This window comes from Chrysemys picta, chromosome 22, assembly GCF_011386835.1.
Source record: "Chrysemys picta bellii isolate R12L10 chromosome 22, ASM1138683v2, whole genome shotgun sequence".
Classification (NCBI taxonomy): Eukaryota; Metazoa; Chordata; order Testudines; family Emydidae; genus Chrysemys; species Chrysemys picta.
The window spans coordinates 11,452,902-11,513,849 of record NC_088812.1 but is presented as its reverse complement, the minus strand read 5'-3'; the positions used below and the strand labels follow the sequence as shown (position 1 = coordinate 11,513,849).

General features: G+C 60.0%; 2 protein-coding genes across 5 annotated transcripts in view; both read right to left on the bottom strand.

The window, feature by feature from the left end:
* Nucleotides 1-2,790: 2,790 nt before the first annotated feature.
* NR4A1 (nuclear receptor subfamily 4 group A member 1) lies at nt 2,791-31,127 on the bottom strand. 4 transcript variants are annotated; one of them, XM_065576087.1, is made up of 7 exons: nt 31,021-31,127; nt 9,576-10,375; nt 8,330-8,459; nt 7,245-7,396; nt 5,674-5,876; nt 4,887-5,065; nt 2,791-4,009 (listed from the first exon to the last, which is right to left on the bottom strand). In XM_065576087.1, the coding sequence occupies exons 2-7, from the start codon at nt 10,371-10,373 to the stop codon at nt 3,753-3,755; spliced, it is 1,719 nt and encodes a 572-aa protein (XP_065432159.1). In that variant the 5' UTR covers nt 10,374-10,375; nt 31,021-31,127; the 3' UTR covers nt 2,791-3,752. The 4 variants fall into 4 exon arrangements, with proteins under 4 accessions (XP_065432159.1, XP_005308452.2, XP_005308451.2 ...); XM_005308395.3 differs by lacking the exon at nt 31,021-31,127 and adding an exon at nt 17,786-17,936; XM_005308394.3 differs by lacking the exon at nt 31,021-31,127 and adding an exon at nt 17,736-17,858.
* An 18,583-nt stretch (nt 31,128-49,710) lies between these two features.
* The window catches only part of TAMALIN (trafficking regulator and scaffold protein tamalin), a 19,055-nt gene continuing 7,817 nt past the window's right edge, over nt 49,711-60,948 (bottom strand). The window contains exons 2-8 of the mRNA XM_065576089.1: nt 60,496-60,545; nt 55,059-55,113; nt 54,152-54,254; nt 52,820-52,913; nt 52,094-52,160; nt 51,941-52,007; nt 49,711-51,707 (exon numbers count right to left, since the gene is read on the bottom strand). Of these exons, the coding sequence (XP_065432161.1) occupies nt 51,244-51,707; nt 51,941-52,007; nt 52,094-52,160; nt 52,820-52,913; nt 54,152-54,254; nt 55,059-55,113; nt 60,496-60,545 (900 nt within the window). The 3' untranslated portion in view covers nt 49,711-51,243. The remainder of the gene's footprint in view (nt 51,708-51,940; nt 52,008-52,093; nt 52,161-52,819; nt 52,914-54,151; nt 54,255-55,058; nt 55,114-60,495; nt 60,546-60,948) is intronic.

The following is a 60,948-nucleotide window of genomic DNA, read 5'->3' as shown; positions in this document are numbered from 1 at the left end:
TCTGGTTCCCAGCCCCCCCTGCTCTGACCCACTAGATCCCCACATGCTGACTCCTAGTCCCCTGCTCTGTCACCAGCAATGCGCCTTTCCCAGCTCACGGATGAGAACCCAGGTGTCCTGATTGTTTAGGAACCTGCTCAACCACTTCTAAAGCCAGCACCCTGCTCACCTTGCGCTCTGCCTGCTTCCCGTGAAGGGCCCAGGATCAGCCCCGCGGGCCCCCCCGTCACACCCAGGGCTGCAGTATGGCTCAGATGTGTGGGCTGGTTTATTCCTCCTGCTGTCACCCCCTTCCCCTCCCCCCCCACTGTTCTGCCGGAGCCTCAATGGAGTTACTGTCCATGTGCCGCTTGGCCCGGCCCAGGATTCAGATGGAAAATTCCATGCCCACGAAGCCGGCCCCGAGCAGCAGGATGCCTCAGGCCGCGATCGCAGGCCTCACCGCATCAAAGGAGGCCATTATGCCCAGGCTCGCTGCCGTGCCACGAGTGACGCAATGCTGCCAGTCCAGCACTCTTCAGCCCGCAGGCGCCCAGCATTGTAAGGGGGGGGGGGGCACTTCACGTGGCATTGGTGAGACGCCACCTCTGGGGTGGGACACGGCCGCTGTTTAACCATCCCGCAGCAACACCCCAAGGGAACTGCTTGCCCAGCGCTGAAATGCAGCCCTGTCTGGGGTGGAACATTCCAGCTGCTCAGCAGCCACACAGCACAACACGTTGAGGGCAGAGAGCGGGCAGGCGGCCGCACCTACCGTGCCAGACATGCAGCGGGAAGGTAACGCAGCCCCATGCACAAAGCCCCAGCCAAGCGTGTCAGAGGATCCAAGCCCCAGCCACGCACCCAGCCTCTGGGCAGGGCTCTACCCCCAGGGGCTCCCGAGGGATGATCCATCACACCCAGATTACAGCTCAAACGAGCGCAGCATGACACACGCCGAGCCTGCCTGCTTTGCAGTGGGTGGACCCAAAGCGAGACAGATCTGCCGTGATGTCCCCCCGTCAATTAATCCTCACGAAGGGGGGTGGAGGAGGGGCTGGGCTGACAGTCCCAGGGGGGCCCCCAGCTTGAACCCCCGTTTCTAGGCCAGTGTCTTCATGTGCACTTCTGCAGCCCCGGCCCAGGTGTCTCGGTTGGGCACCCACAACTAATCTGTGGGGGACCTCAGCGTGTCCTGCTCTGGGCGGGGGAGGCCAAGGCAGCCGGACCGGTCCGTGCCCACGGGCGCTCGCTCGGCTGTGCCAGGTTCCCCAGCTCCTCAGGCCGCTCCGGGACAGAGCAGGAAGTCAGACCCGCACACGACCCCCCGCTGCAGCCTGGTTCCGGCCTCTGCCTCCCGGCACTTAAACGCCCGCCTTTGGGCAACCCGGCAAAGTCGGGCCCAGCTCGGCAGCCAGCGGGAGCCCCGCCAGAGAGGGAATCATTACAGCTGGAGCGAGGGGGGCGGGGGAGATCGAGATTCCCAGGCTATTTCAGGGAGAACAAATCAACAGCGAGACAGGTGCCGAGCCCGCCGCAGCCGCCCGGGGATATTCGTTACCGTCCAAGGGCATCAGAGTTTCCACATGGCCCCACTGTCCAAGCTGTTCTTACGGCCCGGCTTGAGCTGAAATCGGAGCCCCTCGGCCGGGTGGGCGGTTGTTACAGACCGTGCAGGATTGCAGGGGAGCCTCGGCCCAAACGCAGCGCTGAGCCGGGGCCCCGCCAGAGGCCTTGCACGGCTCCCCGTGTTGGTACATGTGGCTCCCTGATTCATCTCCTGCTCCGCTGCCATTCAGTGCTGCGAATGCTGGGGGTGCTCACCAGAGGCTGCAGGCCACGGGTGCACGGTCACTCGTACATCACGAGCGCAGGCAGGCGGACGGCGTGGGAGACAGCTGATCCGCAGGCCGGGCTTGCCCTGGGTTTGGCCGCTCAGTAACTCGCCGAGGGCCAGGAAGCCAGCTGGCTAGCCATTGCTGTTGAGTGGAACGAGTCATGAGGGTTCTCGGCCCAGTTAGCCCCACTGCCGGCCGGTCTGGGACCCAAAGGGCTGTGGGAACTAAACATCCCGCTGGCCCCAGAAGGGGAGGTTTGAGACACATGGGCAGGGCTCTCCTGGGACTGGAGCTGCGTAGGGGGTCGGTCTCCAGGGCTCGATCCCCTTAGAGGGCAGCCCAGCCCCCCCCCTGCATTTACACCAGGGGGATGTGAAAGGAGCAACTGTGCCAGGCTGCCAGCCAGGGCAGCCTGTGTCGCCGCTTCGTCAGCCCCACCGACCAGCCGGAGACGGTGCTGCCCGCCAATTGACAGCAGCTCAGCACAGATCTGGGGCTCCCAGCTCCTGCCAAGAGCCCGGCAGGAGACACCGTTCAGGGCGGGGCTGGACGTAAATCTCGGCTTGTCGGCCACCAGAGCAGCTGGGACATCCTCCAGCCCACGGGAAGTCGTTTAAAACACGGGCCAGACGCCACTGGTCCTGCTGTCCCCCCGAGAACAGGATCTGGGGACACTTCAGACCATCTGGATCAGCGCCCAAGGTCCGTCCAGTGTCCCATCTCCGACAGCAACCGCAGGGGAAGGGGCGGGACACCCCCCAGCTGGCAGGCGTGCGATCCATCTGCCCCCTGCGAGGCCTCATCCCGCTCCCCAAGAGACCAGCTTCCACCCTGAAGCAGGAGGTTCTGTATCCCTCCCCAACATTCAGTTCGTACAGGGCCCAGCGCAATGGAGCCGCGGCCCCAAACCTGCCAGCGTCTCTGCGCGATCCCCACTGCCAGCCGCAGCGGTACGGCACAAGCGGGAGAGAGGTACGGCTACCAGGATGTTTTTTATTTCAATATATTAAATATATATTAATCAGAAAAAAGTCACATATGGTAAATCCCGAAAAAATACACAAATATAAATGTTGATTTTTTGTTTTACGTACAAGTTTATATACAGGAAAAGGCCAAAACGAGAGAGGAAGCCCTCCCAGGCACAGAAAGCCACATGGTTGTCAGCAGATAGAGAACAACAAAATAGGCGTCTCCCTCCCAGCCTTCCCAGTGCCCCTACTTGTCTCTCGCTGCCTCTGCAGTTCTCAGCTGTATTTACAAGGTTTAACCCCCCTCTATTTACAGAGACGTCTCTGCAGCGGACAGGCGGGACGCATCCCATGTGCCACGGCCACGGCACGGCTCCGTCGCTCCCTGGGCAGCGTTGCAAAAGCACAAGGGAGGCAAGAAGCGCTGGGAGGGTCTGGAAACTGCTTGGTTCTGGCAGCTGGGGATGGAGGAGCCCGCTCCCGGCACCATCCCTGCCTGGCCACAGGATGCAGCAGGCGGGCAGGGCAGGGCACCCCTGCGTGTGTCTCAGGACCAGCCCCTCCTACCCAGCGTGGTGAAGCGCCAGCCGTTGCAAGCGGTGAGTACAGAGCCTGGCTGTGGGCACAGGGCTATTGGGCGTCTGAGTGCATCACCTTAAAGGCACATCGGGGTTCTCCACAGAGAAATACGTCGCGATCCACGGGTTTGGTACACGAGACGGGATGCCGAGGCCGAGCGCGGGTCAGCCACCAGGAGGTACGAAGGGCTCTGTCCACTTCCGACAAGTCCCCGAAATCCCGGCTGGCTGTGGGGCTCGCCCCCCCCCAGTCTCTGGAAATGCTCCGTTGATCGTCCCACCCGCTCCGCTCAGGGGGGAGACGTATCTGTCAAAACTCCCGTTTTATAAAGCGAGCGAGCTCCCCGTGGCAGGGGCCTCACGGGTCCCGGGGGGCTGCTCCCCCCTCAGAAGGGCAACGTGTCCATGAAGATTTTGTCCACGATGGGAGGGGGCGGCACCAGGTCCTCCAGCTTCAGGTAGAAGATGCGCTGCAGGCCCTGCGTGCAGAGGGTGCGCAGCTCCGGCAGCTTGCCCAGAAGCTTGGACAGGCAGTTGGGGCGGGTCTGCTCGCTCGTGGTGGACGTCACGTGGTCCTTAAGGCAGCCGACGATTTGGTTCTGGAGATCCTCCACTTTCTTGGGGTCCTTCAGCCCGTGGCGGTCTGGAAAGGAGGAGAGGGGCGGTCACTCCCGGCCCGGCCTAGATCCTATAGCGTTGTGTGCACAGCCGGGCCACGGCAAAACAGGCTTTTGCTCCCGCTGCGGCCTCCTGAACAGCCCCCCAACCCCTGGCCTGTCTCATGCACCCCGAAGAGGTAGGGGTACGGGCACGTTCTGCACCCTTTAACACAAAACCCTCTTCGAGCAGCAAGGCATTCTGGGAACTGCAGTTAGCAGCGGGCCCCTGGGAATTCGAGGCTATGGCAAGGCATGCTGGGAAAAGGGCCGGCGTATATACAGGCTCTAGGCCCCCGCATGCCTTGCTGACGGAGCCAGGTTGTGCTGGAAGCCTGGTTTAAAGAGACAAGCAGATCCTGACGGAGCCTCGGCCCCCCCGCCTGCAGCCTCCAGGGCTGCTGGGATCCAAACAGGCCTAACTGTCCAGGCCTGCCTAGAGATTTGGGGTGCCCCCCCCTCCCCCGCGAGATCTTCCCGGGGCCTGGTTCTTGGAGGGGGGTGCGGAAATCAGGCCCCTCTAAGGAGGCTCATATTGTGCTGAAATCAGGAGTCATTCCTGAAAGTTAATAATGGTCAGAGCGAATTCCGCCCCTTGAGGAGCAGAGCTGGAGGAAGCCAGTTCGCCTAGAGTTCCTGAGCCTTCTCCCACAGCACGAACCCCCCACCCCACCGAGGCCCCGGTCACAGCTTGTAGAAGGCTCTCCTAGTGTTACCACCCCCCCAGCGTGAGCAGTGCAATAACCCCCCAGCCCACTGCCACAGAGGGAGCCCGTGTCCGAGCTGGGATCAGACCCTCTGGCTCCCAGTCCAGTGACCAGACTTGCCCATCCCTCCCCCGGCAGCCGTGCAAAGCCGCCCCACCTGTGATGATGACGAGAGCTGTGAGGCAGGAGAAGGAGGGGACGTCGATACTCATGCGGTGCAGGCTCTGGGAGAACTCGAGGATGGAGTCGATCCACTCCCCGAAGCCCCGCACACACTGCATCCGGTGAAGCACCACCCCGTTGCAAAAGATCAGCTTGCCTTCCTCCGGCTTCGACCTGCAAGAGACGGGGCAGAGCCACGCGTGGTCAGGAGAGAACGGAGGGCAGCCCAGGGGCTCTGCCGGCAGCAGATTGGGAGGAGGGCAGGGAGTGGGGGCAGAGCAGAAACCAGAGATGTAACAGAGGGAGCCTGAGCAGAAGGGAGTACCGGTGACAACAGCCAGGATCCCGGCCCAGTTAGCCAGGCACTAGGGGCCCTACGCAGCAGGTCTGACGTTCAGAGAGACTGGCACCACAGGACCAATCATAGAATATCAGGGTTGGAAGGGACCTCAGGAGGTAACTAGTCCAAACCCCTGCTCAAAGCAGGACCAATCCCCAGACAGTTTTTTGCCCCAGATCCCTAAATGGCCCCCTCAGGGATTGAACTCACAACCCTGGGTTTAGCAGGCCAATGCTCAAACCACTGAGCTGGGCTGTCCGAGTGGAGGGGATGACCTGAGCAACAGCCTCCTTTGAAACGCTAACGGTAGATGGTTTTGCCCAAGGTCCTGATCTCTGAGCCCATCCACCGACCCAGGCTGCCACATCACCATCCCGTGTCTCTAATCTCGGAGTCCAGCAGCCGCTGGGCTGGGCGGGTTACGGAGCAGAGGGGGAGTTACCTGTAGGCCAGCCGCAGAATAAAGAGCTCCAGGAACGCAGATTCCAGAAGCAGGTCCTGATCCTCCTTGGGGAGCTCCTGGAACCCCTGGATCTTCTCCGCCCACTTGCGGATCACATCCATGGAGCCGGTGAGCAGGTCGTAGAACTGCTGCACATCCACGCAGTCCTCCTTCTCGAACTGGTAGGAGAGAGACTCCTGGAACTGCCGAGCACACGGGCAGGGTTAGCTTCCCGCAGGCTGGGCCTCGGCCCGCGCAACTACTCATAGCAGTATGAGTCCCAGGAGAGTGGCCGGGCCTGCGTCTCTCAAAGCCATCATACACCCTCCAGGTTAACGCATGGGCAGCAGAGAGACAGGAACCCGCACCCATCTGGGCCTGGGCGTTTTCTGCTGCCTAGCACCGACTACAGGTCTCCTGGGTTCTCGTCTGGGTTGCAGGAAGGAGTGTGCCTAGTGTTAAAGGGAGGAGGGCTGGGAGTCAGGACTCCTGGGTTCTCTGCTACTGGCTTAATCTGTGACTTTGGGCAATTCATTGCACTGCCCTGCCTCAGTTTCCGCCAAGTAAAATGGGGATCGCCCCTAAGTCGCTGGGGGGGTTAATGGTTTAGTGTTTCTGAAGGTCACGGCACTCCCTGGATGAAAGGAGCTGGATTGGTCCCTGAGCCTCCAGGCCAACCGGCATTTCACTGCCGAGGTCAGAGCCCAAGGCTCCAGCTCCTGGATAAATTCAACGACAGGCTCAGAAACACAGTTGGTGGGATTCATTTGCAGACAAATCCACCTGGGTGCAGAATGCTGGGCAGAGAACCCAGGAGTCCTGACTCTCAGCCCCCTTTGGCCACTAGACAACACAACCTCCTAGGGCCCAAAAGAGAACCCAGGAGTCCTGCAGCCAGGGCGAGGTGCTAGATACCCTGCGTGCGTGTGGGGAAGCTGACGGGGTCAGGTAAGCCTGGGTGTGTGGTCAGCACACACGGCCCCGTGAGCACTGGGCTGCTTTCCTCCAAGAGCCTGAGACCTCCCAAGCCACTGGGAGCCCCGTAGTGAGGCAGGGCACGGCTGGCCCCATGGGACAAGCCAGGCACAGACAGGAGGTGGCACAGCCTGGAACAGAACCTCCGAATCCTGCCACCTGGTGCTCTGCTCCAACTCACTCTCCCTTGCTAGGGCTGGGGAATGGACCCAGGAGTCCTGCCTCCCCACACTCTGCCCTAGCTCATGCCCCGCTCCTAGGGCTGGGGAATGGACCCAGGAGTCCTGCCTCCTAGCTCTCTAACCACTGGGGAACACTGCCTGCCCAGAGCTGGGAAGAGAACTCGTGTGCCCCGCGCACTAGCCAGCAGACCATGCTGCCCCAGACGTACAGCGCCGGAGTTCGCGTCCTTTTATTGATGGCGAGGGCTCCAGGATCCCTTCTCTAACTGCCCACAGGCCCTAGGGCTTCGCCCCCCAAAGCTCTGCTGACATGTGGGCTGCACACGGTTCCCTTCCCAGGCAGGGCTGGGGGGTGGCAGGGAGCCAGCTCCGGGAACCCCAGAATCCTGGCCCCCGGCTGCGAGTTGCAGGTACCTTGGAATAGTCCAGCTTGGTGGCACTGGGTACGGAATCGATGTGCGCCCTGACGAGCGACGTGATGAGGCTGACGGGGGAGGCGTCCTGGGCCTGCTTGGGTTTGGACGGGAGCCGACCTCGGCGCCCCTTCAGGCTGTCCGTTCGGACCACTGGGGAGAGAGGAAAGGAGGACGCGGCTCAGGCAGAGGAAGCGGGTAGGTGGCGCAGAGCGAATCCGGCTCAGGGCAGCAGGAGATGGATGTTATCGTCTGAGCACGAGGTTTGGCCCTTTGCAATGGACAGGCCGTCACGGCTCTAAGCGGCCCCCTGGCCCCACACATAAGCTGCCCCAGCACATCAAGCATTGGCAAAAGCAATGCTACCTAACCACCGCCGGAACCGAGCGCGCCATGGAGAGCGAGCCATGTTCAGAGAAAACGGGACACTGGGGCGGGGAAGAGACTCAGCAGGGTGGGGACGGCTCTCTGCACATCCCGTCCCTGGTTGGTTGCGGCTGCAAAAAACACAGGGGGAACGGCATGCACAAACAAATCCATGCGCACGGCTGGGGATTGGCTGCAGGCACACACAGGAGCTGGGGGCTGGGCTGGGCGGGGGCTCACAAACGTTTGCCCCCAGAATGTTGGAAAATCTGGGGAGATCAGCTGGCTGTGATGATGTGTCCACCCACTAGTGTCCAAGTCTCGCAAGAACAGCTACTGTGTTCCTTGTGAGATTCCAGCCACGTCTCCCACACCCCCAGGCCATCGTGTTCTGGATCCAGCCTGGAATCACAGCCACGGAAAGGCAAGCGAGCATGTGTGAGTGATGCTAAATTGGTGGGAGCTGCACGAAAACAGCGGCATGAGACTGGGTCTGGACGTCCATACACCTGGGGACAAAGGAGCAGCGCGGCGTACCGGCAGCGGGACGGGGATAGCAGGAGTCAGGGCCCAGCTGCCAGGAACACACCAGATTTGTTATGGGGGCTGGACACAACTCCGGCTCTCCAGCCGGCGCCGTCACTACCCAGGGGTTTTCCCTAAGCCCCGGCCTAGCTAGAACTGGCCTGGCAGGGGGACACCACGTGTCGAGCTCTGTACCTTCTTTGACCATGCCCACGGTGAGGCACTTCTGGAAACGACAGAACTGGCACCGGTTCCGCCGCCTCTTGTCCACAGGGCAGTCTTTGTTGGCCAGGCAGATGTACTTGGCGTTCTTCTGCACCGTTCGCTGCATGGAGGAGGAGAAACAAGGGAGAGCATCAGCCTCCGGCGAAGAGGGAGCGCGAGATCCCGGGTGCCCAGAGCTGGGCCTGGACGGAACAAAAGCCCTTCTGTCCCACTGGTATTTTTATAGCAGCGTCCCCGCCCCACGGCGCCCAGTTTCCAGTTTCACATCCGAGGAGCCGTGTTCCCAGGACACGAGAGGGGGAGAGAAACACATTGCTCTCCGGGGGGGGGCGCCCGGACAGCCAGCCACACCTGCACACGTCCATCTGCAGGCAGGGACGGGGGGAGACTCGACTGCCTGCTCTTGGTCTGAGCGGTCACTCCCTCCGGGCCCCGATCCCCCTGCCCTGCCCCCCACCCCGGGGACTCGGCGCCATCCTCCCCACCCCAGACACAGCTTCTCTCCCGCGCAAAGAGCCAGCGCTGCACAGCGCAGGGACCGCAGCTGCTCCCCGAAGGGGCCTGGATCTCAGCACAAGCCGAGGCCTCCCTGAGGCGCCTGGTGCTGGGCCAGAATCACTAGCCGCTTTGGAGACCCTGGGCCACGAGCTCACCCCCCAGCCCTGCCCCCGATGCACAAGCTATGCCAGGCTTCCCCCTCCCCACGTGTGTAACGTGCCGAATCGGGGCCCAGGGGCGTGAGGGGAAAGGGAGGGAAACCACCAGAGCCACCAAGATCTTCCCACATGGCTGGGGGTTCTGGGCCCGGCCCGAGCCCGCTGGGGCTACGCACGGAGGCCGGTGCTCTGCATAATGGGGGCCTTGGTGATGGCTCTCTGCACAACACTCTGCCCCCCCCCCCCCTCCCCCAAGCCAAGCCCAGTCAGGGGCGCACAGGGGCTCGCCCCAGGCAGAATGGCCAAGAGGAGACCCACAGACTCCTTCACTCAGCACATCCATCGGGGCTCCCTCAGGGACCCCACCCGCATCCCAGAATCCTCTGCGCTGGCTGCAAAGGATTCTGGGGCCCATCTGGGAGCAAGACCAGCCATGCGCTGGGGGCGAAGCGGGGAGGTTGTGGGCCTGCCTGCTGGCGAGGGAGGCCGTTGGCTCTGTGGGTTCTCAGGCACTGCCCTGGGTCTCCCCTGGCCCCACGTCCCCACCCCCGGCCCCATACCTTGAAAAAGCCCTTGCAGCCCTCGCAGGTGCGGACGCCGTAGTGCTGGCAGGAGGCGTTGTCTCCGCAGACGGCACAGCGCCCCTCGTTGGCCCCGGGGCTGCGTGTCTTGGCCGGCGACAGGGAGCCGTCCATCAAGGCGGGGCTCTCCAAGTGCGGGGAGGCCTGGCCCAGGGACAGGCCGGAAAAGCCCACCGGGGAGCTCTGGGAAAGCGCGAAGACCTCAGTGTCCAGCCGGTGTGCGGCGGCCGGCGGCACCTTGAGGGGGCTCTGGGAGACCCCGGGGCTGGGAGCCGAGGGGCCGAAGAAGAAGGCTGGCTGGGAAGAGTTGCTTTTCGGCTGCTCCGCCCAGGGCCTCATGCCCTCGTAGTTCTGAGTGGGCGAGTAGGGCCCAAAGGAGCTCTCCCACGCCGAGACCTGCGGGGTCTGGAAGCCTGGGGTGGACGGGGATGGGATGGAGCAGGGGCTGCCGTAATAGTCCGAGCCGCTCGAAGACATGGTCTCGTCCAGCTGGCTGCTGAAGGAGCCGGGGTAGCAGCCGTACACCTGGAAGTCCTCGAGTTTGAAGGAGGTGGGTTGGCTGGAGGCTGGGATCTGGTACAAGAACGTGTCGAACTCCCCGCTGTAGTTCTCCATGAAGGTGTTGAAGCTGGGCAGGGAGGTGGTGGCCGCGATCTCGGTGTTGACTAGGTCCATTGTGAACTTGCTGAGCTCGGGAGTCAGGAAGTCTGCCGGGTAGCGCTCACAGGGCCCTCCGCTCTGAGGCAAGGTCCCATGCTGCATTTGGATACAGGGCATCTCTGAGCAAGGGGGCAAAGGGAAAGGCAGAGGCGTTAACATCAGGCTGGAACCGCACCCGCTCCCCAGGCCAGGGCTCCCCATTCATCGGGTAGAGAACTTGCGCAGGGCACCAGCTCAGATGTGCAGCACATGCCACGCGGGAGGCGGGCTCTAGCCTTTCCCATGGGCCCCAGGGAAATGCCTCTGATCGGGGGGTATAGAGCGAACCATGGATAAGGCACCGGACTAGGAACCAGGAGACCTGTCTTCTATTCCCAGCTCAGATGCCTTGGGCCAGTGGCTCTCAACCTTTCCAGACTATTGTACCCCTCTCAGGAGTCTAATTTGTCTTGCGCACCCCCAAGTTTCACCCTACTTAAAAACGACTTGCTTCCAAAACCAGACAAACATACAAAAGTGTCCCAGGCACGCTGTCACTGAACAATGGCTGCCATAGAATTATTAAATAAATCCATTGGAATATAAACATTGGACTGACATGTCAGTGTCTGGGATATAGAGCAGTATAAACCACTCATGGTCCGTATGAAACTGTAGTTTGTGCTGACTTCGCTAGTGCTTTTTATGTCGCCTGTTGTAAAACTAGGCAAATACCTAGATGAGTTGACGTAGGCCCTGGAAGAGCGCTGCGTGCCTCCGGGATACAGGTTCCCCTGGTTGAGAACCACTGCCTTTGGCAAGCCACCTTCCCTCCCACGCCGGTGTTTACCCTGCGAGCGATTTGGGGAGGGACTGGCTCCCCAGCCCCTACCGTAATCTGCATCATAACAGAGCGACAGGCCTAAAGCCACCGGGGTGGCACCTTGGCAACACTTGCTGTACAAGAACGAACGGCCCTGATCCCAAGAGGTGCGGAGCATAAAAGGAGCTGGCCAGGTCTCTGAGCAGTTCTGGGCTGGCCAGATTGCAAGCGGGAGAAAGAAATTCTATCCTCGAGTGGCATGAGCTGGTCCCTCTGCCCTTCCCGCTGGGGGGCCCAAAGCCAACAAGCCAAGGCTGGCTGGACCACGGAGGCCGAGCTCTCCACTGCTCCTCAAAGTCGGTGCCTCGGCCGAGCACGGCATGGGACTTGCTGCTGCCTGAACTCGGGGGGGAGACGGCCATACGCACTAACCAGGTGCTTCAGGGTGAAAACCCACAGAGGGAAATTTCACCAAATTCAACGAAAATCCACCCGCATGCTGAGGTCTACATAGCTAGAAGCATCTGCTCCACCGCGCCAAGGTGGGGGCTCGACTGCGCCTCGGTCACAGTGGTGTAGATCAGGAGTAACTCCACCCAAGTCAATGGTGTTGCCCGAGCCCCTGGTGGGCTCTGTGAACCGAGGTGTAAGGCCAACCCCCACCTTGGCCCCAGCGACCCGACGAGTGAATGGGGACAGGAATTCACAGGAAGAAGCCGTGAGCCTTGGTATGTGAGAAGGAACCGAGGACACGGCTGTTTTGACAAGCTTGTATCTCACACGGGCCTGACATTAGCCGGCCATGGAGCAGCGCAAATTAAGCACCTGTCAACGCTGCACTCAAGGTGTTTGGAGCCGAGCTAAAGAACTGGCTAGTGTTGGAGACGGGGCTGAAGGTGGAGTCACACGGCTGAGCCATCAGCCCCAACTGAGAGGAATGGTCGTTCTTAGCTGGCCCCACTGGGCAGAAAGGCCATCGACGGAAATGCTTTCACCACAAACAGAGGGAATCGCAGAGCTGCCAAAGGGCCCTGGGGGGGCCCTGCCTCCCCACCCCAGGGGCTTGGCGGGGAAGGTTTGCTGGGCCAAAATACTAGGCTCCAAACCTCCTGGGTGGGAGCGTCGGGTGCAGAGTTTTGATCCTCATTCAAAAGCCAAACATACAGCACGGGCCAGACTCCAGGATCCCTCGGGTCCTGGTTAGGAAGCTAAGTACGGGCCAGGCTCCCAGCAGGTCCTACGCACCCGCTCGCCTGAGTTCTTCGGACACTCCTGCCTCCCAAGCGCCACAGTGGAGCGCGTCTCTGCTGCGTTCCCTCCCGCCGGCAGCCAGCGAAGGGAGCAACCGACTTTCACCGGCATCAAACGAGGCCACTTCGGACTAGAACAGGCCAAGCAGGGCTGAGCCGGCAGCTCTGCAAAGCGTCAGGGCTATGATCGGATGGCAGACGAGGGCGCAGAACGGTGCCTCCCAGACCTGCGGCGCACACGCAGCTCGCTGGGTCGACCCTACCTGAGGGGTTGCCGCAGCCGAGGAGCACGTCCCGGCAGCCCCGGCACGGCACAGACATTGCAAGAGCCAGGCCCTGCCCCAGAGGGGTCAGTCTCGGCAGACAAGACAGAGAGAGGGGAAGGGACCTGCCCAAGGCCACGCCGGCGTCCGGCACCCCAGCCCAGCGGGGTCCTGTGTCTGCAGCCATTCGTACGGATTCTGCCCCATTGCCACATTGTGGGGAGGGCACACTCAGGAGAGTCCCTGCAAACCTATCACCCTGATTTTCCAGGCCCATCCCAGTGCCCCCTGACTGACCTGCTCCCCTCACTGGGCAGAGTTTTGTGCCTGTCTCCGGGCACCCGAAGGAGTTGCTGGCCAGCGGCAGGACCAGCAGGCTGGCTCAGGGCACGGTGCCCCACCAGGCCGGTTCCATGTTACCACCCATTCCCTCCTAGGGGGACCAAAAGACACCTCTATTGGCTTGGCATGCCCCCAACCACAGCCCCGAGCACTTCGCGTTTTGCACCTGGACCCATGCAGCCCCCCCACCCCCCAGCTTCAGAGGAGCCATCTTGCTCTTGAGTTCTCACATTGAATCTGCGGCAGGGGAGGTGTCTGATAACTGCCGGTGCAGAATGGTAACCGACCCATGCCGCTTTGCCAGCTCGCTTTCCTTTCCGACACGCCGGCCGGCCTCCCTCGCTCAACCCGGGGAACAGCAGGGCTGGAGCAGCAGACGGGGCCATATAGAGGAGAGACGTAACAAGAGTCCCCAGGCAAGCTGAAAGCCAAGACAGAAGTCCCCCTTGCAGCAAGATGATAATGTAATTCATATCGCAGACCTTTAAAGGTCATCTTCTGATTGGCCGAGAAGCCGTCCTTAACGGCCTGCAAAGGACGGCGGGAATGTGGAGACATAAGAATTCCCAGCAGCGTTGACACGGTTGCACCATCAGAACAAGGTTACAACGTTCTTCTGGGGCTAGCTGCTCCTTATTCAGGCAAAACTCCCATTGGCTTTGAGAACAGACCTCAGGACCTAGCCTGGTTATTTAAAAAGATCGATCCACACACAGCTCATAGCATCAGCGGACCACTGTCCTCAGCCAGAAGCCAAACTCACGCCCCACCCAGCTCAACGGAGACGGATTTGCTCCAGTTTAACGACGTTCTCTACTCAGAGGCCCCGGCTGGGGTCCCCTTAGCTGCAAAGAAGGGTTGGCCTGGCAGGTCAGGCTCCGACCGAACGCTCAGGAGATCTAGGTTTATTTCCCACATCTCCCTTGGGACTCTCTGGTCCCGGGTGCCCCAGATGAAGAACGGGGATAATAATCATTCTATTTTGAGCGGAAGCTTTTTGGGGCAGAGAACCTCTCTTTCTACGTTTGTGCCGGACCCGGCCCAATAGGCCCCGGACCTCAGCTGGGCTCTGCAGCTGCGGGTAGAATACAAATAAACAATGACTACGAATGAACAAAAGGCTCATCGGGGACTTTTCCTGGTCAAGGGAGACCCAGTCAATGTGTTTCACAAGGGACAAAGCAGTGAAGTGGCCTCATTAGCCAAGCAAAGCACTCGCAGGATCTCCTGTCCCCACCGCGACGTGCAGCCCAGTTATTCTGGGCTCCTAACCAGAGGCTTGGCTCTCGGCAGTTAACAACTTGCTGGGATTTACAGTAGCCCAAGCCGGTCACAGATGCGCTCCGCCCGCCCTTAACGGTGTCTCTGGAGAAGATCTGAAGCGCAAAGGGCCAGGTCCTCGGCTCACGTACGTCACCCTGGCACCACAGAAGTCCATGCAAGGTTGATTTACACCAGCTGAGGATCTGGCCCTGGCGTCCGAGAGCCAAGAGCCCGGCTGCCCTCTCTCTTTGGTGCCAGCTAAAAAGCACCCGGTGCTCAATCAGTAACAATGGTACTGACGGCTTTCCTCCAGTCCTATGTTCGGATCATATTTTCCACCATTGTGGATGACAGACATTCTATAGACACACTATGCACACCTCCACAGCCAGAGCGGTCACTACGCTGCATAACAGACCCATTCAGAACTCGTGAGCAGCAACAGAGCGAAAACTCAAGGCACCTGCGCTCCATACGCCCAAGCTCCAGCTGCCTGAGCCATCAGCTGTTTTCAGTATAGGGCTTATGACACACAGTTGGGTCATTCTAATTCTAACCAGCAGAGGGACCCCTCCCGCTCACACACTATTTACTACCATCTACACCTGTTCCCCACCTCCGCTCTGCCATCGTGGTAGTCACATCAACAGAAAGAACTGCATTGGCTTGTTGTTGCTATAGCAACCCAACAACAACGCTACACACTGCTGAGCCTTTATGTTGTCGGGGTTTTTTTCAATGCAAATTGCTTGGAGTATAAATCACCACCACCACCACCACGGGCAAAATAGGTGATGCCTCGGCCTGCGTGGCCTGAGCCTCCCCACAAGGTTTGTCAGCATTCGCTCTCCCCTTCATAGGGTGACCAGACAGCAAGTGTGAAAAATCAGGACGGGGGTGGGGGATAATAGGCACCTATGTAAGACAAAGCCCCAAATATCGGGACTGTCCCTATAAAGTCAGGACACCTGGTCACCCCACCCCTTCACAGCCTGCGTTTTAAAAATGTGCAAGGGAATGGTCAACAGGAAAAGTCGATTTCCTGGACGATTAAAGCTTACTCTGGGTTTTCGCAGGCCCGGCTTGCTTATTCCTTCCTCATTTTAAAATTCTTCTTAAAGGAGACCGATACACAGATGATGTTTTAAAGCAATAGAAAAGTCCCTCACATGCGCCCCCTGCAGTCTGCCAGATAGTACTTCAAAAATTACCATGCACTATGGACTTGTGCACTTGGTTGCAGCGATGTACATCTGGAGCAACACGACTGAAGTCACTCTGGATTTCCAGCCGTGTAAAGGAGAGCAGAATCTGTTCCCCTCTCTAACTACTCTCCTAGGATTCTAATATGTAGCCCGATCCAGGGAGATGCTGCAGATAATGGCTCAAGACCAGGCCTGTTAATTTTTGATACAAGGAGTATTTATAAGGTGTAAAAAAAACGCACGACCCCCTGCGATCGAATACTGTCGCACAGGGGGTGATAGCACCATGTTCACAAGTCTTTAGCCAAAGCACAAGAGCGCCTCGCCTCCCCTCCGCCCAGGGGGCAATAAATCGACGTTGCCAGCCTTTCAGCACGTTAGAAATGAACGGAGCCTGGGTGGTGAATCTGGTTGCCAGGTGTGTCAAGGGAAAGCTGCGGCTGTTGCTTGGGTCCAGCCAGAAACTGCATTCCTCCCCCCCGCCCCAGCAGGGTCCAGGCTCAGCAACCATATAAAAGGGAGCAAGGTGGGGCCTTTCCTGATTTGCTCCCCTGCACCCTGCTGGTGCCAAGTTGTTTTGCAAGTCAAAATTCAGAGGGATTTTATTTTTATTTAAAAAAAGAAACAAAAACCCAGCTGCTCTGTTCAGAGGCTAGACCAGCCACGCAGCAGAAAGTCCACAGTCTACAGCAGCTCTGCACACGGGTCAAAGGAGGGTCCCCGTTCGCATCCCAGGATCGTCAACACAGAATAATATTGGCAAAGCCAACGAACTGACCATTTGATTCGAGCAGGGGTTCTCAAACGTCATTGCACCACGACCCCCTTCAGACAACAAAAATTGCTACACGACCCCGGGAGGCCAAGGATCAGGGGGTAGCCGCGTTAGTCTGCATCCACAAAAACAATGAGGAGTCCGGTGGCACCTTAAAGACTAACCGATTTATTTGGGCATTTTGGGGGGGGGGGGGGGGGGGAACACAACGAAACCTGACCCCACCTCAGCTCTGCCGCCCCTGGCAGGGGGGCCAGGGACAAAACCAAAGCCAGAGCCCCAACGCTCTTGACGGAGGGGGAGGAGGCAAAGCCAAATCTCAAGGGCCTCAGCCCCAGGCGGGAGGCCTGGAACCCGAGCGCCTCCCCCCACACACACTCAGGGCTGAAGCCCTTAGGCTTTGGCCCTCGGCAATGGGGCTCTGGCTTCGGCCCTGGGCCCCAGCGAGGCTGTCAACCCTTGGCGACCCCCTTAAAATGGGGTCCCGACCCACAGTTTTGAGAACCGCTGAAATAAAGTGCCCTCCTGGATGCCTTGCTAAAGGCAGGGGACTTCAGAGGTGTGTGTTTATGTTGCAGTGTCAGATAACAGTATAAGAATTAGTTGCAACTTATTACATTTAAAGCAGTCTGAAAAAAGTGTGTGTGTGTGTGTGTTAGTGTGTGTTAGTGTGTGAGTGTTATCTTAACCTGGGAGCAGCAGCTTTGCTAAAACAATGCTAAAAGTGAGCCCCTCAGGGACTCAACACAATTTACAAACTTTTTGACTGGGCCAGGTCTGCAACCCCTTGCAACGCCCCCCTGCTGCCCCCTACACACTTTAAGCACTGCATTGAAAACAGCAAAACAAGGAAGCCGAGCGCCAACCTGCCAAGGTGACTGCAGAAAGGAGGACAGGGCTCTGGACACGGGCAAGGTGGTAATTTGCAGAGGGGCTTTAAAGAGCTGTTGGAGAGCTCCCGTTACTTTGCCATATGCCCACAGCAATCCTGACCCACGGTCACTTCTCACACAGCCTTGGCACGCAGCCGGCGCTCAGCGCAACACACAGCATCAAATCTGACCCGCCAACACAAGAGCCCCCCACCCTCCAAATCCACTGGACACCGCTGCGTTCAGACAGCAAAGAGCAGCACCAGACGCTGCCCCTGCAACCTCCACAGCCCCCAGCACAACGTCAATCGAGACTAGAAAAATAAACACAGCCCGCTCAGCGCCGCCTGCATGCACCCCCACAACTCCCAGGTCGGGGTCCTGCAACTTGAGACTCCCCCACGCCAAAGCCAATGCAGCCCGTAACGGAGCCCAGTTCAATGGACAGGAACGCCCCCCCCCATCCCACCTTGCACTTTAACTCTGCACAGGAGACAGCAACACCCCCCCCCCCCATGCAACATAAACCGGAGACCCCCCCCAGCCGCCAATCCCATGCCTCAGCTCCCCCCTCCCCGCCAGGTGAGCGCCCCCCCGCCCGGCCCGGCCCGCGCTCCCACCTGGCGGCACCGCCCCCCCATGCAACATAAACCGGAGACCCCCCCCCCCCGCCAGGTGAGCGCCCCCCGCCCGCCCCGCGCTCCCACCTGGCGGCACGGCTCTCCGGAGCGCTCCGCGGGCCGAGCAAGCCACATACCCGGCGGGACGGGACGGCTCGGCTCGGCACGGCTCGGCGGGCGCCCCGCGGCTGGACGGGCTCGGAGCGGCTCTGGGGCTCCCAGCCCGGCGCGGGGGGATCCTCTTAAGCCCTCTGTGACGCACGGCGCGGGGGCGGGGCCAGAGGAGGGGGGACCCGCTGACGCAGGGCCGGCTGCAGCCCCGGCCATACAAGGCGCGGAGGGGCGGCCTGTTCCGGTCCCCGCGGGCCGGGGGGGCGGGGCGCGCTGGAATGTCTGGGCGGGTGACGCACACGGGGTTCCATTGACGCAGGCCTGCGCCGTGTTTGATCTATAAATAGCCCAGCGCTGCCCCTGGCTAAAAATAGACCCCCGGGCAGGGAGGGGGAGGGGCGCGGGCCAGGAATAGACCGCGCCAGAGTGGGGGCAGCCGGGAGGGACAAAACACAGAAGGGGGGGCAGGGACTGGGGGGGGGGGCAGGTGGAAGGGGGGGGCAGGTGGAAAGACTGAAGTGGACAGTGAAGGGGGGGCAGGGACTGGGGGGGCAGGTGGAAGGGGGGTGCAGGTGGAAAGATTGAAGTGGACAGTGAAGGGGGGGGCAGGTGGAAGGGGGGGGCAGGTGGAAAGATTGAAGTGGACAGTGAAGGGGGGGAGGGGGCAGGGACTGGGGGGCGGCAGGTGGAAGGGGGGGGCAGGTGGAAAGACTGAAGTGGACAGTGAAGGGGGGGCAGGGACTGGGGGGGCAGGTGGAAGGGGGGTGCAGGTGGAAAGATTGAAGTGGACAGTGAAGGGGGGGGCAGGTGGAAGGGGGGGGCAGGTGGAAAGATTGAAGTGGACAGTGAAGGGGGGGAGGGGGCAGGGACTGGGGGGGGCGGCAGGTGGAAGGGGGGGGCAGGTGGAAAGACTGAAGTGGACAGTGAAGGGGGGGGAGGGGGCAGGGACTGGGGGGGGCGGCAGGTGGAAGGGGGGTGCAGGTGGAAAGACTGAAGTGGACAGTGAATGGGGGGGAGGGGGCAGGGACTGGGGGGTGCAGGTGGAAGGGGGGGGGCAGGTGGAAAGACTGAAGTGGACAGTGAATGGGGGGGAGGGGGCAGGGACTGGGGGGGGGCAGGTGGAAAGATTGAAGTGGACAGTGAAGGGGGGCAGGGACTGGGGGGCGGCAGGTGGAAGGGGGGGCAGGTGGAAAGACTGAAGTGGACAGTGAAGGGGGGGAGGGGGCAGGGACTGGGGGGGGCGGCAGGTGGAAGGGGGGGGCAGGTGGAAAGATTGAAGTGGACAGTGAAGGGGGGGGAGGGGGCAGGGACTGGGGGGGGAAGGTGGAAGGGGGGTGCAGGTGGAAAGACTGAAGTGGACAGTGAATGGGGGGGAGGGGGCAGGGACTGGGGGGTGCAGGTGGAAGGGGGGGGCAGGTGGAAAGACTGAAGTGGACAGTGAAGGGGGGGCAGGGACTGGGGGGGCAGGTGGAAGGGGGGGCGCAGGTGGAAAGATTGAAGTGGACAGTGAAGGGGGGGGAGGGGGCAGGGACTGGGGGGGGAAGGTGGAAGGGGGGTGCAGGTGGAAAGACTGAAGTGGACAGTGAATGGGGGGGAGGGGGCAGGGACTGGGGGGTGCAGGTGGAAGGGGGGGGCAGGTGGAAAGACTGAAGTGGACAGTGAATGGGGGGGGGCTTTATGGCAGAACAGGGCGGCCCGCGGGCAGCTGGCACCGCGGGTGTATTTTAAACAGCCACGTTGGGTCCGGGCTAAATGGGTCAGGAAAGAAGGGCCGGGCCCAAGCACTTGTTGGCCATTCATAACTGATGCCGCCGTCCCAGAGGGGCCCGGGCTCAGCCCTGCTGTAGGGTCAGGGTAGGGGGCTCCCGGCTGGCTGCGGGCCCTGCAGCAAGGCGGGGAGGGGATTAGAGGAGAATCGCCTTGTTTGATTGCAAAACTACTTCCCCACACCCAGTTCTAGGACTGCCTCCAGGTACACCAAACTGGCACGCCTCCGCCCTGCCACCTTTGTTTGTTTTTAACCCTTATGGACGATGCTTCCTGTACTTTGAATGAGCGTTTAGTGCAAATCTCACTCAATGGTTATGGTCTTGCAAACATTTCTGCAGAGGCTGAAAATAACCATGTGATCATTCAAAGGGATTTACTCTTATTTAAATGTAAGTCTGTGTATTAGTGCAGGATTGGGGCCTGAACTTTACATAGGAAGTTTTTAAGCTCACCCAGGTTTGCACTCACACACACACCTAGTTTTACTGCCCCCCTTCCATAAAACACACCCAGAATATTTTGCAAAACTGGGCTCTCTTTACACTTACTGCCCTCCAACTAAAACAAACCAACAACGTCACCTAGAACATTTTGCTAAACTGGGGTAATTTCCAGTTTCCTGCCCCTCTGAAATACAACTGGGATAGTTTGCAAACCTGGGCTCACTTCTAATTGCTTTTGGTTTGCTACTGCTGCCCATCACTGTACATGAGCACATCAGAGAGCTTCTCTGAAGCAGGGCCCATCTTTCTTGTTAAACGTGTGTACACTGCCTAGCAGGACAGTGGCCAGCCTGGGGCCTACAGGGGCTATCACCATACAGATTCCCTAATAAACATCGGCACTCGCTTTAGCCCGGCAGCATTGCAGCAGGGTGTTTTCAGGACCCGCCAGCGCAAAGAGGGCAATTCCAGCAGTGCAGAATTCCCTGTTCCTTCTCTCGGGGAGATGATTCTGCAGCACCGGGCTCCTCGCATTTGTTGTCGGAAAGAGCCCTGTGGAAACCCTGCGAGTTCACTCAAAGGAGGAAGGGAAAACTAGGGATGTGGGTTACGGAGGATTCTGAAAAACTAGGTCAGTATGGAGCACGTGGCCTCCCGCACCTGTCGCTTCCCAGGATTAATGGGCAAGTCTTTCTCCCCTTTGAAGTCACACAGGAAACATGGCCCTGGCTCCTCTGAGAGCCCAGCCCCTGGCACACCCCAGAGCCACTCCTCTGCCATTGGGGGGGGGGGGGGGGGGGAAGACTCCCACCCCACCCGTATCCTCTGCAGCGGCTGTACACTCCCTTCTGGGCTGTCCCCAGCCCTGGTGTCGCCACCCTCCTCAGAGTGTCCCCACGCCCTTTCCTCTACCCACAGCCCCTGCTTTATGGTGTAGGGAGGGTACCAGAGTCCACCCCTGCTGTGGGCTGTTCCCTAGCCTTGCCTCGAGCTTGCTTGCGTGACAGCTCCCTTCCTGCACTAGGCAGAATAGGCTCCTATAATGCGAATGGTGACAAATGATTACTGGCCATTGCCTTCTGCTGGACAGAATCAGAACTGCTTCCCAGGTGTCATTCGCCCCACACTGCAAAGGGGGATTCTCCCTCATACTGAGTGCGACGGGCCTGGGCTTTCCAGAAAAGGAGGAGCCGTGTTCGGTGCAGGCTGCCGCTCTGACATGAAAAAGAGGCTGGGGCGTGCAGCAAAGCGAAGGCCTTGGTGAAAGGGAAACAGACCCCAGCTCCTTTCCCTGTAACTTGAGACACTTGTTTGCTGCATCAGCACAACAAGGAGAAAATATGAATCCAATACCCACAGGGCTCTGGGAGCCCAGACATCAAAACAGCGAGAGCAGGGTCTGGTTTCCTCGGTCCCAGGGGTTAAATCCAGTGACATGCCAATGAGAGCGGAAAGCAACCACCAAGTTCAGCAGAAAGACAGCGCAGCCGGGCTCTAGGGACAGACGAACGGGAGCAGTCACCCTCGCACGCGTGGCCAAGTCACTGTTTCAGCCACCGCGAGGAAATTGTTGGGAGAAGCAGAACACCAGCTCCTGGCCTGTTTGGGGAGTGTGGATCTGGATTCAGACAGCCCCGCAGGTCGGATAGCACCCCTCGGCTGCAGTTAGCAGTGAGGCCTCTATTGTGCCAACACCGACACCCCCTTTGAATTCAGCCCCAGATCCAAACCAGCTTTGCATGTGGAGGCCAGTCTCTGAAGCCCAGTCAAAAGGTGCCATTATTCACTTTAAGCACAGCAGTGAGACATTCCCAGAGTCCCCCAGGTCACCGGGGTCTGCACACTCAGACACTAACCAGCCTTGTCCCGCAGGGCGAGCCTGCGATACACCTTCCCCTCAGGGACAGGCCTCGCTTCATTTTCAAAGGGGGGGGGCCACAAGCCAAGACATTTCAGGGGTCCAGCACCCTCTGCTCCTTTAGAGAACCCCAGCATCCGGTCAGCTCCACACACAAACCTGTCCCCATTTATTAAAGGTGCATTTAAAAGTCAGTTTAGTTAAACCAGTGCAAGCCCCAGTATGGACGCTCTTAATTCAATTTAAATTCAGTTCATATTGGGAAACGTTGATGCAAGTTAAACTGACACAAGCCAGTTTTAAAGCAATGTAAGTGTGTCCACACAGTGGTTTGCCCCGGTTCAGCTACGCTGGTTTGCAGCTTCAGTGTGTAGACAAGGTCAGGATGCAGAATCACTTCTAGGAGGAGGTTTTTGCACCCTCGATTTGAGTTACCAAATGCCCTCAGATCTCACTGCCCTTGCAGAACTCACACAGCACCTCGCAGGATCAATCCCTCTAAAATCTACCCCTTTGGGGTCCCTCTTCTCTGCCCGAGCACCTCTCACGGTGCAGCCCATCCCATTTGCTAAGGCAGCACCAGTCCAGCAGACAGAAAGGGGGATTTCACAGGTTGGTAAGTCAGCGGCTGGAAAGATTTATGCATTTTCCTATTGTTAAAATATTTTTAGCCCAAGCTCTGGATTTGTTTAAATGCTCACGTTTATAAAAGCAACTGCGTAACAAGATGCGTTTTTATTACATGTTTGTGCTGAGTTCCTGGCTGGCCTCCCAGGGCGGCTGGGTTGGGGAATGTGTCTGTGGGCTGGATTGCTCGGTGATCCTTCCAGCGGTTCCAATCCACTGGCTCAGGAGGGCCCTGCACTCGGTAAATAAATTGTATTCTCGGTAAATAAGGAAAAGACAAAATGAGGAACAGAGCGCGGGGGGAGGGAAATGGAGAAGCCTCTAATATACAAGCTGCTAAATATACATCCAGGGTTAGAGGCTGCATGGCTTTAACTGTGGGTGAAATTTAACTCTTAGCAAGTAGATAGGTCACAGCGTTTATTTTGTACGCCGAGGAACTGAGTGCGTCCAAGCCAGACATTCCCACTGTGCTGCGGGGCTTCCGCCAGAGATGCCACTCTGAGCACTTGCTATAGCCGAGAGGGAGGGTGGCGCAGTTGAATACAGGAAAAATGCGACATGCAGCGGGGAATTTAAAGAGGCAGAACTTAATTAGCAGGGTTGGAATTTGGCCAAGACACCAGGGTTCATTCGTGGGAATATAGAAGAACGGCCAGACTGGGTCAGACCAATGGTGCATCTAGCCCAGTATCCTGTCTCCGGACAGTGGCCAATGCCAGGTGCTTCAGAGGGAATGAACAGAACAGAGCAATTAGCGAATGATCCATCCAGCTTCTGGCAGTCCAAGGTTTAGGGACACTCAAAGAATGGGGTTGTGTCCCTGACCATCTTGGGGGATGGCAGTCAATGGACCCATCCTCCACGAACTTGATTTCTTCTTTGAACTCAGTGAGACTTTTGGCCTTCACAACATCCCCTGGCAATGAGTTCCACAGGTTAACTGCGTGTTGGTGAAGAAATACTTCCTTCTGTTTGTTTAAACCTGATGAGTATTAATTTCCTTGGGTGACTCCTGGTTCTTGTGGTATGTGAAGGGGTAAATAACACTTCCCTATTCACTTTCCCCACATCATGCTTGATTTTATAGACCTCACATCCCCTCTTAGTCGTCTCTTTTCTAAGATGACCAGTTCCAGTCTTTTTAATCTTGCCTCCTATGGAAGCTGTTGCAGACCCCTCTGCACTTTTCCGAATTCTATCTTTTTTGAGATGGGGCACCCAGAATCTTTAATGATGGTCTGAATAGGACGTAGGGTAACTGAACTGAGCAACTCCCTTTGCCTCACCATTCCTCAGTTTTCCTGTCTCTAAAATGGGGTTGATACTTACCTATTTCACAGGGGAGGAGATGGGATTTGAAGACTTACTAGCTAATCAGAAGAGGCTTTGCAATTCTCAGATGACCGAAATCGGCTACAGAAATGCAACGTATCCAATCCCAGACTCCAAAGAACCAGACGCTCGGTGAGCCTGACTGCCCGGGGTGTTCTTTGCGTCACGATTTGTGTGTCAGAAACCTGAGCACTAACAGCTGGGGGACTCTGAACTCTTCACTGCCAGGGGGCCAGTGCAAAGGTGGCCTAGGAGCCGAAGGAATGGTGGCCGGCCGTCTGGTGCCTTCTGGCAAACAGGGGCTGGTTTCACGGAGTTAGACGGAGTCTAGTGACGCAGGGAGGCGGTGTTGTCGAACGGTAAGAGCTGGGATCAGGTCCATGTCTTCAGAAATAGTCACTAATTTCAGGTGCTTTGAGACCCCTTCAGGAGGTTTGGCACCCAAAAGTAATGGACTCTAAACTCTGGGCGACTAGCCCCCTAGCCCATTCTGCTACAGACTTGCCAGGTGCCCTCGGGGAAGTTACTTCCCAGTGCCTTCGTCTCTCCATCTGTGGGGCACGGCTAATGACACCCACCTGATTAAAGCACTTTGCAATCCCTGGTTGGAAAGGTGAGCACATTAATGCCGAGTCCTGTCACTACGGCCATGGACAACTGGGGCACGGGAGTGGCCTTGCTGCTAAGAGATGCCAAGGACTATGTGGCGCACAGAATCCCAACCCCCCTGGCTTCTAGAAAGGCCGGAGAGGCAGATTGATGGCACAGCCTCTGAGGGTCAGACCAGGAGGCTCCTGTCTCTGGCCCCAGCAGCTGCCCAGTGTGATGCACAGAAGCTTTTTGAGATAACCGGTCCCCAGGGAAGGCTGCATATCCAGGAAGCTTGTCTGCAGAACAGGAAGAGAAGGGCAAAGAGAAGGTGCCAGCCCCTGCGGCTGCCTCTCTTACCCCTTTGGACCAGCACAAAAGTGCTGAAGTGCCGTTTGCAGACTCCGTGGTTCCTGGAGTGAATGGGCGCAGGCAGGCAGGATGGGCGGGCAGCTGCCGGCCTGGTTCTGAGTCATTCACACGAGCCACAGAGCAAGAAAGGCGAGCCAGGAGAGGGACACCGCCGACGGGCGCACTGTGACACCGCGTCGGATTTCCTGGCCCACTTTCACAAGCTACCTAGCATGTGCCAGGCAAGCAGCAGGTCGGGGAGTTCACTCACGTCGCTGCTTCTCCGAGCAAGCTGGTGAGTGTCAGTGGAGCAGCCAAGCGCACTTCCTGCTTGGTCAGGAATAATCTGTGAATGATGCATCAGGGGGTCCCAGTGGAGTTTCCTCCGAGCAAGAAGGACCCTGGCTGGGGAAATGGAAACATTCGTGTCTGCTGGCAGCAGCCCCAGAGTTGCACTGCTTCAGCCAGAAAAACAAAGAGAAAGATGATCTTGGATGTGTGTTAATTTCGCACCATCCTCGTTAGTGCAGATGAATGAGACGAATGGGGAGAGCTGATTGGCTGACACAGCAGGGGCTGGTCTGTTGATTAGAACAGGGGATACCCTAGCTCCCAGAGGGTGCTGCTCCCAGAATCGGGCCCGTGAAGTCCCAAGCTGGGCAGCACCCGTTAGCACTTTCAGAAAACGGTGGCCCTTCCTACCTGTATCTGGTTATGGAATTCCCGCTGGCCCCTCAGACAGCTGAAACCTCCCTGCCTCTCCCCCTCCGAGGTCAGTTCCCTGGGGGGCAGCTCCCTCCACTTGTCTCTTTAGCGTGCCGCCAAGCCAGCACCACACCTGCGGGCTGCACGCACTGCAGGGGAACGGCAGGTTCCGGCTCTCTGTGCCGTCAGAGTCCCCAGCATGAGCGGGCGGGGAACCCACCACACATCTGAGAAGCAATTCGGACAAGTTCCAGATCACTAGATGCATTACGCTAGCCCCTAGAGGCCGCTGGGTAAGATCTGGGCCCTGTGGTGCTGGACACTGCACAGACACCACACACCAAACAGTCCCTGCCCCTAGGAGCTCACAGTTCAGGTAGATACGCACCATCGCCACCCTGTTTTACAGCTGGGGGTCTGCACGATGAAGGGGTTTGCCCGAGGAAGCTGGGAGCAGGGCTAGGAGCTGAACCTAGTCACGGTGCAGTGCTGAAGGTGCAGGAAGAGCAGTGGACTCTCAGAGCCTCTCTCAACCATGACCCGAGGCTGCAAGGCCTCGGCAGGCGGCGTGTGCGGGAGCTTTGCATGCCGGGTCTCCTGCCCCCTGCTGCAGAACGGCGCATCTCGAACACCAGTGACAGTTACACGTCCAGCGAGAACCCAGCGTCAACACCCGTCATGGGCACAGGAAGAGGAAGATTTCAGGCAGCTTGGAGCTAAATCATCACCAGTACCCTGAGCATGCTGGGAAAATGCCTGTGGCGCGGGCCCCGAGTGCTTGGCCGGGGGGAGTCTCTCAGGAGGGGATGTGTGGCTGGCAGCAGGAGATACAAGCCAGCCTGAATTCCCCATGTTGCAGGTGGGCCTGGGACAAGTTGGCTGTTGGGTTTACTCTTAACCGGTTTAGAAGTCTCTCTCTCCCTCCTCATCAGTGGTTTGTGCTCCCTGGGACAGCCAAACACCGCAGGATCTGCTGGGTAGAGGTCTGGTAAGCAAGGCAGCTGCCCCGCCCAGCTCCCATCTCTGCAGCATCACTGCCATCATGCACTGACACCAGAGACCAAAATCCTGGCCCTCGTGACTTCAGTGGAAATCTTCCCCCATTGTCTTGAACGAGCTGGAGACTGCAGCTGGCAGAGGGTGCCCTCAGCCCAGCCACGTGGGTCTGCAGGAGTTGGACTCCTGGATTCTATCTCCAGCTCTGGGAGGGGAGCAGGGACCAGCGGTTAGAGCAGGAAGCCTGCAGGCCAGGCATGCCTTAACCACAAGCCCATTGTTCCGTTTCACATTCTCCCCATTTCACAGATGGGGAAACCGAGGCAGGGAATAGCAACATGGCTCCCCCAGAGTGAAGAGTTTCCCCAGCAGGACCAGTCCCCTGCCTGAGCCACTGGCCCCAGCCCCTCTGTACAGGTGCGGTAAGGTATCCACCCTCCCCTACCAGGCCTTGTGCACCTGTGGCGGCTGCTCCGATTGCCAAGAACCAGGACGCACGAGAACCTGCCCGCTGCAGCTTCAGCCAGGCTGAGACACCTGCAGGGCACACTAAGGGGGCAGGGGGCCAGGGCTCAGGGGGCCTCTGTCCCACTGGAGAAGCCCCCTGGACACGCATGGTGCAGGCGAAGGAGCAGCGGAGAGCCACTGGCCCGCTGCCATCCTTGGTCTGGGGATGAAGCAGGGCTCGGCAGCACAGCAGGTTCCAATCACAGGGGCTTGGCCAGGAAGTGGCCGGGAGCGGGAGCTTGGCAGGCCGAGCGCGAAGCATGCATGGACGGGGCCCACGGGGGCGTTGTCAGGCAGCCGCACACCGAGATGGGGAGTTCTCCCCGGCGCTGGACGTCAGCGCTCGGATGGCGCATGCTCGCGTCAGCCGGCAGCTGGCCTTACAAGAACATGCCAACTACCATATATAGGCACAACGGGGGGGGGGGGGGGGGCTTTGTGCGCTGCGCTGGCTCTGGAGATGGGGGGCAGGGTCTTTAGTGGGATCAAAAAGTGACACCCCTCCCCCACGCACACCTGGGAAGTCTCATGCTCTGCTGTAATCCAACAGCCTGCAGAGAGGAGAGATTAACAGCTCCCCTTAGAATGCAGCACTTCCATTCCCTCCCCCACCCCCGGAATAGAACCCAGGAGTCCTGGTCCCCAGTAAGCCCCTGCTCTAACCATTAGACCCCACTGTCCCCCCAGAGCTGGGTACAGAACCCAGGAGTCCTGGCTCTCAGTCACCCCGTCGCTCTAACCGCTAGGCCCCACTCATTTGCATTCTGTACTACAGGGGTCCAGGAGTTGCCAGGCACAAACCTCTTGCCCAACCAACTCAATGTTCAGGCAGGGGGCAGCCTCCCTCCCGTTGTGGGCTCTGCCCATGGCGGGGACGGTCCCCAGAGCGCGCTGCACGTCAGTTTGACCAGAGAGGCTTTGCCTGAGAAGAGCCGCAGTCTCTCTCTGTGGAAGAGCACAGGATGCACGTCTGGCCTGCCCGACGCCAGGACGCATTCACTGGGCAGTGCCCAGACTGGCCCGGGGAGCCCGCGTAGAACGTCGCTTCGGCGCATTTCACCGTAAGCGGGTTCCATCCGGGGGCGCGGGACCAGGTTTTAGCATGGGCGGGGCTGAAAGCCACTGAACCAAACCGCGAAGCTGCACCCCCAGCCCCACCTCTCTGATCCCCCCTGCTCACAGGAGAAGAGAAGCTGCTGCTGTCGCTTGGCAGAGAAGGGTAACGGGATTCCCAGCTCGGGCTGGGCTGCTCCCCACTAGCAAGGCACCCCCACCCAACCCCTTGCTTCCAGTGCCCCCCTGCAGGGGGTAGGTGAAGCGCTGGTACCCCTCCTCAGCCCTGCCCCCTCCTCTCCCCATAGCTAGGGCTCTGAGTGCAGCGCTAGAGATGGGGCGGAGAGAATGGGGAGCCAAGGTTCTCTCTCTTTGGCTTTCCGCTCTCCCTAGCAAGACCCCATGCACAGGACGCGGGCTGGCCCCCGTGCAGCGGAGTGATGGTACAGGCACAGGGCTGCGGAGATGCACATGACAGACCGGGGCTGGCAATGCTGATGCACCCAGCAATGGAGCCAGCAGCCGCACACAGTAGGGACAGGCCAAAGGGCGCCCGGGAGCAACGCACTGCAAACACACAGCTGCTTGGCTAACAGCCCAGAGACCGACAGCTCTCGCCTCCGGGAATCAAGGGCCCGATCCTGCCGCCCTCTAATGGTGGAGACCAGCCTGCACCGACAACACCGCCGGCATTTGGGGGTGGGAGTCAGGTCCCAGCCTGGCTGGACCCCACAGGATCGGAACCTGTTGGCAGGACTGCTACGGCCCCCAGGGGTCTGAGCAGCCTGCCGCCCGGTTCAGGGCCTCCGCTCAGCCCAGGCTCCTGCAGGGCAGAACTGTCAGAGGAGGAGTGACCGACCCTGGGGCGACCGGCTCCCCCCACGTGCCTGTGTGGACGCTCCAATCCCCTTGTCCTAAGCCCCTCCTCCAGCCCCTCGCAGCTGAGTTCCCCCCACTACACAGACTGGGGTAAGGAGAGGCAGCGACTTGGCCAAGGCTATGCAGCGAGACGACAGCAGAACCCTGGGTCCCAATGCTGGCCTGTACCCCCGTCCTGCGGACTGCACTCAGCCACCACCCAAGACGTTTCAACACTGCTCGGTGAGGGATGATCCGAACCCAGGCCCCTCCCATGGAAGGCCGTGAGCTCGTTCCCGTGGCAGAGGCCACCGGTTCTGAGCTGCCCTGGTACGGAGCACAGGGACAGCTCATGTTACAATGCCGACAGCACAGATCTCCTGTGCCTGGGGCCAAGCATCCCCATTTCACTGATGGGAAACAGGTACAAAGAAGTCAAGTAACTTGCTCAGGATCATGCAGCCAGTCGTGGGCCGAGCCTGGGGATAGAACCCAGGAGTCCGGACGCCCAGCTCCCTCCAATGCAACTGCTAGACACTTACTGGATGGTCGCTGGCCTGCTGATCACATGTGGACTCTGGCTAGGAGGCAGGGGAGACGTGGCTTTGCTCTGCCCTGCTGTACCTAGCCCGGGACTTTGCAACCCCCGGTTTTCTTTTTGCCTCACGTGGAACAATCTCTCGGCCTGGTGAAGCTGCTGGAACCCGGCTGAGCTGGCCAGCAGTACAGTTCATCTAAGCCAGTGGTTCCCATATGGCCCAGTCAACACACAGCTGCAGCCCATGTGACATCCTCAAGGCCATACAGGTAGCATATGGATGGTGTGGATGCAGCCCACAAAGGTAAATAGGTTAAGAACCACTGGTCTAGGGCTTGTCTACACTGGGGCTTTTTGCACCGATACAGCTGCACTGGTGCAAGCCCCTAGTGCAACGTGCTGCACCGGTGTGAAAAGGGGCTTGGAAACCAGCCCTCTGCTCCTGTGCCGGGGTTTGGTGCTTTGTAAATCACTGCCCCTGTTGCCTCCTGCCGGTGCACAGAAGGTCCCTATGAGGATGTGTATCCTGTTTCATGCCTTTTAACACTGGCTGGACTTGCCATGTACTAATCCGCCCGGCTGGCAGCGAGCAGCAGCCGTGAAATCTGGTGTCTCTCCCCTCATAACGCAGGTACAATGCAGGTACTCCAGAGCCTGATCAGGCGTGGAGAGACCCAAGGGGCTCAGAGGGACTCCACAGCTCCCTTAGCAGCCTGCGTTGGCTGGCACGAGGGCACGTCCAAGCCAACGTGAGCATCGGGCTGGGTGCCACTTGCATAAGCAGCCAAGCTGCCTTGTACGGGCTTCGGATAAGCATCGGGTGCCCAGCAGAGAGCACCCACGGGGGTTTAGTCTCTAGTCTGTGAATTCCTTGGTCTCACTGCTCAGCCAGCCAGGTAGGGGCGGACGGGCAGTCAGTGCCAGCCCTGCCCGGGGCTCCCTATCATTAGGAACTAGGCTGAGACCCATCAAGCGCATTCCATGCAGCGTCATGACAACCCACCACCACTGCAACCAGTGACCTAAGGACAGGGGGCTCCGTAGCCCATTCCCGGTGGGCCCCTGCCGCAGCCGCTGCCTCCACCCAGAGCTGAATCTTTGCACAGGAAATAAAGTAAAATGCAAAAGCAAATGCAATGGGGGGGGGGGGGGGCAGAGCACTGGGGGCAGGAACCTCAGTCCAGAAGGGGGCCAGGAAAGGGGGAAGAGACCACCCAAGACAGCAGGTCCCATAGATATGAGGCTGGGGGAGGGGAGAATTAGAGGAGACTTTCTGACCCTCCCTCCCCAAAAATAGCTGCACAGGGTGACAATCGAATTGGGGGGGGTACTGATTCATGTGAAGTGCGACAATGGGGGGCAGAGATCCAGCCCCCCCCCCCATTAATACAGAGCACAGACCCAGGTTATTCCAGCTTCCCTCCCAGCCTGCAAATGGGGGGGGGCAGAGACCCCCCCCCGATCTGCACAGACCCCGCACAGCTCATGTCCCCGCTGTACAGACTCAGGTCTCAGAGCTTGGGGGGGGGGCACACACCGGGGGGGGGCACACACGCGGGGGGGGCGGACGGGGGGGGCACACACGGGGGGGGCGGACGGGGGGGGCACACACGGGGGGGGGCGCACACTCACACGCCTCCGCCGGCTCCCGCCTCCTCCGCCGCCTCCTGCCGGGGCGGGGGCCCGCGAGCCCCCGGCGCGCCCCGCCCGGCGTGGGGGGACCCCCGGCTGCCCGCCCCTGGGGGACCCCCGGCTGCCCCGCGCGCTCCATCCGCCGCCTCGCTGCGGGGCCCAGCCCGGCCCGGCCCGGCGCGGCTCGCGAGGCGGGGGCCCCGTGACGTCAGCCCAGGCTCTGCTGACGTCGCTGGAATCCCCGCGCCCGCAGCGCTAAAAATAGACGCGGAGCCCGAAATAACCCCGGCGCCGCGCGCGTTTCCCTGCCAGGCGGGGCGGGGCCCGGCAGGGGGCAGCCCGGGGGTGGAGGGGCCCCCCAGCGCCCCTCCCTGCACGTGACTGGGCTGCCCCCCCCCGCGCCCCTCCCTGCACGTGACTGGCCTGCCCCTGCCCCCCAGCCGTCCTCCCTGCACGTGACTGGCCTGACCCTGCCTCCCCTGCACGTGACTGGCCTGACCTGGGGGAGCCCCCGCCAGTCCCTAGCACCCCTGGGGCCAGATGCGAAGAAAGTACCCCAGGGCAGTGGTAGAGGCTGGAGGAGCCCTGTGCACTGGGGGGCAGCCGGGGTCTTTCTCCTGCTACTTGGGATTCACACGGGGGTTTAACACAGAGCTGTCTTACTGCTTTGCTTCCAGGGGGGTTGGGTGAGGGCCCCCCCAACCTCCCATTGGGGCTCTCCCAGAGCAGAGCAGGTGCAACTCCCTGTTTTTCACTGTGGCCCAGGCTCACCTCAAAAACATGAGCTGTGTCCCCCCCACATTAACCTCCAAAATCAGGTTTGTCCCAAGCTGAGCACCCCTAGACTCACCCTCAAAACTCAGGGGACCCCTAACTCCCCAGGCCTGTCCCCCAAAACTCCAGCACCCCCCATATCTTGCCTAATGGCTCAGACCCACCCCAGTTTAATGGTCAAAATGAGGCTTCTCACTCCTAGAATTGATCCCAAGAATTCAATCTTCCCCACACAATGTCCTGTTGCAAACAGTCTGGTGAAGCTCCGGCCGGGGTATGCGTGTGTGTGAGTGAGCAACTGCCTGTGTGTGTGCAAAAATGATTAGGGGGCTGGTGCACATGACTTATGAGGAGAGGCTGAGGGAACTGGGGTTATTTAGTCTGCGGAAGAGAAGAGTGAGGGGGGATTTGATAGCAGCCTTCAACTACCTGAAGGGGGGTTCCAAAGAGGATGGAGCTCGGCTGTTCTCAGTGGTGGCAGATGACAGAACAAGGAGTAATGGTCTCACGTTGCAGTGGGGGAGGTCCAGGTTGGATATTAGGAAAAACTATTTCACTAGGAAGGTGGTGAAGCATTGGAATGCATTACCTAGGGAGGTGGTGGAATCTCCATCCTTAGAGGTGTTTAAGGCCCGGCTTGACAAAGCCCTGGCTGGGATGAGTTAGTTGAGGTTGGTCCTGCTTTGAGCAGGGGGTTGGACTAGATGCCCCCTGAGGTCTCGTCCAACCCTGATATTCTATGATTCTGCGTGGGGTGTGTGAGTGTGTTGCTGTGGGGAAGAGCGTGGATGGGTGCACGTGGAGGTGATAGATGTGTATGTCTGTGGCCACGTGGGGCCAAGGTGTGCGGGCGAGTTGCCGTGCCTCTGCAGCCCTTGGCAGCCCGGCCACAGCACAAGTGCCTGGAGGGGAGGGACTTTGTGGCCAAACATGCCTGAGAAGCAAAATTCCTGAAGCTCTGTCCCCCTGCAGGAGGGAGGAATGAAAGGGAGATTCCCCCCATGCACACTGGCCTGCGTGGAATCGATCTGTCCCTCACATGTGCAGCCCGCTGCCGAGGGCTCAGGCTGGGTTTATATTTTACTCCCAAATCCAGGCTTCTGCTGGGCAGACCCCTGCCAGATTCCCCGCTCTGCAGAACACCCCGGTGAGACGTGTGCAGGAGAAAGCTGGTGGACGGGCAGTGCCAGAGACCAAACCCTCTGTCCAGGGACGCTCCAGGCGGGAGTGCCACATACTGCCCATGTGTGCTGCTGCCCTAAGGGGCCCTCTTCCTGGCCCATTCAGTCCTTGGCCTCGCTGAGGGGATTGCCAGTGCCGGTGAGGGCGGCTTTAGTGGTGTGGACACGCCTGTTCTGCGAGGAACTGGTCTGAGACTCATCAAACTCATTGCACTCATGAGCCATGAGAAAATAGCCCATTTCAGCCACTACCAAACCAGGCTGGATTTGAACCAGTGACCTAGAGGCTGGGGTGGGGATGGGGTCAGAGACTCCTAAATCACATTGTCTTTGGGTCTATTTATTCATTCATTTAATAAGAAACTTGGGGCAGCTTCTCTCCAGAAAATAAACCAGCTAATGTTTGGGGGAAAGGGGGGCTCATGAATTGGGACCCACCATCCTAGAGCTCACTAGCTCCCGAAGGGTTAATATGTGCCGGTAGCAGCCTGCCCTGGGTCCCTGAGGTTGCATGGATTAACTGTATCTCCAGTCCCGGCTAGTTACTAGGAAACCAGCCATCTCCTAGGTGAGAGCAGAACAGGTAGGGTTTCCTGCTAATAAACCAAACCTTACAATCCGGTTTGCCATAGTCCAGCTCAGTCCTATGGTGACACAGGCCAGCAGCCCCCCCTGCGCCCCAAGGGAACAAACACCCCGTTTGCTGCAGCAGAACACCACCCTTGAGATGCAAACCGATCACAAGCCCCTGCTCTGCTCTGGGAGCGGGTCCGGGGCCCTCACCTCGCCTCGCCCTGCCCTGGGCTCAGACTACACCAGGTGCAGGGCAAGGCAGCCTCAGCTACACACGGAAGTTGCTCCAGTTTAATCCAATATGAAACTGGTGCCAGAGTGGGTGGATGCTCTGAGTTTGGTTCCAGGAGGGGCTTTGTCGGGTTCAGCTTAAGCCAGTTCCAAACTGATTTGAGTTCAATGAAAATAAGCCTCATTTAAACCAAAAGGAGAGCGTCCACACGGGAGGTGGCCCGGTTTGCTGACATTGGTTTAAAATCACTGCAGACAAACCGAGGACGTGGCCTGTGGGGTCAGGGCTGTGCGTGCAGGGAGCCGGTCGCTGGAACAGGGAGCTCCTGGCTTTCACAACGCCTGTTCCAACCCAGGCCAGGTCAGGACTGGCCAAGGACCCTTTCAGTGCAATGAGTTTGAATGGTCTCAGCCCAGGCTTCTTTGTTGACAGCCCCCATGGAGGGGCCCAAGGGCTGAATGGGCCACAGCGGCTGAGAGCTAGGGGGAGCCCATCCCCGAGGACACCGTTCTCCCCGACCGCCAGGCCGGCCTGTTCCACCAGCCCCCAAATTACCTTGGGAGACGTTTCATAATTAAAAGACAGAAAGGGCTGGAGGCGGCTGTGCCCAGGGAAGAGAACGCCAGGCTGATTACAGGGCTGCCCGCGGCCTAGCATCCTGCCCAGAGCTCTGCACTCCCTGGCCAGTTCAGGAGGCACCGTGGCTCCTGGCGCCATCTCCATGGACATGGGCCTATATTTGTCTGTAATTACGGGTTCTCCAAGCTGGGGAGCCTGGAGGCCCTTTGTGTGGGACAGAGGGGCGTTCCCAAGGTGCCATGCCAAGGGCCCAGCCATGCCCATCTCCTTGTGAGGGGCCAGGGAGCCGCTGAGAACGGGATTGTCCACACCACTGCCAACCACATAACCCCCCACCTTGGGGTCCCTCTAGCTTGGACGTTCAGCTCCGTGGGGTGGGAACGGGCTGGGTGCAGGGAGATGCCTGGGTCCCAATGCCGAGACACTGGAGATGTTGATTGCCAGGGGCAGGGCTATTCACACTGGGGATGCCCCAGCACAGGTGCCCCTGCTGCTGGGTGAAGGCCAGCCCTGGACAGGGGGCATTCCGGGTCCAGCTGGGCCTGAGGAAGGGGGGCATGCTGGGGTATGGGGGCGATGTGCCATGATTTCCTAACATGGCCTGCTGCAGGGGAACAGACCATGGGGTCCTGACCCAGCATTGGGGGCACTGAGCAGGAATCCCTGGGCCGCATCAGGGGTTTTTCTAAAGGCTGGTTCTTGGGCTTCGAACTGCCTTTGTCGCTGTCCCGCGTGACCACACACGGAGCGGGCGCACCCAGCTCGGATTGCTACCGCAGCCACAGCCCCGGTGAGCCACGGGCCACCCTCGGCCCACAACTCACCTGCAGTCCCAGCGTGTGATGGGAGGGCAGCACGCCCGGCCTCACCCATGTGCTAATGGCTGGGGTCCGGTGGCTGCTGGTACCGACCTGTCCTGCTCCTGGGACCCTCCTGCTGCCTCTGGCCCTGGGGTGGGTGGGGCACCACGGGGAGGGGGCTGGCTCTTTGCTGAACACCCCCAAGGGCACTGCCATCGCCACCAGGTTCGGAGCCACGCCCCCTAGCCCATTAACCCTTTAGCGCCAATGTGCTGCTACTCCCAGATCACAAAGGTCCTTTATGAGCACAGAGCTGGCCGGCACCCCCCCACTCCACGCGAGGGCAGGGGCTTCTGTCTGGTGCACGGGCCCCTCTTGGCTCTGCGGCTGCTCCGCCTCCCTCCCACCTCTACCTCACTGCTCCAGCTTCCCCTTCTGGGTATCGCCCCGACACACACACAGCCCTTCCTGCCTGCCAGTGTCCCAGCACACAGGGTTCAACTCCCCACGTGCATCCAGGGCTGCAGCTGGCAGACTGGTGACGCTGCACCTGCAAGACTCTCACAGTAACAGCTCCAGCCCCGCCTGTACCAGGAGCTCTGCAGGTACCTGGTGAACCCATTCATTGATCGGAATGAATTAACCTCCCACCCACCAGCCCCGCCCGCGAGGCAGGGGAGAGTATTGGTGCATCACAGGTGGGGCTGCTGACGCAAGGTTACTTGCAAGGTCAAGCAGTGAGTCGGTGGAACAGCAAGGAGCAGAACCCAGAGAAAGCCTGAATTCCAGTCCTATTGCCTTCCACTTGGCCCCTCTCCCTCCAGGGCTGGGCTGGACCCCAGGAGTCCTGCACCCCGATCCAACTACTGCACCCCTCTCCCTCCAGGGCTGGGCTGGACCCCAGGAGTCCTGCACCCTGATCCATCCCTGATCTAACTACTACACCCCACTCCCTCCAGGGCTGGGGCTGGACCCCAGGAGTCCTGCACCCCGATCCAACTACTGCACCCCTCTCCCTCCAGGGCTGGGCTGGACCCCAGGAGTCCTGCACCCCAATCCGTCCCTGATCTAACTACTACACCCCTCTCCCTCCAGGGCTGGGCTGGACCCCAGGAGTCCTGCACCCCGATCCGTCCCTGATCTAACTACTGCACCCCACTCCCTCCAGGGCAGGGGCTAGACCCCAGGAGTCCTGCACCCCGATCCATCCCCAATCTAACTACTGCACCCCACTCCCTCCAGGGCTGGGCTGGACCCCAGGAATCCTGCACCCTGATCCGTCCCTGATCTAACTACTGCACCCCACTCCCTCCAGGGCTGGGCTAGACCCCAGGAGTCCTGCACCCCGATCCGTCCCCAATCTAACTACTGCACCCCACTCCCTCCAGGGCTGGGCTGGACCCCAGGAATCCTGCACCCTGATCCGTCCCCGATCTAACTACTGCACCCCACTCCCTCCAGGGCTGGGCTAGACCCCAGGAGTCCTGCACCCCAATCCGTCCCTGATCTAACTACTACACCCTTCTCCCTCCAGGGCTGGGCTGGACCCCAGGAGTCCTGCACCCCGATCCGTCCCTGATCTAACTACTGCACCCCACTCCCTCCAGGGCTGGGCTAGACCCCAGGAGTCCTGCACCCCGATCCGTCCCCAATCTAACTACTGCACCCCACTCCCTCCAGGGCTGGGCTGGACCCCAGGAATCCTGCACCCTGATCCGTCCCCGATCTAACTACTGCACCCCACTCCCTCCAGGGCTGGGCTAGACCCCAGGAGTCCTGCACCCCGATCCGTCCCTAATCTAACTACTGCACCCCACTCCCTCCAGGGCTGGGCTGGACCCCAGGAGTCCTGCACCCCGATCCGTCCCTGATCTAACTACTGCACCCCACTCCCTCCAGGGCTGGGCTGGACCCCAGGAGTCCTGCGTCCCCTGTTCTAACCGCTCAGCCAACGCTGCCTGTGACCGGGGAAGGGGTTGGGCAGGAGGCAGCCAAATTACACTTTGCATCAGCGCGTTGCCTGATCCGAAATCCCGTCTAATAAAAGCCCATCCCCTTAACGTGACAGGTCACCTGCTCCGAAGGGAAATTTCCATGGAAAAGCCCTGTTTCGAAGGGGTGCAGTGTCATCAGAAAGGTATCTGGCGCGGGGGGAGCTGCCACTGCTGGGTCTGCTGCTCGGTGCCAGCCGGCGGGTTCTGCTGGGAGTCTTGGCAGGGAAATGACTGGCTCTGGATTTAGCTGTGCCCTTGACTGTGAGAAGAACGTACCCGTAACCCATACCATAAATGTCCAGCCACACAGTCGTTTTGGAACCAGTACAAGCCGTAAGAGCTGCCCTGAGCCCATGCTCCGACACACACAGAGCGACTCCCACAGGGGTGTGCGCGTGCACACACAGCCTCTCTCGCACACACACTCGCGTGCATATCCACAGCCCTTCACCCTGCTCAGCTCACGGGCTGGGAGGGGGCCACCGGCCTGCAATGTCACACTCAGGCAGCCGCAGGGGAAGCTGAGGCAGGAGGCCAGTTCCTGGGGGAAGAACGGGGGAGTTTCTGTAGGGACCCACCGTGTTACCCCCTCCTCTCTTCTCCCCCCCCACCCCGAGCCAGGACTGGGTGAAAGGGCCGGCCAGCCCCCTCGGGGCATATCTGCTGGGACGGGGCAGTGCAGCTCTGGAGAGCACGTCTGGGCAGGGAGAGAAGGGTGGCCGCGGTGGAGGATGGAGACGGGGCTGCAGTGACGTACGCTCCAACACCCCCCGCCCCTCTCCCCCATGGCTGTATTCGACTCACAGACCCCTGTGATGCCCTCTGGTAGTGGAGGCGGCTGGAACAAAAGCCAAGGGGCCAAGCGTAGGGCTGCCAGTGCACCCGCTGGACGGGTGCAAACCCCTCGTGCAGAGGTGCCGCCGGTGCAGCTCACCCCAGCACAGCACCTCTGCACCAGCGGGTTGCACTGGGGCACAGAGCCCCCTCCCATCCCTCCCCCTGGGGCCAAGGAGCCCAGAGTGCGGCAGGGCAGCCGGCCCTGTACTGTGAGACTGCGATGCCCTCTCGTGGGCAGAGTCAGCGTTTAACTCAGAGCTGTTTATTTGGTGTATTGATTTCCAGGGGGCGTCGGGCCTGATCCTTGAAGGCTGGGGCTGCTCCAAACAGAAATGAGCTGGGGTCCAAATCTGCTCGATGTACAGGGGGAAAAGGCGAAGGGAGCAGCCGGCCCTGCACTTACAGCTGGGCTTGTTCGAGGGGTGCAGCATCACCCGTGACAACGGACCCTGGGGCCTGACGCCTCCTCGGTTAGCCTGTGCTGCCCCACTGCCTTCAGCTTCTGCCCCTCTTGGTGCTGGCAGAACCTGCCCGCTGTCCCGGGACTGAGTGAGCAGTGCTGGGGGGCGAGGCGGGAGCCCCCCATGACCCCAGCCCCCTCTCCCACTGCAGCAGGCGCATCGAGAAGACCCCAGCGCTCACTGAGGGCTTCCGTCCATTTCCTTTTAAGTGATTAATTGGGGCAATTGGAAGGAAAAAACAGGGACACACCTGCAGCCCTCTGGCAAGGCCTTGGAGCAGCCCTCTTCCGAGACTTGGGGGTGGAGGTGATGCCTTGTCTCAGAGATGGGCGCTTCAGAGCAGCCTAGCACTGCACAGAACCATCCGGCGACCGCCCAGCGCTGCACGGAGCCGTCCGGCGACCATCCAATGCTGCACGGAGCCTTCCGGCGACCGCCCAGCACTGCACAGAGCCGTCCGGCGACCGCCCAGCGCTGCACGGAGCCGTCCAGCGACCACACTGCACGGAGCCGTCCGGCGACCGCCCAGCGCTGCACAGAACCATCCGGCGACCGCCCAGCGCTGCATGGAGCCGTCCGGCGACCGCCCAGCGCTGCACAGAACCATCCGGCGACCACCCAACACTGCACAGAGCCGTCCGGCGACCGCCCAGCGCTGCACGGAGCCGTCCGGCGACCACCCAACGCTGCACAGAGCCGTCTGGCGACCGACCAGCGCTGCACGGAGCCTCCAGCAATCGCCCAGCGCTGCACAGAGCCGTCCGGCGACCGCCTAGCACTGCACGGAGCCGTCCGGCGACCGCCCAGCGCTGCACGGAGCCGTCCGGCGACCGCCCAGCGCTGCACGGAGCCGTCCGGCGAATGGGACCAGGAGGACCAAACCTGCACATTTCTCCATGGTACAGTACACGGGGGCCGGCCAGTCCCTTGGCACCGGTGCAGGCAGAGGCATCAGGAGGCCTGAGCTTGTGAGATTTCCCGTCCCCGGTTCAGAAGGTCCAAGGAGAGGCCTGATCTGCACCCATCCCAGCCCCTCAGCTGGTTCAAGGCCCTCATGTCACCTCCACTTTCTCCACTAGATGGGGCCAGATGCCGGCTCTCCACCCCCCGCCCCCGCGCCCCCCGCGCCCAATCCAGCACCCCCTGGGCTCTGAGCACAGAGTCCAGTGCTGCGGACTGGGAATCTGGGACCCGGCTCAGAACCTTCCCAGTGTCTGCGGGGCTTTGTGTCTGTAGTACTGGGCCATGCCCAGCTGGGCCTTTCTACGGGGTCCAGCTTCCCCTTCCCCCCCATCTCACGCACTGCAGGAGGTGGGGCGGGGGCGCTCTCCCTCCAGTCAGCACTGGCTCTGTGCGGTGCTTGGGGGAAACCAGGGCATTCTGATTTCCTAACTCCCGCATTACCAGGAATGACAGCGCGGAGATGCTCAGGGAGGACGTTTCCTGGACTAAAGCAAAGAAACTTGTCGTCGTCCCCCCCCCGCCCCCAATCCTCGCTACACAAAGAACAGGCATTCCGGCTCCAAAGTGCTTTACAGACATTTTTAGCAAACCCAGCCCCTCGGATTCCCGTTGGCTGCAGCCCCTTGGAGGACTGGGCCGTCCTGCAGCAGGAAAGGCGCAGGGGTGGGAACCTCCTTCAGAATATTTTGCAAGATCCCAGAGGAAGCAAGACAGGAAAAGGGCCTGGAGAAGGCCCAGAAAAACGCTCCACAAGTTCCAGCCGTGGCCTCAGGAGATGGGACACCCCATCAGCCTCGCTCCAGGCAGAGCCGCCTGTTGCCTCCTAGACACCCGGATTTGGGGGGGAGGAGAGCCAGTAACAAACCCCAAATAAATGGAGCATCCGGCTGGGCGGGGTAAGACGGGTGTTTGCACCCGCCCAGGGAGCTGCTGTCGGAGGGCACCGAGCATGGGGGCTGCTCAATCAGCCAGGGCCGGGTTCCGCTCGCTGGGGTCACGAGACGTGCTGAGGTGAGCGAGGGCACGAGCTGTCCCATAATGCACTGCAGCCCCTCCTGCATCCAGCGAGCAAACAACTGCTTTGCAAAGCACGGCTTCCTGGCCCCAGCACCCCCATGGCAGCTGGGCCCACGGGTGAGGGGCTTGTTTAACATCACACAGGACATCTATGCTGACAGAACCCAGCAGCCCTGATCCCCAGCCTCGCCCCTGCTCTAACCCCTAGCCCCTACTCCTCTCCCAGAGCCGGAGTTCGGGCTCCTACCTCTCCCCAATCTAACCACTAGACACTACTCCCCTCCCGCACCTGGGAACGGAACCCAGGAGTCCTGGCTCCCAGCCCCCCTGCTCTAACCGCTAGCCCCCCTCTTCCCTCCCGCACCTGGGAACAGAACCCAGGAGTCCCCAGTTCCACCTACTGGCGCACTCTCTGGCTACCCATTAGGGTGACCAGATGTCCCAATTATATAGAGACAATCCCGATATTTGGGTCTTTCTCTTATATAGGCACCTATTACCCCCCACCCTCATCTCGATTTTTCACATTTGCTCTCTGGTCGCCCTGCTGCCCACCAGGGACCCGCCCCGTGCTGCAGGAACCCCACCGCCTGCTAGGAAGGCTGCCTCCGCGCCTCGCAGCCACGGCTGTTACAGAGGAAGCAAGTTCTTTTGGCTGCCAAGAGCCCGGCATTTCCTGTGCCTTGGTGTCCCCTCCCCCAGCGCCTGCCTCCATCCCGCAGCCCCCGGCCCATGGAACAAAGGCTCGACCGGACAGACACATGGGTTCTGTTCTCTGCCAAGGTAGCTGACCCCGCCCCAGGCTGAGCGTACGATCGGTGCTAGGACAGGAGGCCTCTGAGGAAGACCCAATGATGCTGAGTCAGTCGGAGGGCTCTGCCCTCTAAGCCGGGCAGGAACCCAGGCCCTAATGCACAGTTAGGGGGCACTGGAATGTAAAGCCACGGTCCTGAGCATCTGACTGGCAAAAGCCCAGAGCATTTAATTGCACAGGGAGGCGGGACGTGAACGCTGCCAAATTCCAATCCAGCTAATTCCATTCGGCGGCCTGAATTCCCTTTGCAGTTTCAATTGGACACAAGCTTGTCTCCTTCACTTCCTGGCCTAAAACTGGCGTCTCAAGTCGCAGTTAAACAGCTGCTGTGTCCCACCCCAGAGGTGGCTGCATCTCAGTGCAGGGCAAAGACATCCTGGTCTAGCTCTGTTCAATGCTGCAAGCGCTTTGGGTGATGAATGGCTCCCTGGCAGCAGGCGGCCAGCTCACCTTTCCTCACCTGCTCAACGAGACAGAAAAATCCTTCGGTGGGAAGCCGTTTGCAGCTACCTGACCTAGGGCAGAAGCACAGCGGTTATGACACCTGCAGGCTGCAGCCAGTAGATGGTGCCGCCCCATACCAGCACCCCTGTGGGTTTGACATCGCCTGCCAGGGAGGGCAGTGCCATCGCCCACACCACCAGCATGTTACAGCTGCTCTCAGGATTCCTGGGTCCTATCCCCAGCTCTGCCACCGACTCACTGGGCAGCCATGGGCAAGTCGCCCCTCTGCACCTGTTTGCCCTCTATCAATGGGGCCCGTGACCCGAACCTGCTCCAGAGAAGGGGTGAGGATTAGAGCCCATAGGTGCTGTAGGGCCTGCCCCGGGGTTGTGGGTTATTGTGGCTGGTGAGGGCTGGGGTATTGTGAGAGGGGAAGTCACAGGCTCGGAGTGGCTAACACCTTCGAACACACACAGTGCCTGCTCCTGCAGCCCCGCACCGCGTGCACTAGCCGTGCGCTCGTCCGTCACCTGCATGCTAGCAGAGCACTCAGCCATACGGCCCGGCAGGGAGGCCCCACCCACCTCCACCAGCCGTTCTCCTCAGCCCACGGGCCCGCCCTTGAGCAGGGAAAGGGCCTCACGTAGCGTCAGGTGCCTAGTGACCCTGGCCCGCTTGCCGACCCATTCTCTCTTTGCCTGGTTTAAGTTCCCCGCTCTGCCCTTTACCCTCTGCCCAAGGTACCGCCCCCTCCTCAGCTCCCCAGGCGGCTGCCAGAGGCTGCTCCGAAAGACCCCCCAGCCCTTTGCTCCACGGGGGGGGCCCGGCCTGCCCACCCCCTGCCCGAGCCGCAGGCCCTGGGGCCCGGTTGCTCACAGCGGTTGGAGCTGGAAGCTCCAGCTGCCCTTGTAAACAGCCAGCGCTGCGGGCAGCACGGCTGGGCCTGGGCACGGGCCGGGCCTTGGTTCAGCCTCCTTCAGATCCCCCTGTTCGTATTCGGGAGACTCGGGCCCAGGCGCGCCCCTGTTTTCTCTGTCTCTCGCCCAAGTCCGCTGGGAGACAGACCCCACTGCCCGGCCCAGCCCCCCCCCCCCACCCCAGCGGCTCCGCGGGCACCCGGCCTGCCCCCAAACGCTCAGCGGCGCCCGCTGGAGACACAAGGACACGCTTGCCTTGTACACGCACCGGGGCGCACACACAGCTAGACGTGCCGTGTACACAGAGTCAATGGCGAGTCCCCCCCATGCAGATGGGAGCTGGCGGATGCTGAGCTCTTTGACGCTCTGGCTGCAGGCGGGCTCTGTGTTAAAGCCCAGTGAAATTGGAGGGGGAGAACTGCTGAGCTGGGGGGGGGGTTTGCTCTCCCTTAACACCCCCACTGATAGCAGCCCTCCCCCAGCCCATCCATGTACACACACACACACACACACACACACGGATGCACACAAGACTAGCCCCATACAGGGTGTCACGCAGAGCCCACGCCCACTTCCACACCCCCACACCAGAGACGTGCACAGGCTGGGATCTATTCATAGCCATTGTGCCCGGCCCTCGACCCACAGGCAGCTGTGCAGGGGATTAGACAGAGCCGGCTCCCTGCCCCAGGCCCCAGGGGCAGGACTGGGCAGTGAGGAATGTGCAGCTGGGGCTGGGTGGGAGCGCAGGAGACAGATGGGGTGGGAGGTGGGTGGCAGCCTCATGCGGGTGCAGAGCGGGGCCCTTGTGCCGCCCGGCCTGACAGCCCCTCCAGGAGCCGCCCTGCAGCACGGTCCCCTCTGGGGCGAGTCAGTCCCCCCGACCCCCCCAGAACCTCCCCATGACGGCGCCTGCCCTGACGCACTGGGGCCTCACGGGGCCTCCCACCAGCCATGCGGTTTCGTTGCTTTCCTCGCCTCATGGCTTCCCCCGGCCTTATCTCGCCACAGCATCTGCGGCAGCAGCGCCCCGCGCTATGGCACAACGGAACCGAGAGATGAGCAATAGCTGAGGGCAGCCGCCCTGCTCCGGCTTTCGGGCCCGGGGATACCCAGAGCCAGCGGAGACGGGCATGTAAAATACCCTGGGGCTTTCGCATGCCAGTCCCCTCCAGCTCCGGCTGGGAACCCAGCCCCACGGGATTCTGACCGGCCACGGCTCAGGGAAACACCTGCTAAAAAATCCTCCCAGCTTTCCTGGGCTCGTGCCTTAGAGCGATGAGCCTGGCCGTGGTGGCTCTCCAGGGTGGGCGCCTTGGCCCCCGCCAGCCTGTGGCACCCATGCGGGCCAGCAAGATGCCTGGGGGTCTCTCCTCCACCAGGCCTGCACGCCGTGAGCTTCACGGGAGGAGCTGACCCCTGCTGGGCATGGAATGTGTGGGGCTGAGACCGCCCCATGGCCCAGCGCTGGGGTTAGACAGCGACAGACCCCAAGGAGCCAGTCTCAGCCCGTCTCACTGCAGGCAGCATCTGCAGACGTGGCCGCCCATACGTTCCGCTGCTTTGCCTGCCCTCCGAGAGCGACATCCCCCCATGCGCAGGGCCCTGGTGCATCCCTTCGTCCGGCATTAAAGAGCCAAAGGACAGTAAATGCCTCAAGCCAGGGGCTGTACAGCGCCTGACGCTGCTGGGTGACAGTGCAAACCAAATCAGCCCTAGAGGCAGGACCTGGCCAGCCTGCTCTGCGCTTACCTCGCACGCATGCGCACAGAGCAATGCTGACCCAGGCTAGGACGGCAGGACAGAAAGGTTTGAGGCAGTCAAAGCAGCAGAAGTTTGAGGGATAGGAGCTGCTGCCCCTTGTGCTTATGAAGCTGCAAACGGACAGTTGCTTGGTCAGGTTAAGCGTTGCGGGGTAGGAAACGCAGGCCAGCAGGGAGGAAGCCAGTTTGCAGCAGGGTTTTGCTTCTTCCTTGCTTGGTTTTCAATCTATCACTTTACAGAGCACCGCGGAGTCTGGCTAGGGAGAGGTTTGGCAGGAAAAGACACACAAGCCATTTCCTGTCTGGAACAGGGCGATTCTAGCTCTTCACTTACGCATGGGGGCTCGTTAGAGCCTGCTGGCTGGTGATTTGGCCAGGCAGGGCCGTCTCCTCGGTGCTGTGAGGGGGCCAGGAGCTCGGATTGAAAGAAAAAAAAAGTCTCTATAAAATCATGGCTCAGTTTTACTTTTCTCTTTAAAGGGCGTTGGCACATGCGCCAGCTCTGCCAATTTGATTAGCTCATCTCTCCCATTAGTCATTTCATGTCACCCTCCTACAGCGGCAGGAGACGCTCAGCAGACTTCGGAATGCAGTTCTCAGGGACCCAGGTGATGCGGGATTTTAATATTCATGCTGGAGGTGCCACAAATAAACCTCCCAGGATCATTTTGTTCAGTGCACGAGCTGTCCTTGATTCCCTCTTCCAAGCGGTTTCTCATTTCACTGCCGGGGGGAAGACGGAGGAGGATCTGAAATGGCCCCAGGTGCAGAAGGCTCCCGGGAGAGGATGGGATGTCGGGATGTTGCTCTGGTGGGTCAGAGCCCAGGTGCCTCTAGTCCTGTCTCCGACAAGGACCAGTGCCAGATTATTCAGAGCAAGGTGCCAGAAACCTCCTCAGTCCTAGTGTTGGAGATGAGTTAAACACCTAACATTTAATCACCTCCCAAACATACCTGAGCATTGACTCCAGCTCGTTGTGTGACCCCCCTACAGCGTGTCCAATGCCTCTTTGAACTTTGCTACATTCCTGATTTCTGGGACATCCTTTGGCAATGAGTTCCACAGGCTAATTACACAGGCACAGGGGGAGAGGGAGTATTTCTCTTGATTTTTTGTATTTGCCATGTTTAGCTTGAAGGATTATGTCCTTCCCCTCTCCCTGATTTCCCCCAAGGGCACGAAGAGAAGCAACATGGAGGTGCTCTCACCTGGCACTCCCCACTCAATGCTGCTACTAACGTGACCAGCCCTGAAGCAGTTACTCCTAACAGCAGCTAAGGCCTTGCCCCCGAAGCTGGTTTCACCCACCCAGGGCACTGCCACCATTAGGCTCCAGATTCGACACCCCAAGAAAGCCCCGGCTCGCACGCCCCATTCTCCCCGGCCGAGGAGCGAGAACGAACCCCGCCAGACAGCTTGAGTCATGCTGCTTAGGGCAGAGCTGGAAGGCACCCCCCTGGTGAGGACGGGAAAGCCCCTGTACGGGGGAGAAGGCTGGTCCCTGCTGAGACCACGGGCTGACGCCCAGCGCTGTAGTGGCAGGCAGCTCCCAGCAGGGCAGGGTCCTACCAACCCGAGTGCGGCATAGGAACAGCTCAGTCCTCAGTGCCCCGGGCCGTGCAGAGGGGCTGCTTGCCAGCCTAGGCCACGGAAAGCTCTGGCTTAAGCCTGCATCTTTAGCTGTCACCAGGGGATGACCCCGGACAGCATCCGGCACCATCCTAGAAGCATCACAGCTACGTGGCTGGATACGCCAACCTCTCTTCCCTCCAGCAGGAGCAGAGCCCCGACTTCGTGCCGGCCGCACGGCTGATGGAGGAGAAACGTTCGTCATGCGCAGAACCCTCTCAACCGCACGCCAGCTTCTTGCGACTCACTGCAGGGAAAATTAGCCAGTCTGACCTTTCTAACGAGCCTGCGGCCCAGAGGATTCCAGAGCGCGCGGTCCAGCATCTACCAGGAGCCTTTGCACCTACCACGGAAATGCAGCCACCTCAGGGGAGCACGAGTGGTATAGCCGGGGACTACACCAGCTTAAGGGAGGGCATCTCCTATGCAAACTCCAAGGAGACGTTTAGGCAGGGGAGACGTAGTTACGGAGATTGGAATTTGGCCAGAACACCAAGCCCTTGGCTCTGTTATCGTTACCTCAGTGTGAATGTTGTTCGCCTAGAGAGAATGTTACTATCAACGTGCAATAAGGTCTAATGAGCACAAGGGCCCAGGGCTGCTGCTCCAGCAGCTAAATGCATAAAGGAGGCGGACTAGCAGCAAGCGCATTTCCCTTCTGAGAGCCGGGAGTGGCTCCTGGGGATGGACTTAGCCCCAGGCCAGAGAGCCCAGCACGGCTACTTCCAGGGGTTTAGGAAACAGATTAGAGGTCAGAACAAAGCTGCAGCCTCGTGGCATCTGCAGGGCCAGAACTCAGACTCTCCTGCTCCATTAGCAGTACAGGGGCTATGACCCACACCTGAGCTCTGCTTGCATCCGTGCCAGGGCCACGTGAGCGATATCTACCTCGCAACCATTGCTAAACCCTTTGGAGGGGTCGGGCCAATGGCTGCAGTTTATTTGCCAAGTCCAGGATAATTCCCTGCCCCTTAGAGGCTGCACATTAAAGGGGGTCACACAGGCATTGCCCTGCCTGCAGGGGGAGCCAGTTCAGACTCCCACCAGCTCCAGGCAAGTCCCAGTTCAACGCTGAAGGCTCTGGAGAGAACATCAGACCCAGCAATTCTCAGCCGCCCCCTGGGCAGAACCTCTCCTCTCCGCACTAGGGGCTTTCCTCCCTGCCCCAGCCGGCGCACGGCCGCCGTCTCTGCTTTGCACAAGGCCCCGCAGCTGCCAAAACAACGGGCGGCCAGCGTGCGAGGATGGTTTTAACAAGGAACCCCTGGGAATGGCGGGGCCGTGGGACGCACTTTGCGTGTGCGCGGGCAGGGGAGCACCGGGGAGGGGGGCCTGCTGGAGCAAGTCACGTTCCCCTTTGAGCGAGATCCGAAGGGGGTGTTATTTGGGGGGGGGGGGGGAAAGGGGGGTGATTCCCACTCAGGCTGCTGCTGGCTTGGCTCAGGCCCTGAAGGGAGGTTGGATTGTCAGGCAGCCCCAGGCAGGGCCCTGCAAGCCCAGCGTTCACTCCGGCTCCAGCAGAGAAGCCGGGGGCTGCAGACGGGGGCTGGCGGATTCGTGCCACGCTGCGCAGCTTGGGAATAAATCCACCCCCCACTCGGCCTCAGGGCTTTGCTGCAGCAGGAGGGTGGGCGAGACATCGGCTTCAGGAGCTCAGACCCTGCCCCTCCACCCGCAGGAAGTGCTGTTAGTGGGCCCGGGCCCCCCAGCGGAGCAGCTCGGAGCCTGCACCGGCCGGCTCTAAGGATGCTTCCCTAGGCGCTGGCCCCAAAGGCCCAGCTGAGCCCAGTCTGGGGGGCTCACCGCAGAGGGACAGGGCAGCCTGGGTGTTTATTCCCTGCGGAAAGCCGGGGAACAGCATCAGCCACTGGCCAGGAGGGAGGGAGGATTCCTAGGCCCAGCTCCGTCATTGACCTATGACCTCAGCCAAGCCACTTTGCCTCCTTGGGACTCAGTTTCCCCATCTCCTTCCCTGGCCCCAGCACTGCAGCGTCTGTTAGCCTCACACGCCCGGCAGGGCAGATGGGAACCGCGGCCGGGAGTGGCTGGGGCAGCATTAGATGGGGACTCCCCCCAGCTCTCCCCCATCCCAGGACCCACCAGGAGGCCCCCCAACTTGAAACTCTCCCAGTTGGGTTCTGGGCCGACCTCTGCCCCGGAAGGGTGGGGGGTGGCGCAGCCCCCAGCCCGCTGTGTTTGCTAGAAAAAGACAGGGCCGGTGCTCCCCACGCTCGCCGTCGCTGCTTCACCGTCATTCACCGCTCACCCCTCCCCAGCACCAAGTTCCCAGGACACGGCCAGGGGGCGAGTCACCCACCCTGCTGCAAACAAGAACCGCAAATCAACTGCCCGGGGGCTGGCATGAGCAGGAGGGACTTGGGCTGGTCTCTAGGGAGCCCCACACGGACAGGACGGCTCTGGGGGCACCACACGTTGCCAGCCCTGGCTTGGATCGCCACTTTGCCCCTCTCCAGCAACCTTCCCCCCAAATGCCACGGCTGGGGGCTCACTGCTACCTCCACCCCCACCTCATAAGGCAGCCCCTCCCCCTCTGGAGCCCTCGGCCCCCCCTCCATTCCCGCCCTACCTTCAGCAGGAAGTTTTCCAGGGAGGCCATGGCACTCGGGTGCCTTGCTGCAGTGAGCTGTGATGAGCCGGGTGGGCCCCGGGCCATCCCTGGGCAGCTGCGCGTCCTCTCCCCACACCAGCTGCCCTGCTCCAGGCTCTTCCGCCTGCTACCTCAGGCCGGGGGTGTCAGACCCAGGTTCAACTCCCAGCTCTCCAGGTGCATCCCTGGGCAAGCGGCTTCATTTACGCCCTGCCTCAGTTCCCCACCTGGACGAGAGGGGGTTATTCCCCCTCCCCCTTTGTCTGTTCAGACGGGGAGCTCACTGGGGCAGGGATGGACTGTGCAGCACCCAGCCCCATGGAGCTCGGCTTTCGGCCAGGCCGGAGCAGCGTCCTAGTTACCATCCATCACCCACCCCCCAGGTCTGCGCAGCCCACCCTCCTGCATCGCTTGCCCTGTGGACCCCGTCCCCCGGCTGGGAGCTGGGGCGGCCTAGCCTGTGTCCAGCCGGGCGCACGGCTGGCTTGCAGCACCATGGTGACCGGAAAACCTCTCCCGAGTCCACTCCCTGCCCTAACCTTAGCGGGGCTGCCTTGATGCAGGGCTATTTTAGGCCACGGCCCACATGCAATTAGGCCCTTAGCCACAGGAACGCTGGGGCTCCCTCATGGCTCCAGGCAGGGCTGGAGGAGCAGCTCCGACCGAGGGGCTGGCCCGAGGCACCTGCAGGCTGGGAAATCGGGGAGCAGACCCCACCGACAGTAGGGGGAAGCCTGTCCTGATCAGCAGGATTCCCCCCCCGCCCCCCAATTCCATTTACAGCAGTTCATCGGGGGCGAGGGCCTGTGGCTGTACTGGAGAGAGCTTACAGGAGGGCTAAGCGTGGCCCCCCTCAGACAGACACTCATGGGGGGCTAACAGAGGAGCTTAATGGAGACGTCCTCTGAGCCACTCAGCCCATGCAAGGCTGACAGGTGCATGGGGCTGGGAGTCCGGATGCCTGGGTTCCGTAGCCAGCTCTGCCACTGACCCCAGGGGCGAGTCCTTTCCCCCCACTCCTCTGACCCCCACCTCCCTCGGGGACACTCCCCCATCTCGGGAAGCGAGCGAGCCAAGGTGAAATTACAACAGCCACACGCGGATGCAAAACAGTCTCATTGTATTGATCAGAATCTGTGCCAAGCATTTTAACAGCGACATCCGTGTCTGTACAAAACCTCACCCCCCCACCCCCACAGCTAACCGCACCCGTGTCCCAGCCACAGCCCCGCCCCCCTCCGCTGTCTAGCGCTGCTTGGGGGGTGGGGGCTCCATTTGATAGACACGTCCAGCGGGGAGCCCTCACTTGCCGAGCCACCCTCTTCCTGTAGCTATTTCCTGAGATAAGAACCAGCTTTGCTGGGAAGTTCCCCCCGGCTCCATGGAACCAGTTTCTCTCCCCTCCCCCAGCAAGAGGGACGGAGCAAGCGAAGATGGAGGCAAAGCCTTTTCCTGACGGGCTGCAGGTCACCAAGAACGGCCCCATCCTGCGCTCAGGCCAGGCTGTCCGAGTGCTGACTCCGCGTTCTGGAGAACGGACACGCCGCCTGTGGTCCAGCCAGCCCCAGGGTCTGATCCCGCAGGGTGCGCAGCAGCTCGAGCGCTCGCCCGGCCACGGGACAGCCCCGCACCTCGGTCTACAGGCCAGAGGGACGAGCAGTTCTGCTGGCGTCAGGCGGTTACAAAGGGATCTTCTCTCTCCAGCCCAACGCGGCACCGGGCAGAGAGAGACAGACACCCCCAAGGTTCAGTCACATGTGCCATAAATAGGGCTGAGAGACGCACCAGACGTCGCAGGAAGTCACGCAGAGCCCGGCGCTGCAGAGACAGGAGGATGTGGCTGGACCAGAGCAGAGCTGCTGGCTGCCTTCCAGGGGAAAGCAGGAGGGGCCCCACCCCTCTCAGGGCCGGGATGCTCCCCGCTGCGTCAGGGGAAGAGGGTGCCTGCTCGGAGATCCCTCTGGCTCCTGCTCCATGCGGAGCACTTGTCACGGCTGCTGGGAGCCTCTGGGATAGCACCAGGATCCCGCTCTTCCCGGGACAGTCCTGTGTCCACTGCCGCCTGGCCCCCTGGAGACACGGGCAGGGGCATAGCCAGCCTCTCCCTCGCCTCTTGCTCCAGGCGCTGCTCTCTTCTCCCGTGGCCTCCCTGCCGATGGTACTGGCCTGAGGGCAGAGCCCATTTGACGCTGCCCCAAACAGGCTCCGACCCATCAGCTCATCCGCCCCCAGAGCTATTGGAGGGGTTCGGTCACATGAGGCCTGGAAGCGAAGGGCCCCCACGGCCCATTCACCCAGGACACCTGAAAATCCCCCCTAACCGTGCAGACGGGCCCAGCTCCCTCCTCCAGCAGTTCCCACGAGCAGGCACCCAGGCTGCCGCTGGGGCTAGATCCAGTTCTTGCTGCCCCCCCGCCCCCGTCCCCTTACACGTTTCTCCTTCTGTGGGGGGAGCAAATATCCCCTCTGCCCTTCACAGCAGAGCCCCCCCAGCTCTGAAACCCAAGCCCTGGCCCCACACTCTGCCAGGGCACCGGCACCAACCGGGATAATAAATAAATAAATAAACCTAAACAAACTTCTTAAAACTTGGCTGCTCCATGGCCCCCCCGTGCCCCCCCCGTAGCCAGCGCCCCCTACAGGTGGCTCTCCTCCTCTTCCAGAGAGCGGTTCAGTCCCGGGATGAACTTCAGGAGCCTTTTCCGGAAGCTGGTGTGTTTGCTCTTGCGGGGCGTGACCGTGCAGCTCTTTTGGTCACCTGGCCTGTCCCAGAAGTGGCCCACGGCCCCGTTGCTGCTGCTGGTGCATTTGACGCTGGCACTGCGGGTCAGGGCGGGCCGGTGCTGGGAGAGGGCTGGGGGGGCGCTGCCCCCGTCCCGCCCAGAGTGCCCGTCCAGGGAATCGGCCGAGTCAAAGAAGCAGGTCTGGTAGACGGAGTCCTCGCTCTCCTCGGTGGCGGTGCTGACGCAGCTGGATGTGCTGCCCGCGCCCGACAGCATCTTCCCGAAGGCGAGGGAGCCGCTCGTGAGCCCGGCGCTGTACAGGCAGGAGCGGACGGATTCCAGCGTGTCGTAGATGCTGGGGTCTTTCACCACGATCCCTGGGGGAACAAGGGGCGTTAGAACAGGCTGGGCACCGGAACGCCCAGTGCAGCCAGGGAGTCAGCCAGCAGACTCGTCCCCTCCCCGGCTGGTCTCAGCAGTTCCCATATGGAAGGGCGGGGGCTGGGTATGCTCCCACCCCCATCCCAGCACGGGGAGGTTCCCACCCTGCTCCGGCAGCTTTTCACTCCCACAGCGAAACAGGCCCCCGCAGCCCAGCGCCCCCACTCACCACGCACCAGCCTCTGTTCCTGGACCATCAGCGAGCGGTACTCCCCCCACTTCTCGAACAGGGTTTGCTGCAAGACAGACAGGCCAGTTAGAGCTGCCCAGCGGGGACCTGGCTGCGGACGGGTGGGTTGCTCACTCCAGGTCACAGCCTCACCTTTAGGTACTGCAGCCGGGCCTCCAGCTCCGCTCTCCGGATGGACGTCCCGTACAGCGTCTCCAGCCTGCAAGAGACCAGCATCTGGTAGCGACCAACCAAATCGCGACCCCCCCATGGAGAAAGGGGGTCCCGTGCCAGCCTGCCCCCCCCCCCCAGCAAAGGGGATGTTCTCTGCAGACCTCCCCTTTCAAGCCCCTGCAGCAAAGAGGCATTGGGTGTTTTTCCAGAGTTCAGCCCAGCACAGGAAAACCCGGCTCCTTGGGCTGCCCTGGGACCAGCTCATCCATCTCGTGCCCCCCGAGGCAGGACCCGGCGCCGAGCTTGGGTCTGACACGGTCCCGCAGCAGAGGGGAAGGAGCCTTCCTTTCAGCTCGTTGCCAGGCCAAGGGATCGGAGCTGGAGCGAGCTCCCTCGCAGCCAGGTGGGGCACTCCAAGGGTGGCCCGTTCCCCCCCGACTACGAGACCCCCAGCCAGCGGGGGACGCGCAGGAGCTGCTCTAAGCAAGGCGCTGGGCTCTGGGAGCCAGGGCAGCCCCCAGTCCCACTGAGTCAGCCAGTTCCTGTGAGCACCGGCTGCTTCTTCCTGCCCCCCGGCCCCACCGCCAGGACAAGCCAGCCAGGCACCAGAGCAGTGGGACAGCTGATCCCCACCTCCCACCAGAGCACGGGGAACGCGTCCCAGCCCCAGCTCTCCTGCCCCCAGGGCAGCTGCAAGCGTCTCACCTGAGCACGTTCCCAGAGGCCTTGATGATTTCCACGATCTCACGGTGCCGGATGCCCTCCACGTTCAGCCCGTTCACCGCGGTGATGGTGTCTCCTGGGAGGCAGGTACAGCACTTAGCCACCCGCACCAGCAGCACGAACTTCAGCTCGGTGCCCCCGCAGGGGACTGGCTGACGCAGCCGCCCCCTTCCCACCCCATGGATCCAACACTAACCCCGAGCCCTGCACAGAGGGGGCAGGGCAGCCGGAGCCACATGGCACAGAAAGGACTTTCCCCAGCTCAAACTCAGGGCACAACTGGACAAGAACCCACAGTCCTGGCTCGCGGTCACCACTGTTCTGACCACCAGCCCCCAACCCCTTCCCCGGGCCAGGGAGAGAACCCAGGAGTCCTGGCTCCCATCCCTGGGCCAGGGAGAGAACCCAGGAGTCCTGGCTCGCGGTCACCACTGCTCTGACCACCAGCCCCCAACCCCTTCCCCAGGCCAGGGAGAGAACCCAGGAGTCCTGGCTCCCATCCCTGGGCCAGGGATAGAACCCAGGAGTCCTGGCTCCCGGTCACCACAGCTCTGACCACCAGCCCCCACCCCTTCCCCGGGCCAGGGAGAGAACCCAGGAGTCCTGGCTCCCGGTCACCACTGCTCTGACCACCAGCCCCCAACCCCCTCCCCAGGCCAGGGAGAACCCAGGAGTCCTGGCTTCCGGCTGGAATCTGGCTGGCCGGGAACATTACAAGAACCAGCGCATGGCAGAGCTCAGAGCTACCCCACCCCACTCTGTCTGCTCATGGAAGGCCCCATGCCCCAGTGAACTTCGCAGAGTCGCTTCCTGCGCTGGGCTGCCCAGCATCAGGCAGTGGCATGTGCGGTGACGTGATAAGGTGGGACACTGCCTGTGTGGCTGGCATCCGCCAGGGGCTGCGTGCAAACAGGAGCGATTGTGAAGGGCAGCGTTTGTGACTTCCCCCTCACGCCTGAGACCAGTCAGCTCCCAGGGGCCCTGCAGCCCAGAGCTCTGGGAGTCAGTCAAACAACGCAAGGCCAAGAAAGGGCAGAGGGGCTGACACCCAGGTGCCGCGCACGGAGCTGCCTTTTCCTGAACCATTTCTCAGTTCTCCTCCTCCCACTCGGCAGCTCCCAGCTCCGGTTACCTCTGTTCCGCTTACCCTTAACCAGACAGTGAACAGTGCAGGTTTATTGCCACTATTGTTAGTGAAATATGGGTCTGCTCCTGAAAGCCAGGATGCCTGGGTCCTACCCCTGGCTCTGACAGCCCCCCCCAGGGGTGTGAGATGGGGACCAAGCCCCGGGGAGCTGGCGCGGATGCACTTACCGGGTGTGAGCCCCGCTAGCTGGGCTGGGCTCCCCTCGTGGACCCGGCAGACAAAGGTGAACATTTCCACGCTCTTCTTGTCTTGGTGGTGGAGTCCATAGGTCTGGAATGAGCAGCCGCCAGTTTGTTAGTGGGAAGGGCTGAGCGAGCACTGGCCGGTCGGCCAGATACACGGGAAGCCTCCGGCCCCGAGGTTAGCCCCATCCATCTCCCAGTGCCGCGTTACCTCCCCAGGTCCCTGCTACAGCCGGAGCCAGGGACTGCCTACGCCGCCTCCCCCCAGCTCAGTGTCCCTGCACGTCAGGCGCCACCACCCCAAACGTTCCGTATTTAACCAACATTTGCATAGTGCTTAGCAACGCACAGCGACGCGGGCCCCCCCACGGGCCCCCAAACCCAGCCCGCTCCAGATGGCTGCTTTGCGTGAGCTGCCGGCCCCCTCCCGCCATCTGAACCGTGACTGAGTCGGGGGCGGTTTCTGTAACTTCGGCATCATCGCTGCTAAAAATAAACCCTGGCTCAGATGCAGTTTAAAAATACTGCAAATGCAGAGCAAGGTCTGGTCTGAAATCGCTGAAACCAGGGCAGCTCCTCTGCCCCGCGAGCACGCTGCTGGCTCTGGGGAACAGCGCTGCCTGCAACAGCCGAGCACGGGGCAACCCCACCCCTACGAACGGCTGCTAACTGCACCGCGGGAGCTGATACAGCTACGCCTGGCCGTGCGGCACTGGCTAGCCCCCAGCACCACAGCTGGGAGGAGTGGCTAGGAGAGGCAACCCTGGGTCCCCCGGGGGCCTGCCTGGCCAGCGCTGCCTGGCAGAACCATGATCCGAATCCCACTTGAGGTTGGTTTTCTTAGAGCGAGGGCCAGCCGATTTCTCTGCCCTCGGGGGTGGGGGGCACTCACCTGGATCTCAAACCCAAACGTCTCCTCTGCCTCCTTGTCCAGCGTGATCACCTTCCTGGGGAGAGAAAGGGTCATCAGCAGCGGCCTGAGACTCCCCGTTCCAACCCGCCCATGGCTGCGTGCCTGGAACAGAGCCACGACCCCCAGGGCAGCATCTCACCCGTGTCACTGCTATTGTTCCCTGCAGCACCGGTGATATCCTCCCACCCCAGCGGCCTCTCGCCAGCATGGAGCACGGCTACCAAAAACTCAACCCCCCTTGTCACGAATCACGTTCAAATCCCTTCCTCAAAACACTTCCTCTCTCCCAGGGGCCTCGAGCCAGGGCCTGAGGCACAGATGGGTTAAGTGACTTGCCCAAGGTGACACAGGTCAGTAGCAGAGCCAGGACAAGGCCCCAGGAGTCCCAGCTCCCGGGTTTAAAGCAGGAATGATCTGAGGCCAGAGCCACGTTTAATTATACAGCTTCCCCAGCGAGGGGCAGGAGGGGGAAAGAGACAGCAACACAGACGTGATGACTTCAGCGTGGGTCCGACCCACAGCGGAACCCCACCCTCCCACCACGAAAGGGGAATCCACCCTGACTACCTGCCGGGCTCTACGTACCGAGCATCAGGCCCCACCCCGCAGGCCACCCCGTTTCACAGCCACTGGCAGGCTGGCCCCACCGCTCCCCGAAGCGTGTTATTTAACAAGTTGCGTAAGCGTCTCCTGCCCGCAGCTCAACGATTACGCTCCAAAGGGGTTTATTCTCGTGCTCCAGAACAATGCAGGCAGGAAAGTGCGTCGTGCCCCTTGGCCAAGCAGCTGCTTCAGTGTTTTCACTGAATTAAGCCTTCGCCGAACAGCTCCCCCCAGATTCAGCATGAGTCACTGGGCCGTCTCCGGGGTGTCAGGAGCCGCAGAGAGAAAGGAGCTATCGGCAAACCTGGAGGAGCACCGAGGATAATCGCTGCTGTCAGGAAACCGACTCTGACACTGCCTGGTGCTGTGAACTCGGGAGTGTCTCTTAACCTCTCTGCACCTCATGTCCCCCCCCACTGAAAATGGGGACAGTGGCGCAGCCCTGGCAGAAAGCCTTGGAGGACGTGACATGGGACGGCTCACAAGCCCGGCCCCCCATGTGCTGCCCAAGGGTTACCATCCTAGTCTCTGCTGGAAGGAGCCTGGATTGCTGGTCCCACTTCCAGCACCTGAAATATCAGGGCTGTGATCGGTTTTACTTTCCCAAGGAGGTGGCTTGTCTGGGGCACTCGGGATCTCTGCTCCAGCATCGCTACTGATGTAACCCGCCAGTGTTAACACTACACTAGTGGAACACGTCTACGAGGGTAAAGCACCACTTGCACCAGTGCAACATACCCCCCCGTGTCTGGGCTCCCAGTGCAGACACGTTACCCAGCTGCAAGCCCCGCCTTAAAGCCAGCGGCAGCACATCTCCACCACCCAGATTCCCAGACTCCTAAAGCAGACAAGCCCTTCAGTTTATAATTAAACCCGGGCGCCCCTTCGCGAAGGGGATGCAGCCTCTTCCAAGTGTAGCCGGCAGGAAAAGAGCTGCACGTCCAGTCTTCCCATTGACTCTAGCTAACGGCCACGCCAGCCCCACCGAGGGGACAGCCCGAGCCCCTGGGAAGCAGCAGGGCTGGGGGGTCGCGTGGGGTGAGTTAGGACACCGCCGCGTACAGCCGGTTTGCAGGCTGGGGCACATCAGGTCCCAAGCACCACCTCACGCTCCAGCAGGACCCCACACTGAGGGGCCGAGGGCTGGGATGTTTCCAAAGCCCTCTCAAAAGAGTCCATGTGCTAGAGACAGTGACTCGGCTGCCGGCTGGATCCTTCTGGCACTCGGATAATTAAAGCCGGCTTTGAATTTCTTTTACATGCGCCACGGAGGCTGGAGAGGAGAGACCTCCCTGGATCGGAGCCCAGCCCCTGCAAAGGCAGGAACCAGCGTCCCAGGAGGGGAAAAGCCCCCATCACACCCCCCATCACAGGACAGCAGCCGCCGGCAGCACAAAATCGGAGGGGCCCTTTCCCAGCTCTGGTGTCAGCCTCGCAAAGGGAAACAATCCCCACACCTTCAGCCTGCTGCCCTTCCAGAGGCGTTTACCAGCTCACGTGCTGTGTGTCATGCCTGCCCCTGAGCGGGTATTTAACAAGCTCCACTGGAGGGCTCCCAGCCGCTCATCTGGCTCATAATGGGTCTTATTTACCGTGGGAGAATTTCACCCTCTGGTAAAGAAAATTCATCACTTCCCCCTGCCCCCACGCAATCACCTGCCATGGCTAACCTATAAATAAAGGCTATTTTGAGCGACTTCTCTCTGTGGTTCAAACATACACGCTTCTGCAACTCGTTCACTGCTGTCACAGCCTTGCTAAAGGCCCAATCCTGAGCGGTGCTTGCAGCTTCCAGCCTGGTGGGACTGAGCGGTGACTGGTCGCCCCGAAACCCCAGGAAGGCTGTGATAAAAGCCGGCGAGAGAGGAAACCCAATGCTCCGAGGGGAGCTGCAGCCTCTGGGGATTTTCAGCAGGCTTGTGTCTGGAGCCCAAATGGTTAATGGGTTTTCCTGGCACGCAGCCTTGGTTTTATGACACAGGCCGGATTTCTGGGCATGCTGGAGACCCACCCCTTGGAAGGTGTTCAGACCCTCTGACAGTCAGGTCCTCCGCCCTGCAAGGCCCCCGCCCCGTATGCGCCAATCCCTCGCTGACTGCAGACCTTTGCAACCCCTTGGTGTGCAGCACTTTCCCACTGCAAAGGAAAGAGGAAGTAGGGCAAGAGACCACCCTGGCTTCACCAGGAGATCTTCAGTGATCTAAAAGAGTCCTACAAAAAGTGGAAACTCAGTCAAATGACAAAGGATGAATACAAACAAATAACACAAGTAGGTAGAGAAAATTAGAAAGGCCAAGGCACAAAATGAGATCAAACTAGCTAGGGACATAAAGGGTAACAAGAAAACATTCTACAAATACATTAGAAGCAAGAGGAAGACCAAGGACAGTAGGCCTGTTACTCAATGAGGGGGAAAGACAATAACAGAAAGTGTGGAAATGGCAGAGGTGCTTCATGACTTCTTTGTTTCGGTTTTCACCAAGAAGATTGGTGACGATTGGACATCTCACATAGTGAATGCCAGTGAAAATGAGGTAAGATCAGAGTCTAAAATAAGGAAAGAACAAGTCAAAAATTACTTAGATAAGTTAGATGTCTTTAAATCACTAGGGCCTGATGAAATGCATCCTAGAATACCCAAGGAGCTGACTGAGGAGATATCTGAGCCATTAGCAATTATCTTTGAGAAGTCATGGAAGACGGGAGAGATTCCAGACACCTGGAAAAGGGCAAATCTAGTGCCCATCTATAAAAAGGGAAATAAGGACAACCCGGGGAATTACAGACCAGTCAGCTTAACTTCTGTACCCGGAAAGATAATGGAGCAAATAATTAAGCAATCAATTTGCAAACACCTAGAAGATAATAAGGTGATAAGTAACAGTCAGCTTGGATTTGTCAAGAACAAATTGTGTCAAACCAACCTGATGGCTTGTTACCCTGTCAAAGAGAGCTTTGTGGATGGGGGGGAAGCGGTAGATGTGGTATATCTTGACTTTAGTAAGGCTTTTGATACTGTCTCGCATGACCGTCTCAAACACAAACTAGGGAAATACAACCTAGATGGAGCTACATAAGGTGGGTGCATAAGTGGTTGGAAAATCGTTCCCAGAGAGTAGTTATCAGTGGTTCACAGTCATGCTGAAAGAGCATAACGAGTGGGGTCCAGCAGGGATCGATTCTGGGTCCGGTTCTGTTCAATATCTTCATCAATGATTTAGATAATGGCATAGAGAGCACACTTATAAAGTTTGCAAATGATACCAAGCTGGGAGGAGTTGCAAGTACTTTGGAGGACAGGATTAAAATTCAAAATGATCTGGACAAACTGGAGAAATGGTCTGAACTAAATTGGAAGAAATTCAATGAGGACAAATGCAAAGTACTCCGCTTAGGAAGGAACAATCAGTTGCACACATACAAAATGGGAAATGACCGCCTAGGAAGGAGTATTATGGAAAGGGATTTGTGGGTCATAATGGATCACAAGCTAAATATGAGTCAACAGTGTAACGCTGTTACAAAAAAAGCGAACATCATTCTGGGATGTATTAGCAGGAGTATTGTAAGCAAGACACGAGGAGTAATTCTTCCGCTCTACTCTGCACTGATTAGGCCTCAACTGGAGTATCGTGTCCAGTTCTGGGCGCCACATTTCAGGAAAGATGTGGACAAATTGGAGAGAGCCCAGAGAAGAGCAACAAAAATGATTAGAGGTCTAGAAAACATGACCTATGAGGAAAGATTGAAAAAATTGGGTTTGTTTAGTCTGGAGAAGAGAAGACTGAGAGGGGACCGGTGACAACCTTTTATGTACTTGAAAACTGTTATCAAGGATGAGGGAGAAAAATTGTTAACCTCTGAGGACACGACAAGAAGCAAAAGGGCTTAAATTGCAGCAAGGGCAGGTTAGTTTGGACATTAGGAAAAACTTCCTAACTGTCAGGGTGATTAAGCACTGGAATAAATTGCCCAGGGAGGTTGTGGAATCTCCGTCATTGGGGATTTTTAAGAGCAGGTTGGACAAACATGTCAGGGATGGTCTAGACAATACGTAGTCCTGCCAGGAGTGCAGGGGACTGGACTAGACGACCTCTCGAGGTCCCTTCCAGTTCTAGGATTCTAGGAACTCCCACAGGGCCAAGCTGCATGTCAGTCCCCCGCTCCAACGGCCCCTTCGCACGCACGCCTGCCCCCAGCCAGGGGAGCTCGTTACAAATGGAACGCTTCTGAGGCACTAATTGACTTTGCCCCCCGATGCTGGCATCCCCACTCGGCTTGGCCCGTTCGCAGGGGTCGAGAGCCCAGAGGGCCCGAGCCCAGTGCAGCTGTGTTGTGTGTGCAGAGGGAACATTTAAACTTCCCTGAAGCTTTAGGAATTCATGAAACTTCTCTCTGATATTAGGTTGGGATTTTGTTTTGTTTTTTTTTGTTTTTTTACACACACACACACACACACACACAATCAGCCCCCCTCCCTTGCCGGCAGGGCACCATGGGGCTGTTCCCCTTACCCCCTGCCCTGGCCCAGCCCCACAGACCACAAGCCGGTTTGCAGGCCTGATCCGGGACAGCGGAGGAGTGGGCACCGCCTGGCGTCACAGCCACAACTGGGGGTAGCGACAGTTAACGGCCCACACCCAAGAGCTGATCAGAAGCTGGAGGGTGCTTTTTCGGAGCCCGTCGAGATGCTAGGGAGTAGCGAGAAGCGGCTCTGGCTGGGAGAAGGGGAAGGAGGCTGCTGTACTCGGAGTCAGACGAGACTTTTGCTGCCCCCGGTTGTTGTTTGGGCTAAGGAAGCGGTGTGGCTCACCGGTGCTGCTCCGGGGACTGGCTCAGAGATTTCCATTGGCATCCAGAGCCCTAGGAGAGTGAGAAAACAGACCAACGTTAGACCGGCCCATCCCTTCCCCCCTGCGCCGGCATGCAACGGCAGACGCTTCCCCACGGGCCCCCGGAGCATTCGCTGCAGAACTGCACATGGCCCTTCCCTACCACCTTCCGGGTGAGTCCTGAGCCCCATAACGTCACTTCCCAGCCGCTGGGGCTGGCAGAGAGGGAGTGACCTCGCCCAGCCATCCCGGCTAACAGCGTGGCAGGGATATAAAGCCCAGCAAGCCGGGGGCTGACCTCACTCTGGCTGGCCCCTGCTGGAGCCAGGACACGGGACTGGAGGGACTCTCAGGTCTGACCCAGCCTGGCCAGTCACACAGCGACAAGGGCTGGGCCAGGCCCCAGGGATCCCAGCTGGAGAGCCAATGCCATC

Excerpts from the sequence above, each read along its gene's own strand:
- NR4A1 (XM_065576087.1), bottom strand. The coding sequence starts at position 10,373 with ATGCCCTGTATCCAAATGCAGCATGGGACCTTGCCTCAGAGCGGAGGG. Across the intron at positions 8,460-9,575 it reads GCTGCAAGGGCTTTTTCAAG|CGAACGGTGCAGAAGAACGC; the intron begins GTATGGGGCCGG and ends TCCTCCATGCAG. Across the intron at positions 5,066-5,673 it reads ATTCTGCGGCTGGCCTACAG|GTCGAAGCCGGAGGAAGGCA; the intron begins GTAACTCCCCCT and ends CGTCTCTTGCAG.